The sequence below is a fragment of the Engystomops pustulosus genome, chromosome 2 (assembly GCF_040894005.1).
Source record: "Engystomops pustulosus chromosome 2, aEngPut4.maternal, whole genome shotgun sequence".
Classification (NCBI taxonomy): domain Eukaryota; kingdom Metazoa; phylum Chordata; class Amphibia; order Anura; family Leptodactylidae; genus Engystomops; species Engystomops pustulosus.
The window spans coordinates 146,968,633-147,040,721 of record NC_092412.1 but is presented as its reverse complement, the minus strand read 5'-3'; the positions used below and the strand labels follow the sequence as shown (position 1 = coordinate 147,040,721).

The 72,089-nt window shown below is 43.1% G+C and overlaps 2 protein-coding genes across 2 annotated transcripts; one reads left to right on the top strand and one right to left on the bottom strand.

Annotated features, from left to right (window-relative positions):
- Positions 1 to 28,235: 28,235 nt before the first annotated feature.
- On the top strand, positions 28,236 to 30,536 carry LOC140117060 (putative nuclease HARBI1). Its single transcript, XM_072133490.1, has 2 exons — positions 28,236 to 28,938; positions 30,166 to 30,536. Exons 1-2 carry the CDS (start codon positions 28,236 to 28,238, stop codon positions 30,534 to 30,536), a joined length of 1,074 nt encoding a protein of 357 aa, XP_071989591.1.
- Positions 30,537 to 30,769: 233 nt separating this feature from the next.
- Positions 30,770 to 33,680, bottom strand: LOC140117059 (uncharacterized). Its single transcript, XM_072133489.1, has 2 exons — positions 33,590 to 33,680; positions 30,770 to 31,452 (listed from the first exon to the last, which is right to left on the bottom strand). The coding sequence occupies exons 1-2, from the start codon at positions 33,678 to 33,680 to the stop codon at positions 30,770 to 30,772; spliced, it is 774 nt and encodes a 257-aa protein (XP_071989590.1).
- Between the last annotated feature and the right edge of the window lie 38,409 nt (positions 33,681 to 72,089).

Below are 72,089 nucleotides of genomic sequence, written 5' to 3'. Positions count from 1 at the left end.
TTGCTTCTTGCTCATAGGTCGTGGCCACTGCTGGATCGCCTCTACTTTATTTACTTGGGGTTTGATGACACCTCGCCCAATACGGTACCCCAGGTAACGGGCCTCTTCCAGACCCAGTGCACATTTTTGGGGGTTTGCTGTCAACCCTGCTGCCCTCAGGGAGTCTACCACTGCTTTCACCTTGGCCAGGTGACTCTCCCAATCGGTACTATAAACTATGATGTCATCCAGGTAGGCCGAGGCATATCTCCGGTGAGGTTTTAGCACGAGATCCATTAACCACTGGAATGTGGCGGGAGCCCCATGTAGCCCAAAGGGCAGTACCACGTACTGAAAAAGCCCATCAGGAGTAACAAAAGCGGTCTTCTCTTTGGCCCTGTCAGTAAGGGGTACCTGCCAATACCCTTTTGTCAGGTCAAGGGTGGAGAAGAACCTAGCCTGTCCAAGTCGCTCTATCAATTCCTCAACCCTGGGCATGGGATAAGAATCAAATTTGGACACCTCGTTCAACTTCCTAAAATCATTGCAGAACCGTAGGGAACCATCAAGTTTGGGAATCAACACAATAGGACTCGACCAGTCACTTTTAGACTCCTCGATAACCCCCAGGTCTAACATCTGCCTGACTCTATCGGATATGGCAAGCCGGCGCGCTTCGGGGCCTTGCATAATAGCAAAACCTAGGGGAAACATACCGCCCATCCACAGTTAACCCCTTCAGTGTCTCACATACCCTCCCCCTCTGTTTGACCCTGTGGGGGCTAACACTTTTGGCCATCAAACAGTGGGTACGAGACAGGGCATCGGCATTCCCATGCAGGTCTAACATCTGCCTGACTTCTTCGGGTATGGCAAGCCGGCGCGCTTCGGGGACCCGGTAGGGTTTTTGGTGTACCCGGATGTGGGGTTCGGTTATGATGTCATGCTTGATGACTGAAGTACGTTCCGGTAACTTAGAGAACACATCCACATTTCAGAGCACAAACTCCTTCGCTTCCTGAATCTGGGCCCTGGAGAGGGACTCCGAGATCCGTACTTCAGGCACCTTGGCATCGGGTACACCTACCTCCGGTGTCCCCTTCTTGGGGACAGACGCTTTTTCTACTCCCACGTCCATTAGGGACTCTCTTTCCCTCCATGGCTTTAGGAGGTTCACGTGGTATATCTGTTCGGGTTTCCTCCCACCCGGCTGAGATACCTTGTAGGTTACCTCCCACACTTTCTCCATGACCTCATATGGTCCTTGCCATTTTGCCAAGAACTTGCTCTCAACGGTGGGCACCAGAACTAGCACTCTGTCGCCTGGGTTAAAGGTCCTGAGTCTGGCTGACCTATTGTAGACCCTAGACTGGGCCTCTTGTGCCCTTGTCATGTGCTCCTTTACAAGGGGCATTACCGCCGCTATGCGGTCCTGCATAAGGGAGACGTGTTCTATCACACTACGGTGGGGGGTCCTCTCCTGTTCCCAGGTCTCCTTGGCTACATCCAAAAGCCCACGTGGGGAACGGCCATATAACAGTTCAAAGGGTGAGAAACCCGTGGAGGACTGGGGAACTTCACGTATGGCAAATATCAAATAGGGCAACAAACAATCCCAGTCCTTCCCATCTTTGCTGTCCACCCTCTTTAGCATCCCCTTCAAGGTCTTATTAAACCTCTCGACCAGGCCATCTGTCTGAGGATGATACACAGAGGTGCGGAGCTGTTTAACCTGAAGTAACTTACACATCTCCTTCATTACCCTAGACATGAATGGGGTACCCTGGTCAGTCAAGATTTCGTTGGGGAGGCCTGTGCGTGAGAACTCCTGGAACAGCTCCCTAGCAATATTTTTGGAGGAGGTGTTCCTTAATGGAATCGCCTCGGGATACCGCTTAGCGTAGTCCAGGATAACTAGGATGTATTGGTGCCCCCTTGAGGATTTGACTATGGGGCCAACCAGATCCATTGCAATCCGTTCAAATGGCACCTCTATGATTGGTAGCGGGACCAAAGGACTCCTGAAGTGGGAGACCGGGGCAGTAAGTTGACACTCAGGGCAGGAGCTACAATACCTGTTTCCCTCCTCCCACACCCCGGGCCAGAAAAATCGCTGCAGGATCCTCTCTCGGGTCTTCTCAGCACCTAAGTGCCCTCCCAGCACATGTTTGTGTGCCAACTCTAGCACCAGCCTACGGTGAGATTGGGGTACTACAAGTTGCTCAACCTCCTCACCTCGCATCTGGTCGACCCTGTACAACAGTTCCCCAACAATCACCATTCGGGGGTATATTTTGTCAGCCCCTGGTATTTGGAGTACCCCATTTATCACCTTAACATTCTCCCGTGCTTTAAACAAGGTAGGGTCCTGTAGCTGTGCAGCCCCAAAATTTTCACGGGAAATCTCAAGGTCCGGCATGTCGGCCACCTCCTCGTGGCCCTCGACCTCACCAGCTAGGGCCTCTATGGGAGAGAATTCATCACATGGGGTCACCCCTACTGCTGGTGTGGGTACATCGGCCTCAAAGGGTTCAGGGGCCAAGGCCGGACATACCTGATGTCCATTATCTGAAACAGTAACTGAGGTGGGTCTTCGTCTCCAGAGGTCCCAAAACACCGGTAAGTCTCTGCCGATAATAGCCTCATGAAACAGGGTCACCACCACCCCCACTTCATGGGCAATAGTACCACAAGGGGTATGTAGATTGATGACAGCAGTGGGATATTCGCGAGTGTCCCCATGTATACACAACACTCCCACTCTCCGCCCACTGTATAGTCCAGGATCAACCAAAGTTCCCCGCACCAGGGTGACCAGACTCCCTGAGTCTAGCAAGGCTTCCACTGTGTGACCACCGATTGTGACCATGCACACTTGGGGTTCTGCATCCGTGACTGACTCGGCCTCCAGAACCGGCCGGGCAAACAGTGACACTCGCCGGGTCTGGTTGCAGTCCATTGGCTCCACTGACAGTGGACAGTTGGCAGCAATATGGCCCATTTCATGCCACCGCCAGCACTGGATACGGCCATGACCTCTGTCACGAGCCTCACTGTGTTTCTAGGTATCCACGCCACCCAATGAACCCCCTCCCAACCTGACATGTCTCCCCTTTTCCGCAGTAGCAGTCTTACCAGCTGGTTTGGTGACCCTGTCACTGGCACTGCTTCGTGTGGGAGAGGTAAGTAGAAGGTCCTCCGTAGCCCGATACCTCTCTACTAGGGACACAAGTTCCTCAGCTTTTGTGGGACCGGCCTGTCCAACCCACCGCTGGAGCCGAGAGGGCAGAGAACGGGTGAATTTGTCGAGAACCACTCTCTCTACCATCTGTGCTGGGGTGCAGTCCTCTGGTTGTAGCCACTTCCGGACAAGATGGATCAGGTCATGCATTTGGGAGTGTGGGGGTAGTTTTTCTGAGTAAGCCCACTGGTGAACCCGGCTGGAGCGAACTTGAACGGTGACCCCAAGATGAGCCAGAATCTCCGCCTTTAGCTGGGGGTACTCACGGGCCTCCGTTTCACTCAGGTCGTAGTAAGCCTTCTGCGACTCGCCTGTCAGGAACGGTGCCAGGACATCTGCCCACTGCTCAGCTGGTAACTCCTCTCGCTCAGCTACTCGCTCGAACACAGTGAGATACGCCTCCACGTCGTCGGTCGTCGTCATCTTTTGTAAAGCCTTTTGTACTGCAGCCCGTGCGGAATGCTGGACAACCGGGTACCCTTTAACACCAGTATGGGACCCCTCAGTAGTCGACGCTTGCGGTGCTGCCATAACGCCAGAAAACGCCAGAAAAACGCGTGCTCTCCAGCCTCCTTCCAGAGAGACCACCCTTCCAGCTCTGCTCAGCGGTTTTATTAGGCTGATTGGGCTGTTCCCACCACCTGTGTCCAAGGTGCTGGACACAAACCTCAGCACTAAGGCCTTGCATAATAGCAAAACCTAGGGGAAACATACCGCCCATCCACAGTTAACCCCTTCAGTGTCTCACAGCGCCCATAAAGTATTTTATATGCACATGTGGGGCACTTCTACACTCGGGAGAAATAGTTTTACACCTTTTTTGGGGTTATTTAATATATTATCCCTTGTGGCTTACATAAATTAGGGGTAAAGTGACATTTATAGGAAAATCTTCACCTTTTTAATGATTAGGGCCTATTTGGATCATTCACCTGTAGGGGCAAATACATATATTACACATTGCAAAATTCTCTAAGGGGTGTGCATTCAAAGATTAGGGACACTTTTCGGATTCTTCTCTGTTTTGGTACCACTAGGGTTCTCCAAATGCATGTCAAACATTTCTGTTAAATTTGGCTTCTAAAAGCAAACATCCCCCTTTCCTTTTACTGTGCGCCCATACAACATTTTATATACACATGTGGGGTACTTCTACACTTGAGAGAAATAGGTTTACACATTGTGGGGGGTTATTACATTTTTTTATCCCTTGTGACTATATAAAATTAGAGTAAAATGACCTTTATAAGAAAATTTTCACCTTTTTCCTATTTAAGTCCTAATTAAATCAAACACCTTTACGGACAAATACACATATTACACCATGCTAAATTCTCCAAAGGGTGCACTTTCCAAAATGGTGACAGTTGTTGGGGTTCCCCTCTGTTTTGGTACCACTAGGGCTCTCTAAATGCATCCTGACACATGTAAAGGATGATTGTCAAATCTGGCTTCTAAAAGGCCAAAGCCCCTTTTCCCTTCTGAGCCATACTGTGTACCCATAAAAAACTTTATATGCAAAAGTGGTGCAGTTCTGTGCTTAGGAGAAATAGTTTTACAAATTTATGGGGTTGTTTCATCTTTTACCCCTTGTGGCTTACAAAAATTTTGGGTAAAAGTGACTTTTTTGAGAAAATTTTCACATTTTTTCCCTTTTGGGGCCTAATTGAATCAAACACCTGTTAGGGAAAATACACAAATTACACGTTGATAAACTCTCCAAGGGGTGTACTTTTCAAAATGGTGTCTCTTGTTGGGGCTTTCCTCTGTTTTGGTACCATTATGGCTCTCCAAATGCATCCTGACACATGAAAACTTTTTCAGCCATATTTGCCCTTCAAAAACGAAACAACGCTCTTTCCATTCCAAGTGCCCCCCTGTGCCCGTACAGCAGGCTACAGGGACAAAATGGGTATTGGCATACTCAAGAGGAATTGCCCTCAACATTGTAAAATGCATTTTCCTTTTTAACCCATTGTGAAGGTGCAAATTTTAGTGTTCAATGAATCTATAGTAAGATAAAATTACATTTCTCTAATTTCACTTTCATTTATCTTTCACCCTCATGAAACGCTCATAGGGTTAACAAAATTCCCAAAGGTTGTTTTGAATATTTTGAGGGGTGTAGTTTCTAAAATGGTGTCATTTGTGGGGGTTTTCTGTCATGTGGGCCTTATAAAGTCACTTTTAACTAAATTGACCCTCCAAAAGTAGGTTTTGATGATTTTTGTGAAAATCTGAAAAATTGCACCTAAAGTTATAAGCCTCCTAACATCCTAAATAAAGGAAAAGATGTTTGAAAAATGATGCCAAGTTAAAGCAGACATATGGCAAATGTTAGTTATCAAGTTATTTTAGTGATATGACCAACTTTCCAAAAAGTAGAAAATTTTGAATTTGGAAATTTTGCCAAATTTCCATTTATTTCATAAATAAATACTAAATATATTGATTAAATTTCTCAACCAGCATGAAGTACAATGTGTCACGAAAAAACAATCTCAAAATCAACTGGATATGTTAAAGCATTCCAAAGTTATAACCACTTAAATAGACACGTCAGATTTTAAAAAATGGGCCGTGTCAGGAAGGTAAAAAGTGGCTTCAGTGTTAAGGGGTTAAACAACCAATTTTCAGCTCACTTCAAAGTTGATATTCTAGATGATGCCACCACACTTGACTATGAAAGAAACAAAAACAGGAAGGTATTACACAGCTTGACAATATTCTGTTATCATTTTATTAGGTTAATTTATGATGACAGGTTGCCTTGAAACACTGAAATCCCTCAATACTGCAGTCTAGTAGTGAATATGAACAGGGATTCTTCTCTATCATTCCCTAAATCAGTGGGAATCCAGATTGTTTGGTCTCTTACAATCAGACATTTTTTGTAAATGCTGTGCTAATATGGGGGACAATAGCTTCATTGCTAAATCTCCTTGATAAAAGATGTTCTGTTCTCCTCCTGTCTAGTTCAAATTGAATTTAGCTTTTAACAGACATAAGTAGGGACAAGCCAAGCAAGCTGTTTCAAATAATTAAAGCAGGAATTTTTTATCGTCACTCAAAGACTGTACTGACCTTTCCATTGTTACTACCAATTACACCTGAAAACCAGCAAAGTTAAGCATAAAGTAATGATTCATACCATGGAGTGACTGTGCACGGTCAAATGCAGCCAACTGCTTAATAGAAGGAAGCACAGTAGGCAAGGTGAGAACCTGAAGGCATTTATTTAGAGGCTCTATGTCTACATGCTAAGATTTGATGCATACATCTTTTTACAGGATATACGCTAACAATGTAATGTCCATGTAGGGCACAGTTGCCTATTAAAAGCAGCATAGTTGCTACTTCTAACAACATCTCAGTTGGCCATCATCTATTAAAGAGTAGCCAACTTAGCAGATACTAAAGAGCTGCTATCTTTTTCCATTTGCCAGTTCTTTGTTCATTTTACTTTTTACCAATTATTAAAAGCCAGTAAACCTTTTAGTCTAATGAAAAAGAATTGAGAGCTTCACAGTGTCACATACTTTTTTGTAGTAAAAACTTTTTTATGGAAAATGTTAAGGGGTATGGAGGGTCTCAGATTTGAGGAAAGATTAAAACAACTAGATTTATTTATCTGGAAAAGAGAAGACTAAGAGGGGACATGATTAATTTATAGAAATATATGAATGGTCCATACCAAAAAATATGGGGGAAAGTTGTTCCAGGTCAAATCAAATCAAAATACAAGAGGGCACTGTCTACGTCTGGAGAAAACAAGGTTTAATCATAAGAGGTGACAGGGTTTTTTTTACTATGAGAACTGTCAATCTGTGGAATAGCCTGCCTCCAGCGTTGGTCACAGTAGGAACAGCAGAGAGTTTCAAGAAGGGCGTTGGTGCCTTTTTATCAAAATATTCAAAATAACATTGATGGTTATGCTATATATAACCGTTTCCATCTGACCTATTCCTAGTGGTTGCTATAAGTCTTATTGAGAGCTTGCTAGTGTTTTCTGGCCTTTTATATTTTACTGTAGTGTATTCTGACTATCCATTTGCCTTGTAATTCTGTACTGAATTGTCTTCTTGGTTTTAACCCGTATTTGTAGGACTATTCATCGGTACCTGTTTTGTCTCTGCATTTACACTTTGACACAGGAATGGAATGTAGACCAGTAGGTTAGAATGGGCAAATATATAGGGACAGATGGTGGTCTAGTGTTGTCTTCTTGTTGGGTTCTCATTCACCTGGCAAGAGTGGGCAATCAAATACTAAGGTGTGCCCTGGGTAACAACTTTTATGGAAATGTCACTAGTTTTCTCCAGAGTTTGAAGAGGGACATGTACAGTAGAGGATACTGTGGATAGGCAAGTTTAAGACAAACTTCTTTCTAGACTGCTCAATTGAAACATCTGTGCCCTCAGTCTCATCCTCTCCCTATAATGTCCACCAGAAAATACGCTGCTGACTATTTTGTACCTAGTTTGGTCAGGAACTAGTGTAAAATCTGCCTTATTCTACTCCTTCTTAATTTATTTTCAACAATCCTCTCCTGTGGACTATGTTAATTATATGATTAACTAGCTGTGATGGACAAATGCCTCCCCCACTCTTATTCCTCTGCTTTTAGTTTACATGTCAGGGAACTAGTGAAATCACCTTTCGGGCCATGACTCTGATATCTCAAAAGAGGTCCATCTGAACTATTCCAAGTGGTTGCTTTAAGTCTTATTGAGAGCATGCTAGTGTTTTATGGACCTCTATATTTTACTGTAGTGTATTCTGACTATCCATTTGCCTTTACTCTTTTGGACATGAATGGAATGTAGACCAGTAGGTTAGAATGGGCAAATATATAGAGACAGAAGGGGGTCTAGAGTTGGGGTTCACTGCATGTGTCTGTCCTATCTTTACATCTGTGTTCATTTCCTTACAGCAGTTTACTGTCTACATTAACAGGCTACTCTCCTATCATTTCCTAGCAAAACACAAAGAAATTAGCCCACCCAACCTTGGCAGCTGTACAGGTTTAGAGTATTTGTTGCAATAGTTTTTATTGATTTTATCACATTAAAGCATGAAATGCAGTACACTTAGTAAGTACAAAATAGTGAACAGCTAGTTGCATACAGCTTAAATCACAAGGTTAAATATCTAAATATTTATGTTCTCATATAAAAGTTATATATGTATACACTGGCTATCTCTAAAAGTTGCTTGTCCATTTACAATTATACATTCAAATTAATAATCAGAAATAAATAATAACTTAAATAAAAAGGAAAAGAAACAAGAAACTCTTGCAGGGAGCCCATGTGGAAGACATATAACAATTGGAAAGGTTAGTCCAGCATCGGAGTTGAAGAAAAGTTCATCATTAGAGATGAGCGAGCACTAAAATGCTCGGGTACTCGTTATTCGAGACGAACTTTTCCCGATGCTCGAGTGCTCGTCTCAAATAACGAGCCCCATTGAAGTCAATGGGAGACTCGAGCATTTTTCAAGGGGACCAAGGCTCTGCACAGGGAAGCTTGGCCAAACACCTGGGAACCTCAGAAAAGGATGGAAACACCACGGAAATGGACAGGAAACAGCAGGGGCAGCATGCATGGATGCCTCTGAGGCTGCTTAATCGCACCATTATGCCAAAATTATGGGCAACAGCATGGCCATGACAGAGTGACAGAATGAAGCTAGATAGCATGTAAAACATCCAATAATTGACCCTGACACTATAGGGGACGGCATGCAGAGGCAGCGGCAGCAGCGGCAGGCTAGAGAGTGGCATGGCGACATACCCTAAATGGACTCAGGCTTCAAACCAATGGGTGGCAGAGAGGAACCAAAGGAGGTGAGCAAGAAGCGCTCAAATAATATCGGTACATGATAAAAGTTTGCCAGTATATTTTGTGGATTACACAGCAGGGTGGCGACAAAGTTAACATGGAAGCCATGAAAACAACCCAAAATTCTGCCTGACACAGCTCGTTTGATAAGGGGACCATGTATGGAGGCAGTGAACTAGTAGTAGATTAAAGGTGCTGCAGTTAAAACTATGTTAGTTGGTTCTTGGCATGGAGCTGGCGCTCCGCTGCCAGGCGAGCTTTCGCCAATCCAAGCCCCTGTCTCTAGGCTACTCCCCAAACAGCACTTCTAAGAACCTTTTGTATAAGATCAAGTGTAGTAGCGTTCTTATAAGTTTGGGATATGGCGGGTGAGGGGAATGTAAACATATGCGCAAGAAGCGCATGATGCGCATGGAGCTGGCGCTCCGCTGCCAGGTGAGCTTTCGCCAATCCAAGCCCCTGTCTCTAGGCTACTCCCCAAACAGCACTTCTAAGAACCTTTTGTATAAGATCAAGTGTAGTAGCGTTCTTATAAGTTTGGGATATGGCGGGTGAGGGGAATGTAAACAGATGCGCAAGAAGCGCTGAAATAATATCGGTAAATGATAAAAGTTTGCCAGTATATTTTGTGGATTACACAGCAGGGTGGCGACAAAGTTAACAAGTTTGATGTGGAATGCCCTGTAATAGCTCTTGGGCGGTGTGCCTTTTATCGCCTAGGCTCAGCAGTTTGAGCACCGCCTGCTGTCGCTTAGCGACGGCACTGCTGCTGTGCCTAGAGCTACCGACTGATGGCGCCATGGCCACGGATGGTAATTTGGAGGAGGAGGCGGTGGAGGAGGGGTGAGGAGGAGGAGGATGTATACTAGGCCTTTGAGACCTGGACCGAGGTAGGCCCCGCAATTCTCTGCGTCGGCAGTATATGACCAGCCCCAGGGTCAGACTCGGTCCCAGCCTGCTCCAAGTTAAGTGTAGTAGCGTTCTTATAAGTTTGGGATATGGCGGGTGAGGGGAATGTAAACAGATGCGCAAGAAGCGCATGATGCGCATGGAGCTGGCGCTCCGCTGCCAGGCGAGCTTTCGCCAATCCAAGCCCCTGTCGCTGAAATAATATTGGTAAATGATAAAAGTTTGCCAGTATATTTGTGGATAACACAGCAGGGTGGCGACAAAGTTAACAACTTTGATGTGGAATCCATGAAAACAACCCAAATTTCTGCCTGACACACCTCGTTTGATAAGGGGACGATGTATGGAGGCAGCTATATGGACGACTTTTGGAGGTAGCAATGGAGACAACGTGTGGAGGCTGCTATGGAGACAATTTAATTTGGATAGTGCCTGTATGTGGCAGTCCAAAAAAGTTTTCAAACCAGAGGAGCAGGTAGGTGGCCCTCCAGAAAAATGAAATAGATTGAGTGCCTGTATGTGGCAGTCCAAAAAAGTTTTCAAACCAGAGGAGCAGGTAGGTGGCCCTCCAGAAAAATGGAATAGATTGAGTTCCTGTATGTGGCAGTCCAAAAAAGTTTTCAAACCAGAGGAGCAGGTAGGTGGCCCTCCAGAAAAATGGAATAGATTGAGTGCCTGTATGTGGCAGTCCAAAAAAGTTTTCAAACCAGAGGAGCAGGTAGGTGGCCCTCCAGTAAAATGGAATAGATTGAGTGCCTGTATGGGGCAGTCCAAAAAAGTTTTCAAACCAGAGGAGCAGGTAGGTGGCCCTCCAGAAAAATTGAATAGATTGAGTGCCTGTATGTGGCACTCCCAAATATTGTTTAAAACAGAGGACCGGGTAGGTGGCCCTCCAGAAAAATTAAATGCATAAAGTACTATAGCTAGAGCCAGTGGGCCCTGTCAAAAAATAGCCAGTTTCCTCTGCTTTAGTGTACAAAGAGGAGGAGAAGGAGGAAAATGAGGAGGAGGAGGAGTGCATAAATTATTCAGGTTGAGCTTCCTTCACCTGGTGGAGATTGGAAATTATGAGAAATCCAGGCTTTATTCATCTTAATAAGCGTCAGCCTGTCAGCGCTGTCAGTCAACAGGCGTGTACGCTTATCCGTGATGATGCCACCAGCTGCACTGAAAACCCGCTCGGACAACACGCTAGCGGCAGGGCAGGCAAGAACCTCCAAGGCGTACAGCGCCAGTTCGTGCCACATGTCCAGCTTTGAAACCCAGTAGTTGTAGGGAGCTGTGTGATCATTTAGGATGATGGTATGGTCAGCTACGTACTCCCTCACCATCTTTCTGTAAAGATCAGCCCTACTCTGCCGAGACTGGGGACAGGTGACAGTGTCTTGCTGGGGTGACATAAAGCTGGCAAAAGCCTTGTAAAGCGTACCCTTGCCAGTGCTGGACAAGCTGCCTGCTCGCCTACTCTCCCTCGCTACTTGTCCCGCAGAACTACGCACTCTGCCCCTAGCGCTGTCAGAAGGGAAATAGTGTTTCAGCTTGTGCACCAGGGCCTGCTGGTATTCATGCATTCTCACACTCCTTTCCTCTCCAGGGATGAGAGTGGAAAGATTTTGCTTGTACCGTGGGTCCAGGAGAGTGAATACCCAGTAATCGGTGCTGGAATAAATTCTTTGAACGCGAGGGTCACGGGATAGGCAGCCTAGCATGAAATCTGCCATATGCGCCAGAGTACCAACACGTAAGAATTCACTCCCCTCACTGGCCTGACTGTCCATTTCCTCCTCCTCCAACTCCTCCAACTCCTCTTCTTCTGCCCATACACGCTGAACCGTGAAGGACTCAACAATGGTCCCCTCTTGTGTCTCACCAACATTCTCCTCCTCTTCCTCCTCATCCTCCTCCACCTCCTCCGATATGCGCTGAGAAACAGACCTAAGGGTGCTTTGGCTATCAACAAGGGAATCTTCTTCCCCCGTCTCTTGTGACGAGCGCAAAGCTTCCGACTTCATGCTGATCTGAGAGTTTTTCAACAGGCCAAGCAGCGGGATGGTGAGGCTGATGATGGCGGCATCGCCACTGACCATCTGTGTTGACTCCTGAAAGTTACTCAGCACCTGACAGATATCAGACATCCACGTCCACTCCTCATTGTAGACTTGAGGAAGCTGACTGACCTGACTACCAGTTCTGGTGGAAGTTGACATCTGGCAGTCTACAATCGCTCTGCGCTGCTGGTAAACTCTGGATAACATGGTTAATGTTGAATTCCACCTCGTGGGCACGTCGCACAACAGTCGGTGAGCGGGCAGTTGGAGGCGGCGCTGCGCTGCCCTGAGAGTGGCAGCATCTGTGCTGGACTTCCTGAAATGCGCACAGATGCGGCGCACCTTCGTGAGCAAATCAGACAGATTGGGGTATGTCTTGAGGAAACGCTGAACTATCAGATTTAACACATGGGCCAGGCATGGCACATGTGTCAGTCTGCCGAGTTGCAGAGCCGCCACCAGGTTACGGCCGTTATCACACACAACCATGCCTGGCTTCAGGTTCAGCGGTGCCAGCCACAGATCAGTCTGCGGCGTGATGCCCTGTAATAGTTCTTGGGCGGTGTGCCTTTTATCGCCTAGGCTCAGCAGTTTGAGCACCGCCTGCTGTCGCTTAGCGACGGCACTGCTGCTGTGCCTAGAGCTACCGACTGATGGCGGCATGCCCACGGATGGTAGTTCGGAGGAGGAGGTGGAGGAGGGGTGGGAGGAGGAGGAGGCATAGTAGGCCTGAAAGACCTGGACCGAGGTAGGCCCCGCAATCCTCGGCGTCGGCAGTATATGACCAGCCGCAGGGTCAGACTCGGTCCCAGCCTCCACCAAGTTAACCCAATGTGCCGTCAGTGATATATAGTGGCCCTGCCCGGCAGCACTCGTCCACGTGTCCGTGGTCAGGTGGACCTTGTCAGAAACGGCGTTGGTCAGGGCACGGATGATGTTGTCTGACACGTGCTGGTGCAGGGCTGGGACGGCACATCGGGAAAAGTAGTGGCGGCTGGGGACCGAATACCGAGGGGCGGCCGCCGCCATGAGGTTGCGAAAGGCCTCGGTCTCTACTAGCCTATAGGGCAGCATCTCCAGGCTAAGCAATCTGGAGATGTGGACATTAAGGGCTTGGGCGTGCGGGTGGGTTGCACTATATTTACGTTTCCGCTCCAGCGTCTGGGGTATAAAGATCTGAACGCTGGTGGATGCTGTGGAGGATCGTGGAGGCGACGATGGGGTTTTTGTGCCAGGGTCCTGGGCAGGGGGCTGACTATCAGCTGACACAGGGGAAGGAGCAGTGGTGTGCACGGCCGGAGGTGAACGGGCTTGGTGCCACTGAGTGGGGTGTTTAGCATTCATATGCCTGCGCATACTGGTGGTAGTTAAGCTAGTAGTGGTGGAACCCCTGCTGATCCTGGTTTGGCAAAGGTTGCACACCACAGTCCGTCGGTCATCCGGTGTTTCCTTAAAGAACCTCCAGACTTCTGAAAATCTAGCCCTCGCCGCGGGAGCCCTCGCCACGGGAGCTTCACTACGTGACACATTTGGCGCTGATGCACCTGCTCTGGCCCTGCCTCTCCGTCTGACCCCACCACTGCCTCTTCCAACCTGTTCTGGTCGAGGACTCTCCTCCGTCTCAGAAGCACTGTGTTCACCCGGCCTCTCAACCCAGCTTGGGTCTGTCACCTCATCATCCTCCGATCCCTCAGTCTGCTCCCCCCTCGGACTTCCTGCCCTGACAACAACTTCACCACTGTCTGACAACCGTGTCTCCTCATCGTCGGACACCTCTTTACACACTTCTTCCACTACGTCAAGAAGGTCATCATCACCCACAGACTGCGACTGGTGGAAAACCTGGGCATCGGAAAATTGCTCAGCAGCAACCGGACAAGTGGTTTGTGACTGTGGGAAGGGTCCAGAAAACAGTTCCTCAGAGTATGCCAGTTCAAATGGCAAATTTTCCTGGGAGGGGGCAAACTGGGGGGGAGGAGGCTGAGGTGCAGGAGCTGGAGGAGTGCCGATTTCGGTGACATGGGTGGACTGCGTGGAAGACTGACTGGTGGACAAATTGCTCGAAGCATTGTCGGCAATCCACGACATCACCTGTTCGCACTGTTCTGGCCTCAACAGTGCTCTACCACGAGTCCCAGTAACTTCAGACATGAACCTAGGGAGTGTAGCTCTGCGGCGTTCCCCTGCTCCCTCATCAGCAGGTGGTGTCTCACCCCGCCCAGGACCACGACTTCTGACCCCTGCAGTAGTTGGACGCCCACGTCCCCGCCCTCGTCCTCTACCCCTAGCTCTCGGGTTAAACATTTTGAAAATGAAAGTTATAACTTTAATTTTTTTTTAACTTTTTTTTGTGTTTTTTGGTGTTTTTTAGTTTTTTTGTGTGTTTTTTAGTTTTTAAAACCAAACAATGCTATCCTATTGCTATGGCTATTTTCTAGCCAAGTATGAAAACACACTGCTATGCCAGATGAGATGACGCTGAGTTATGAAAAAATAAACGTAAAATAAAAAGGAAATGGCAGACTGTGCCTAATTGAAATCCAACCCCTAATAAATTTTCCCACTTTGGTCTTTGCGATGGATATGTGCGTCACTAAGCGCTAAACACAGCGGTCGCAAGTCTCACTCCAAATTCCTGACAATTGGCTAGTAGATGCACTGCAGCAAGGACAGCCACCAGCAGATCAACCAGAAATAAAATATATATAACGCTATTGTAGGCGTAAGTAAGCCGTTTGGATTCTCCTTTGGCTATTTTCTAGCCAAGTATGAAAGCACACTGATGAGATGACGCTGAGTTATGAAAAAATAAACGTAAAATAAAAAGAAACTGCCAGACTGTGCCTAATTGAATTCCAACCCCTAATAAATTTTCCCACTTCGGTCTTTGCGATGGATATGTGCGTCACTAAGCGCTAAACACAGCGGTCGCAAGTCTCACTCCAAATTCCTGACAATTGGCTAGTAGATGCACTGCAGCAAGGACAGCCACCAGCAGATCAACCAGAAATAAAATATATATAACGCTATTGTAGGCGTAAGTAAGCCGTTTGGATTCTCCTTTGGCTATTTTCTAGCCAAGTATGAAAGCACACTGATGAGATGACGCTGAGTTATGAAAAAATAAACGTAAAATAAAAAGAAACTGCCAGACTGTGCCTAATTGAAATCCAATTCCTAATAAATTTTCCCACTTCGGTCTTTGCGATGGATATGTGCGTCACTAAGCGCTAAACACAGCGGTCGCAAGTCTCACTCCAAATTCCTGACAATTGGCTAGTAGATGCACTGCAGCAAGGACAGCCACCAGCAGATCAACCAGAAATAAAATATATATAACGCTATTGTAGGCGTAAGTAAGCCGTTTGGATTCTCCTTTGGCTATTTTCTAGCCAAGTATGAAAGCACACTGATGAGATGACGCTGAGTTATGAAAAAATAAACGTAAAATAAAAAGAAACTGCCAGACTGTGCCTAATTGAAATCCAACCCCTAATAAATTTTCCCACTTCGGTTTTTGCGATGGATATGTGCGTCACTAAGCGCTAAACACAGCGGTCGCAAGTCTCACTCCAAATTCCTGACAATTGGCTAGTAGATGCACTGCAGCAAGGACAGCCACCAGCAGATCAACCAGAAATAAAATATATATAACGCTATTGTAGGCGTAAGTAAGCCGTTTGGATTCTCCTTTGGCTATTTTCTAGCCAAGTATGAAAGCACACTGATGAGATGACGCTGAGTTATGAAAAAATAAACGTAAAATAAAAAGAAACTGCCAGACTGTGCCTAATTGAAATCCAACCCCTAATAAATTTTCCCACTTCAGTCTTTGCGATGGATATGTGCATCACTAAGCGCTAAACACAGCGGTCGCAAGTCTCACTCCAAATTCCTGACAATTGGCTAGTATATGCACTGCAGCAAGGACAGCCACCAGCAGATCAACCAGAAATAAAATATATATAACGCTATTGTAGGCGTAAGTAAGCCGTTTGGATTCTCCTTTGGCTATTTTCTAGCCAAGTATGAAAGCACACTGATGAGATGACGCTGAGTTATGAAAAAATAAACGTAAAATAAAAAGGAAATGGCAGACTGTGCCTAATTGAAATCAAACCCCTAATAAATTTTCCCACTTTGGTGTTTGAGGTGGATATGTGTGTCACTAAGAGCTAAACACAACGGTAGCAAGTCCCCCTGCAAATTCCTCACAATAAGGTACTAGCTGAACTACTAGTGCCAGCAAGCCCAGCCACAAGCAAACAAAAAAAAAAAAAGTATAACGTTATTGTAGCCCTAAGAAGGGCTGTTGGGTTCTTGTAGAATCACTCCTGCCTAACAGTAAGCTAATAGAACACCCTAACGCTTTCCCTGACCAGCAGCAGCTCTTTCCCTAGTGGCATCCAGACACAGAATCATCCGAGCAGCGCAGGCAGGGGCTAGTCTATTCCAGGGTCACCTGATCTAGCCAGCCAACCACTGCTATCGACGTGTAAGGGTACCACGTCATGCTGGGTGGAGTGCAGAGTCTCCAGGCTTGTGATTGGCTCTGTTTCTGGCCGCCAAAAAGCAAAACGGCGGGAGCTGCCATTTTCTCGAGCGGGCGAAGTATTCGTCCGAGCAACGAGCAGTTTCGAGTACGCTAATGCTCGAACTAGCATCAAGCTTGGACGAGTATGTTCGCTCATCTCTATTCATCATTTATCCATAGTTAAAACTTCACTTTTATTAGAAGAAATTCTTTAAAAACATATAAGACGTCCTATGGCATGGCAAGTCTGACACGTTTCGGACTTCTCCAGTCCTTAGTTGTAGGCTACGACTAAGGACTAGAGAAGTCTGAAACGCGTTGACTTGCCATGCCATAGGACATCTTATATGTTTTTAAAGAATTTCTTCTAATAAAAGTGGAGTTTTAACTATGGTCCCCGCACAGCACATCCGTGCATCGGCATGAAGAAGCGATACGGATATACAAGAGTGGTAAGCTGAACTATTTTTCTTCTTTTTCACATGTGGAAGACATCCAGGGCTGCCATATTTTGAAGGGATTTGGGGATTTCAAGAAACCATATGCTAATGCCTATTAATATGAATATAGCTGGTTAATTTCAGTTATGAGATCTTCTAGTGTAGAAATAGAAGAAGATTTCCATCTCCTTCCTTCTCCGGAAATTTTAAGAACTTTGGTTGCCAGCATTTTGTTGGTATAGTGTAGTGCCAAATCTATTAACAAAAGTGTACATTTGGGGTTTGCAGAAAGTGTGTATTGAAATAATTAACTTAATAGTTGAAATACTCTGTGCCAAAAATTAGATATACAAGGGCATGACCATAAAATATGATACAAGTTTCCTCTGGCTCTACAGCCCCTCCGGCAAAGGTGGAAAGTACCAAGTTACATGTGGAAAAGCTTGTCTGAGGTATAATACCAGTTAAGTATAGTTTTGATGGCCGCTTCAACCTGTTAGCAGTTTTTCAAAGATTTACGAATTAATGAAAAAGTTTTAATCCATTCATTCATTGTTGGGAGATGACAATATCTAGGGTTTTTCCCCAAATTTTCAAGGGATGTGATATTGAAAAGACTAAATTATTAGTGATGGTGGAATGAGGTGATTTTTAGGTCCATGAGATTTTTCTCTATACAATGAGAGAGGGTTCCCAAACCTATTACAGAATCTTTCTATAATATTGTATTGATCTGAAATATTTATGCCATGCTTAGTGTTGAGTGTTTGATGTGCCATTATTTTGTTGTTTTCGATAAAAGCGTCTAAAGACAGCAACCCTTTAGCCAACCATGCATTGACAGTTAATGAAGGATATGTTAAGTGAGTAATAAGATAGAAAAATATTTCCAGTCAAGACTCTCTAGATTATTGTTAATGTCTATAGTATGTAAGGTGTTCCAACATAGAATAATTGCTTTAAGAGTTGGAGAGATTTGTGGTGACTTTCGAATTTGCCCAATTTTTGCCAGAATTAATTGACCAATATTTATTCCCTTAGAGAAAAAACATTCTATTTGTGGTTTAGAGTATCTAAGCAGGAACACCTTAGGTTCTGAAAGTAAGAGACAGGTTCAAAAATTGGGAAAAAGTCCAGCTCCAGGAAACCCTTGGCTTCTTAAAACAGCATACAAATAGTGACAATCCACCAGTAGACAAATAAAAACAAAGAAGATGATTGAATCAGCCTACGTACTTTTGAAATGCTTCCTTATTCATGGCTCCATGATTACTCTAGATATACCTGTTATGGTCAAGTTATGGTCATCTCTGTATCCTCCTTGTCACAGTGGCCAGCAAGTCATATGTTTCTGGCAATATAAGAATTAGATTGGGTTTTTAAGAGTAAGTTCTATGTATAAATCGAAATATTGTGCATTTTTACATAGAATATTTTCTAAAGTAGGCATGCATGATGATCCAATCAAAACACAACATAGATCACAGACCATAACACTGGGATCTACTCATGTTGTGTCCTTTTACTGAAATTCCCCTTTATGCTGCTGAGCACTGCTATGTCTTCTGACAAGAATGATAAAACATTTGAATACAACATTATCTGGTAAAAGCTAGAAACTTCTAGTAATAAAAATACAATTCCATCAACTTTACAATTTTACTTCAAATAACATAATAAGAACAATAGAAAGCCCAATTTCTTATGTGGTCTACAAAATGGTTTAACAAAAGTTATGGTTCTTTTTTCTTTTTTTTTCTCTACAGAAGGTACAGAGCAAATCCATTTATGTAAACTGAAAAAAACCCATAATAAATTCAATCCTGTACCTTCTCATTAAGTTGTCAGGGGAAAACAAGGACTGTCATCCTAGTGAATTTATGAAAATTTGATGTGATGAGAGCAGGAGCAGAAACTGCACAGGACAGATCTGAGCCAGAATCATGTTGTCATAAGGTGACAACGTCTCTAGTCCCATTCCTCTAGCTGTCACTTGCGCATTGCCTTCCAATATAATAGCTTAAGAAATTAGGGACTTGTGGCTAATAGCATACTTTCACTCACTCTGATAGCCTTTTTTTAAACAATGGGGGTCATTTACTAAGGGCCCGATTCGCGTTTTCCCGACGTGTTACCCGAATATTTCCGATTTGCGCCGATTGTACCTGAATTGCCCCGGGATTTTGGCGCACGCGATCGGATTGTGGCGCATCGGCGCTGGCATGCACGTGACGGAAATCGGGGGGCGTGGCTGAACAAAAACCCGACGGATTCGGAAAAACTGCCGCATTTAAGACAAAAAATGTGTCGCGAAAATTACACTTACCTTCACCAGGTATAGGCCGGGGAATTTCAGGGCATTCCAGCGCGCCTCCGGGGAACTTCAGCGCAGCAGCGCCACCTGGTGGACGGCGGAGGAACTACCTTAGTGAATCCCGGCCGGAGCCGAATCCACCGCAGAGAACGCGCCGCTGGATCGTGAATGGACCGGGTAAGTAAATCTGCCCCAATGTATCTACCATTCCTAATTCAGATACAGTGGGGGTCATTTACTAAGGGCCCGATTCGCGTTTTCCCGACGTGTTACCCGAATATTTCCGATTTGCGCCGATGTTCCCTGAATAGCCCCGGGATTCTGGCGCACGGGTCTAAATTGTGTCGCACGGGCGCCGAGTTCCGTGCGCCAAAACAAGTGGGCGTGGTTTTCGAAATCCACGAATGATTCGGACAAGCCCCCGAATTTAAAAAACCGAATTGTGTCGCAAGACGTGCACTCATATACACCGGGCTGAAGGAGGTGAATGTCAGGGCAATTTTCTTTTGCTTAGGATCCTACTTGGAGAATGTTGCTTTTGAAAAACAAGAAGCCCCAGTTAAAGGGATAGGTGTGCAGGTATGCTCTCTCCTCAAGCCCCACTTAAAGGGATAGGTCTGCAGGTATGCTCTCTCCTCAAGCCCCACTTAAAGGGATAGGTCTGCAGGTATGCTCTCTCCTCAAGTCCCACTTAAAGGGATAGCTCTGCAGGTATGCTCTCTCCTCAAGCCCCACTTAAAGGGATAGGTCTGCAGCTATGTTCCCTCCTCAAGTCCCACTTAAAGGGATAGGTCTGCAGCTATGTTCCCTCCTCAAGCCCCACTTAAAGGGATAGGTGTGCAGGTATGCTCTCTCCTCAAGCCCCACTTAAAGGGATAGGTTTGCAGGTATGCTCTCTCCTCAAGCCCCACTTAAAGGGATAGGTCTGCAGGTATGCTCTCTCCTCAAGCCCCACTTAAAGGGATAGGTGTGCAGGTATGCTCTCTCCTCAAGCCCCACTTAAAGGGATAGGTTTGCAGGTATGCTCTCTCCTCAAGCCCCACTTAAAGGGATAGGTCTGCAGGTATGCTCTCTCCTCAAGCCCCACTTAAAGGGATAGGTCTGCAGGTATGCTCTCTCCTCAAGCCCCACTTAAAGGGATAGGTCTGCAGGTATGCTCTCTCCTCAAGTCCCACTTAAAGGGATAGCTCTGCAGGTATGCTCTCTCCTCAAGCCCCACTTAAAGGGATAGGTCTGCAGCTATGTTCCCTCCTCAAGTCCCACTTAAAGGGATAGGTCTGCAGCTATGTTCCCTCCTCAAGCCCCACTTAAAGAGATAGGTGTGCAGGTATGCTCTCTCCTCAAGCCCCACTTAAAGGGATAGGTCTGCAGGTATGCTCTCTCCTCAAGTCCCACTTAAAGGGATAGGTGTGCAGGTATGCTCTCTCCTCAAGCCCCACTTAAAGGGATAGGTCTGCAGGTATGCTCTCTCCTCAAGCCCCACTTAAAGGGATAGGTGTGCAGGTATGCTCTCTCCTCAAGTCCCACTTAAAGGGATAGGTCTGCAGGTATGCTCTCTCCTCAAGCCCCACTTAAAGGGATAGGTCTGCAGGTATGCTCTCTCCTCAAGCCCCACTTAAAGGGATAGGTGTGCAGGTATGCTCTCTCCTCAAGCCCCACTTAAAGGGATAGGTCTGCAGGTATGCTCTCTCCTCCTGGCCCATTTAAAGGGGTATGGTGTGATGTATGTGTATTCCACCCTGCTCCTATCTCATGATGAGTGATACAAGTGATTGACAAAAGTGAATAAGGATGCAAAACAATGCTTTTGATTAACATAGGCATCCCTTGCCTCCGATGAGCACATAAGAATTAATAATCAGTCCTTATCAGAATGTTCCCTGTCCCCAATGGGGCTCCCAATCTAAAAAACCTGCAAGTATGTGTTTGAGCGTGGGATGAAACCGGAGGACCTGGAGGAAACCAACACAAACATGGAGAGAAATGCAAACTCTGTGCAGACGTTGACCTGGATGTCACTCGAATCGAGGTCCACAAGGCTGCAAGGCTGTAATGCTAACTAATGAGCCAACATGCCACCCAGCATACATTGCTCTTGTGGAGGCTACATAGTGGAAAGATGTATATTTATTTGTAAAGCTTTACGGAATTTACTGATGCAATATAATTAAAAATTATTTGTTAACTTTTGCAAACGTTTAGTCCTTGATTTAAAGTTTTAGCATCAGATGGAGGCAAAAGGCCAGCCGCCGTCTGCAACTATTTGCCAATGTATACACAAAAGTAACACGTCAGCCGCTTTAGTGACATATAACGCTGAGCCTAGACCAAGAATACGGTGTGAACCCAGCCAAATACACCAAGCTGCCCACATCATGTAAGTTATCTTTAGCCAAAGTGTCTGTGTGACCCTGCACTCCCCCCCCCCAGTGTTTATGTCACCATACCCCCCCACCAGTATTTATGTCACCATACCCCCCCCCACCAGTGTTTATGTCACCATACCCCCCCCCACCAGTGTTTATGTCACCACCCCCCCCCAGTGTTTATGTCACCATAAACCCCCAACAGTGTTTATGTCAACAAACACCCCCCCCCCCACCAGTGTGTTGCTGCCCCTGTTTTATTCTGGAAGTTAATGTAATAAACAGTCATTTTTATGCAAAAATTAATAATTTATTCCAACACTGTTTTAAAATCACATTACATTTGTTTATATTCAGACATCAAAGAAAAATACTGATACCTTAATAAATACATCTCATGCTATTGATTTACAGCAACTTTACAAACACCGTTGCCTGTTTTGGGGGATAATCATGGTAAAAAGACAACTTTACAAACACCGTTGCCTGTTTTGGGGGATAATCATGGTAAAAAGACAACTTTACAAACACCGTTGCCTGTTTTGGGGGATAATCATGGTAAAAAGACAACTTTACAAACACCGTTGCCTGTTTTGATGGATAATCATGATAAAAAGACAACTTTACAAACACCGTTGCCTGTTTTGGGGGATAATCATGGTAAAAATACAACTTTACAAACACCGTTGCCTGTTTTGGGGGATAATCATGATAAAAAGACAACTTTACAAACACCGTTGCCTGTTTTGATGGATAATCATGGTAAAAAGACAACTTTACAAACACCGTTGCCTGTTTTGGGGGATAATCATGGTAAAAAGACAACTTTACAAACACCGTTGCCTGTTTTGGGGGATAATCATGGTAAAAAGACAACTTTACAAACACCGTTGCCTGTTTTGGGGGATAATCATGGTAAAAAGACAACTTTACAAACACCGTTGCCTGTTTTGGGGGATAATCATGGTAAAAAGACAACTTTACAAACACCGTTGCCTGTTTTGGGGGATAATCATGGTAAAAAGACAACTTTACAAACACCGTTGCCTGTTTTGGGGGATAATCATGATAAAAAGACAACTTTACAAACTCCGTTGCCTGTTTTGATGGATAATCATGATAAAAAGACAACTTTACAAACACCGTTGCCTGTTTTGGGGGATAATCATGGTAAAAAGACAACTTTACAAACACCGTTGCCTGTTTTGGGGGATAATCATGATAAAAAGACAACTTTACAAACACCGTTGCCTGTTTTGATGGATAATCATGATAAAAAGACAACTTTACAAACACCGTTGCCTGTTTTGGGGGATAATCATGGTAAAAAGACAACTTTACAAACACCGTTGCCTGTTTTGGGGGATAATCATGATAAAAAGACAACTTTACAAACACCGTTGCCTGTTTTGGGGGATAATCATGATAAAAAGACAACTTTACAAACACCGTTGCCTGTTTTGGGGGATAATCATGGTAAAAAGACAACTTTACAAACACCGTTGCCTGTTTTGGGGGATAATCATGATAAAAAGACAACTTTACAAACACCGTTGCCTGTTTTGGGGGATAATCATGGTAAAAAGACAACTTTTCAAACACCGTTGCCTGTTTTGGGGGATAATCATGGTAAAAAGGTTTTTTTTTTTTTTTTTTTTTTGGTTCAAACATTTTTTTTTTTTTTTTTTCAAAAATAAAATTTTTTTTTTTCCAAACTTTTTTAAATTTTTTTTTTTAATTTTTTCCTTTTTTTAAATTTTTTTTTTAAATTTTTAAATGTTTTTTAAACAAAATCTTTTAAACAAAAAAACACATATGGTTACCCACAAAATTAAGAACGAGGAGGGTGGAACAACCTTTCGAAATGGGCCATCAGAATGTCCATCTTTCGGTTGAGCAGCTCCATTTCATGGAGGAGCTGCTCACCGATGGACATCTGAAGACCCTCGGCCACTGCTGTGGTGGCTACCTCTGGTGGCTGGACCTCTTCTTGTGGGTCTTCCACCGGTTCCAGCACCAGGGTAACCATCTCCTCCTCCGGAGCCACAGCAAGATCCTGTAAAAAAAAAAATATATATATAAATTAATACTAATTACAAATTAATTAGTATATATTACATTTTCAACATCTTAGATTCCTAAAAGGATGCCAGTCTTTACCTCTTGGCCAGGTGGCACAGGGCTTGGTGGAGGGGGAGAGTCGTCCCCAACATCCACCACAACAGCAGCAGCAACAGAAGCAGAAGAAGAGGCCCCTTCTACGGCCGGTGCCCTCTCCCGTCCGGCTAGAAAGAAAAAGAGAAATCATCAAAAAATGCACAGACATGTCATTACTTAGAGAACCAAGTTGTATCTTCTAACCTTTTGCAGAGCGGTTTCCGGCTTCGGACACGCTCCAAAAAGCGCTCCTCACGGACCTTTATGTCCGAGAACCGCTTCTGCAACTGCCGGACGGAATGGTACCGGCCGTATTTCTCGAGCAGATGGGCTTGGACCTGCTCCATGATTTTGGTCTTTGCTTTATAGCTACCAGTCTCACGGAGCAGGTCGTAGCCCCGCTCGTCGCAGATGGTTATCAAAGCGACGAGCTCTGCTCGATCAAAAGGGGCGCTCTTCTTCTGCTTTCTCTTGCCGCTGCTGGTGCCTGCCTGGCTTTCATCTGTAAAATACAAGAACGCAAGATATTTGATATTTTTACCAATATGAAATTCAAAACTTATTTATGATAGATTTGTTTCAAAGATTTGCATTGGGTTTACCCTGATCTTGTGTGATCTCGGAATTTGTGTTGCCTATCACATGTCTGGCGTCTTCGGCCTTCTTCTCATGGTGTGTTTTCACAGTCTTTGCATTGTGTATTAACCCCTTAAGGACGCAGCCATTTTACAGCTTAAGGCTACATTCACACGACTGTATGGGGGACGTATATACGGCCGATATACGTCCCCCATAGACGGCAATGGGCGCATGGCGCACTACGGGAGCGGTACGGTGCAGCACACGTGCGGCACCGAACCGCTTCGTACCCCAGCAGTGTGAATCTAGCCTAAGGCTCAGCCCAATTTTTGGGATTGTGATATGGTTTGATTTATATAGTTATAACTTTTGAACACTTTTACTAATCTAAACGATTCCACACATCTTGTACTTCATTTTAGTGGTAAATGTTGGCTGATATTTTTTGCTTTGATTCCCCAAAAAAATGTCACAAACTTGAGTTTTGGGATAAATGTGACCTTGACAAAATTTTGAATCATTGCATTTTCATGCAGATGCTTTTCAACCTAAATAAGTTGCAGAATAACATTTCCAATCGTCTTATTTACATTGGCATAAATTAAAAAAATGTCTCGATAATTAATTTTGATGTTGCGCAGCTTACAAATATATATATTTTATGATAAATTGGCAATTTGGAGGATAAATAGTGTTTTCACTGAATTGTAATATTTTTAGCATCTAAACCACATATATAACAAACCCATTTTCAAATCTGCACCCCTCATGATATCAGAAGCAGCATTTACGAAGATTGTTAACTCCTTGAGATCTTCCTAGTAATTGAATCCAAATGGGTGTGAAATTTAGAATGGTCAATTTTTGTTGCTTATATGTTCATTTAGGCCTAAAATTTACACATTTCAAAAAGATAAAAAGCAAAAACCCACCATAAAATGTGTTCAACAATTTCTCCAGAGTGCAGCGACCCCCCACATGTGGCCGTTACTTGTGTTATGGGCGCACAGCGAGGCGCAGAAGGGAAGGAGCGCCCTGCAGCTGCCTGGATTTTAGTTTTCTCGTTGCCCCCTTTTGAAGGCTATAAAATTTTCGCTTTTACGTTATTTGGGCCATGTGACGGCATTTTTTTGGCGAGATGAGATGCTTTTTCCAGTGTCACCATTTTGGGGTTGGTATCACCTATTGTAGCAAATTTTGAACTTGTTTTGAGGTCATGAGTAGAAAAGAATCAATTCTGTACTGGATTAGTTAAATAAAAAATTTTGGTGTTCACCGTATAGCCTAATAATCATGTTATCTTTATTCTATGGGTCGATACGATTACGGGGATACCAGACATGAATATTTTTTCTTAAGTTTTAATAAATTTGGAAAAAAAAATGCTAATGTGTTGTAAAATCTCTCATTTTTGCATCGCCGTCTTCAAAGTGGCATAACATTGTTACGTTTTTGGCTACAGAGCTGGTTGTTGGCTTGTTTTTTGCGGGACATGTTGTACTTTGCAACAGTATCATTGTGGAGTACATATGTTTTGTTGTTCACTTTTTATTGCATTTTTAGTGGGATATAATAGGTAAAATCAGAATTTTTGGCGGGTTTGTAATTTTTTGATTTATGGCGTTCATCATATGGGTCCAATAGTTATTTTGTTTTATTCTATGGATTGTGACGGACTGTTTTGACTTTTTTGAGCGTAATTTGTATCTTTATATTTTTTTGGGCTTATGGCCATTTTTATTGATTTGTTAAATTATTTTTTCACAAAAAACATTTTCTTTACCTTTTTTTTTTTCTTGACCCACCACGGGACATCAACAAGCAATCATCTGATTGGTTCTTCATGATAATACTCTGCAATACTCATGTATTGCAGGGTATTAGCAGTGTCAGCCTATGCAGATGCATAGGCTGACACTTTGCCTTTAAGATGACGCCACAGACGCCATCTTAAAGGCCCTGCCTTCAGGCTTCTCTGGGGCCCCTATCGGACCCCAGAGGTGCCATAGCAGCGATTGGCGCCCCCAAAAACATCGCTGGGGCACCGATCGTGGGGTAAAGAACCCCGGAAGGCATGTGAAATGGTGCGGTCGCGTCATTTAACGGAATAAACACCCACGATCGGAGCCCACTCCGACCGCGGGTGTTAGCCGTGGATGTCAGCGGTAGATTAACGCTGACATCCCGCAACCCCCGATGGCGGTTTGGCTCCTGTGCAGAGCAGAACCGGCATCATCTCAGTGCAGTACAGCTACCGTGCAGAGCGCTAAGGGCTTCAACTAAATGCATGTGTATTGGCCAAAAACGGAATCACACGGTGACAGCGCTAGTCCTGCGTTTAAAAATGCATGGTTTTGGGCCTCACTAAAAAAAAACATTAGTGTGTCCAGTGTAACACATGTGATTGCTTAACCAGGAGATGCCTTTCAATGCATTTGCAAATGTGTCCAGCCCAGGGTGCGCCCCCATTGCGCTAGCACTGCACTTCAAAGCGTAGCTAGTGACGCATGCGCCCATGACCATATACTTTGATGTAAATGTTTATATTTTGGTGATGACACATATCAACCTTTTTTGCTGTAAAAATCATTTTGACATTTTCTTTTAGGTAATACTGTGATTTTGAATTTAAAACTCCATAATTGAAAACTCTGTGTGAACATTGCATTTCTAGGTTTCTTTTGCAGTTATATAAAATGTATTGAGCGCTTTACCTGAGGATGTGGCCATCTTGCTTTTCGAAAGGTTGTTCCCTCCTCGTTCACGACAATATAGATCTACGTGAAGGGATTAGAAGTTATGATGTTAAGCTCATGTAATTCTGACGATGCGATCACCCTGCAACATGTGCTGTGCCATTAGCTTGTGTTTCTTCACTGTCCTTTACATTGCCCTGTATATCCACCCTTCTTATCTCTCTTTTGGGGCTTTTTCCCCTTTTTTTGCCTTGTTTTGGGTGTATTTTGTGTTGTTTTTGGGTACTTACAATTCTCAGTATTGTTCCCTGGCTGCTGTGCACGGTATCTGCTGTAGTTGCAGGTGTGGCTTCTATTTATGACGCTGCTGCTGGCGTCAGATTTTCAATATTTCGCGCCAAAATCCGCCGTGCATGCGCCACAAAACCAAGGATTGAAGCTGGAAAATGGCTGAAGCGCGCGACACAATCTAACCAGCCGTGCGCCACAATTTAAATAGCGTGCGTCACAAACGGGGGCGCGCATATTTAAGCGCGCATGAACAAAATAGAATTGCGACACTATTCAAACCGCGACACAAAAGTGTCGCATGAGTAAACTGATTGCTATTATGCTTGTTCAACAAGGTAAAGGTGTGTGCGACACAATTTAGGGAAAAAATATAAAATGGTTTCCAAAATAAAAACAAAATGGAGAGAGTTAGGAGTCGAGGGTTCTGAAGGAGATTGGAAAAGTTGACTGTTGATTGTGCACAATAAATCCATTGAAATTTAGCAAAAAGGTAAGTAAATGTTCACATATAAATTTCAAAAAAGGATTGATTTTGGAAAAAATAACAATACAATTTGTAAAACAGGAGTGGAGATTGTTGGTAATAAGAAGACAAACACTCGTCAAAAAAGCATTTGCAAAGGTAAGTCACACTTTTAAATTCAAATATTAAAAAAATGTATACAAATTGTTAGAGGCCCCGGAAAAACTAAAAATGTGTTTAGTATTTACCACAAATTGGGATTAAACTAATTTTTAGTGTAAGTTTAAATTAGTCACAAAGTAACATACCTTATCTGACCAATCTGCCAATATGAGCAAAAAAAAATTAATATTCCATATTCTTAATTCTAGGACAATGGATATGCTTCCGATCCTCTACGTGGCCATTCAAAATGACAGGATCATGGCTAGACAGCGCAGACGGAGGCAGAGGAGGCGTCCTCGAGTGTTCCGTCCTCGTGTGTCCTTTGCAGATTTTACGGACGCGGAGGTGTATCAGCAGTTTCGGCTGGATAGAGCTTCAATCCTAAGCCTCTATGAGAAGCTTGAAGTAGCTATCGGGGCTAAAACAGGACGGTCACATGCAGTGCCTGGACTCACCAAGATGGTCTCGGCCATCTATTATATGGCTAACGCGTCCTTCCAGCACTGCATTGCTGAGCGTTTTGGTTTTTCGCAGCCAACCTTCAGCCGTTTTTTCCATGAGGTAGTGGATGAGCTGTTTAAGCTCTGTACACAGTACATCGCCTTCCCCAAAACTGCTGATGCCATCCGGAGGACGCAAGCGGAGTTTGTGCAAGTAGCGGGGATGCCCAACGTGATCGGGCTAATCGACTGCACACATGTGGCGTTGGTGCCTCCTGCGGCCGATGAATATCGGTACCGCAATCGAAAAATGTTTAGATCTATTAATGTGCAGGTCACCGTGGACCACAATAACCTCATAACGAATGTGGTCGCAAAGTACCCTGGCTCGACACACGATTCCTTTATCTTTGAGCACTGTGGCCTCAATCGCCGGCTCCAGAGTGAATTGTACAGGGACGCCTTTCTGCTTGGTAAGTGAATGTGAATGCTCTTTCAATTACTAAACAATTAAAATGTGGTCATGCTCCATAAGGTCTGTCTTTAATTATGGTTTTCAGAAACTGAGAAGAGTATTGTTTACATTTTTGCCTTTTTTTATCAAAAGTTTACAAAATGTAAACTAAAATGTTAACACAAACAAATGAATTAAAAAAAAAAAAAAGGCAAAATAATTTAAACAAAACACATTCTCAGCATATGAAATTAATTGGACGAAACCGGCGTTAAGAGAGAGGGAAATAAAAGTGTGGGGTTAAGCCTAATTTACAAATACATACTGAGGGGTATCAGTTACAAACACCTACTTTGTCCATGGACATGTGACTGAACTTGTAAACCTCACAATCTAAAGGGGTTTTCCCACAAAATAAAGTTTAGCCCTATCCACTGGATAGGACCTAACTCCCTGATCAGTGCTGAGACCCCCACAGATTGCATTACCAATGGAGCCCTCGCCGCTCAGTCAGACTAATGGAGCAGATGGCTGAACATGACTGTTTTGCTCAAGTAATCTCTATGGAGGTGAGTGATCTTGCCGAGCACAGCGCTCACCAATCTCTGTCAGCTCCATAGAGATTAATGGAGCTGAATGGGCATGCACGGCCATCTGCTCCATTAGTCATTTTTGCAGTCTGTGGGGGTCTCAGCACTGATCATGAAGTTAGGCACTATCTCATGGATACGGCTTAACTTTCGTTTGTTGGAAAACCCCTTTAACTACCATCATGTTTTGTTAAAAATATTGTGGAAAAAGAAGACATCCCCAAATGCAAATAACTTGCATTATTGGCACTGATAAACCAAGCAGATTCCAAGGAAAAAACGGATATTGTGAGGATAATCCAAAAATGTCAGTCTAAGCTCGGACTAAGGCTCCATTCACACTACTGTATGGGGGACATATGTACAGCTGCAAACTTACGGCCATACATATGTCCCCATAGATGGCAATGGCCGCACAGAGCAATATGGTGCAGCACACATGCAACACCGTACATGGGGGGGGGGGGGGGGGAAGCTAACACATGTCCTATGTTTCCCTGTGTTACGGGCAGCCCCCATGCATTGCTATGGAGAGCGGTCACCCCTTCTCCTCTCCATTACACGGAGCACACGGCCGCCCGGCAGGCAGATGTTTGTGTGAATGCTGCCTCATTTTTGAAATTAAGCTAATTAGCTTTACTTTGTCCTGTTTTTAGGTGATAATGGCTACAAATTATTGCCATGGTTGATGACACCATATTTGCGGCCAAGCACCCCTAAGGAGAGGAGCTTCAACCACGCACATCGAAGAACCAGAAGTGCCATTGAGAGGACCTTTGGAATTCTCAAGAGTCGGTTCCGCTGCCTGGATTTTTCAGGGGGGGCTATGCTCTACAAACCCCCCATTGTGTGCAAGGTCATTATAGCCTGTTGCATGTTACATAACATTGCAACAGCCAACAGGCTAGAAATTGACCTTGCAACAGATTTAACTGAGCATATAGAGCATCAGGGGGATGTGTCTGCTGAACCCACAAATAGAGCGGGACAACTAAGGCGCAGGCAAATCACTGAGATTTACTTTTAAAGTGATTTGCCAGTTCCCATTTTTTTTTTTTTTGGATACCTTAATGTCTGTATATTTCGAATTGCATTAAAGTAAATGCAATGTCAAAATGGATCCATGCTTTTCATTCTTTAGTAAAATAATTTCAGCTCAGAGGAAGACAAAGTAGATCAAAAATGTATTTGTCATTTTTGATCAAAATCAAGTTAACCAAAATAAATAAAGTTAAAAAAAAAAAAAAAAACCAAAAAAAATTACGGTTTGGAAGAACGTGATGAACGACGGACAGGCCCCTTCCCCCTTTTTGCCTGCCGCCGCGTCACCACAGAACTCCCAGATGTGCCCGGTGGATTTGAAGCCGAGGATCTAAGTTCCTCCTTGACCGAAAGTAGGAACGTGGCTTCAGGGGAAGGGCCCAAGCCCACTGGAGAGGGATCCAGTGCACCTGCCAGCGATGGTGCGTAACTGCACCCCGAATCCTGATCAGTTGGAAGCTGAATCTGGGATTTGGGGGCAGGGCTGGCCTGTGTCACTGGATCCCCACCAGTGGGGACCTGGGGTGGGGAGAATGGAGGGACACTCACACTCCCCCCCTGAGCCACAGTTCCTTGGTGGATGAGGAGTCCCAGAATATTGATGAGAGCTCTTAAATCTCCACTAATAAGCTGGAACCCCTCCTCCATCATCCGGCCATGCCTTTGGAGTTCCCGCTGAATTAGGCCCATCGCTTCAAGGCTTTTATCCATATAGTTTGAAAATATGCCAAGTGTGATGGGCCTATCTTCAGCGGGCACAACTTCAGGAGCATCATCCCCACTGGACCCACCAAGTGATATGGCTGCAGGAGGAGTGGCTGGCGAAGCACATGGAGGTCCGGGTGCAGCCTCATTTGCTGGTGGTGGTGCAGCCTGTGGTGCCGCGGGTGGAGCAGCCCTCCCTGTTGATAAAACAAAGTAAATTACAATTCAAAAACTATAGAGTGCTGTAACCTTAAATTAAAATTGATAGCCACACTTGGAAGCTACCACCACGAATATACCTAGAAAGGTAGAACAGGTGGTAGGTGGATGTATAGTACATGTTGAAAGCACTTTTTTGAGCTAATCCTCACGTGCAGTATTTTTTGTTATCAAATCTTTATGGCCCTATTGTGTATTTTTTGATAAGCGGCTACTGGGGCGTTGAGTAGCCGGACATGAGGCAAGATGTCATGACTACTCAACGCCCCAGTAGCCTCACTGCTCCTCCTAACCAGACATCATCGGTGCGCAGCTCCTCATAGCTTGTCTTATGTGAAGGTTTGGGGCACGGGACAGGGGAGTATGCTATGCTCAACTAATACCAAACACGATTCCCACTGCCACCATTGTATCCTATAGGCACAGTAATTTGAATTTCAACCTAGCTATGCTCACCAACTTATACTATGAACAATTACACTGCTGGCAATGTATTTTATATGATTAGACATATATGTTCCACAACCCTTTAGGCAACGAGCATGGCCAACAGCCCCCTGGGCAACAAGCATGGCCACCAACCCCCTAGTGCACGAGCATGGCCCCTTACCCCTTTGTTTTTGTGTGTGTTTTTTGTTGTCTTCAAGGACCGGGCCTGCTGTGGACTACTTTGTAGTCAGTGGACTCCGACGAGGACCTGTAAATAAATATGGATTAAAATGGCTGACGAGGGTGTGTCTGGCTTTTTTTCAATAAAAGATATTTTTACAATGATGTGTTTGTGTCGTTGTGTATAATTAGCCATAGTAGTGGTGCTGTTTATTTGACAGTGCTCATGACTAAGGCCTGAACTTACTGTAAAATGGCCATTTTTGTTTTGGCCAAATTTACAGTAACGGATATTAAATTACCCCGGTACCCACCGCCACCAGGGGTGCCGGGAAGAGCCAGGTACAAGCCAGCACCTGACCATCTAAAGATGGTCAGGTGCAGGGGCGGCTGCAGGCTGTTATTGTTGAGTTGGAATAGCCCCCTAACAGTGGGCTATCCCAGATCAGTAATGGCAGGCTGCTGCTGCTTTTTTGTATCTGGCTGATGTTAAAAATCGGGTGAGCCCCACATCAATATATTAAATTTAAATGAAAAAAAAAGACGTGTATTCCAAACAATTTAAAAAACCAGCAAGATACAAAAAGCAGCAGCAGCCTGCCATTACTGATCTGGGATAGCCCACTGTTAGGGGGCTATTCCAACTCAACAATAACAGCCTGCAGCCGCCCCTGCGCCTGACCATCTTTAGATGGTCAGGTGCTGGCTTGTACCTGGCTCTTCCCGGCACCCCTGGTGGCGGTGGGTACCGGGGTAATTTAATATCCGTTACTGTAAATTTGTGCAAAACAAAAATGACCATTTTACAGTAAGTTCAGGCCTTAGTAATGAGCACTGTCAAATAAACAGCACCACTACTATGGCTAATTTTACAGAATGACAAACACATCATTGTACAAATAAATTTTATAGAAAGAAAACCAGACACACCCTCGTCAGCCATTTTAATCAATATTTATTTACAGGTCCTCGCTGGAGTCCACAAAATCCAAAGTACTCCACAGCAGGCCCGGTCATGTAAGACAAAGAGAAGGAGGGGGGGGGTGAAAATAAAAGGGGGGGCAGGTGGGCCCTTGCTCGTTGCCCGGGGGGGGCCTTGCTTGTTGCCCGGGGGGGCAGGCAAACATATATGCCTAATCCCATAAAATACATTGGTGGCAGTGGCATCGTTGTTGGTATTATTTGGTGAGCATAGCAGACACCTGTCCCGTGCCACGAACCTTCAGATATGACAATGCCTGCACTCTGGGGAACAAAGCCAAAGCTACTGCGCATGCGGAGTACTCTGGCTTATCGGACAAGGGCGCGCAGCTACGAGGAGCTACGTGCCAATGATGTCAGGTTAGGAGGAGTAAAGAGGCTACTGGGGCGTGGAGTAGCCGCAATGTGTAGCCTCATGTCTGGCTACTCCACGCCCCAGTAGCCGCTTCCAAAAAGGATTGCAAAATATTTTTGGAAAGTGAAACCAAACATTAGTATTAGAGACATAAAATAAAACGTACATACCAACATCAAGATCATCCGTGTCAAAATCCCCGATCCCTTCAGTAAGATCGGGGTGTATTGTTTGATTAATCTTCTGCTCCACCCACGACATCCGCATGGCCACACTAGGGCCACCACCCGTCCTCCGAGCTGACTGTTTGTGCTTCGCCAGCTTTGCCTTCAGCCTCCTCCTGCAGTCATACCACTTCTTGCGGACCTCAGGAACAGAACGATATTCCACTCCTGCAAAGTTGAAAACAAAAAGAAAAAAAAAAAAAAACATTATAAAAAGGCCACTCACCTTCAAGATTTACAATCCAAGTGACCATAAAAAAATTCAAATACTATTCAAAATGCAATTTTTACCTAGGCCATTGATCCGCACTGTGATCCCCTGCCAAATGTGGTGTTTGGCTGACAGGGGAATAGAATCTGCCAGCCTCCCAAAAAGATGGTCATAATTTTGGGTAACCTTGAAAAGACAAAAGCCACAAAAAAAAAAAAAAACCTTCATTAAAAACACTCTTCAACGGTGGGTAAAGAGTAGAACAGAACACCAACAGTATAAATAAGTTAAAAAAATGTCACAATACCTCCTCAACCAATATTTCCGTTTCACGTTCCGTGAAACGTGCCTTCTTTGCACGGCCAGGGTCCTCCTCATCTTCAGCACCAGAGCCCCCAGTATCCATATCCCCGGCAGCTGGTGGTCTGTGATCCCCAGGAGCAGCGGACGGAGCAGCGGACGGAGCAGCGGACGGAGCAGCGGACGGAGCAGCGGACGGAGCAGCGGACGGAGCAGCGGACGGACCAGCGGACGGACCAGCGGCCGGAGCAGCGGCCGGAGCAGCGGCCGGAGCAGCGGCCGGAGCGGCAGATCCTGGGGCCACAGATGTTGGGGGGGCTTGCCGATTCGCCGCCTCCATCTCCCGTGCTCCGCGGATGGCATAGTCGTACACCTGGGGACACTGCTGCCGGAGTAGCTCCAGAAAAATGGCAATGGGAGCATCTGGTGCTGCTGTGGACTGCTCAGGACGCCCAGCCATGATAGATACCAGCTGTGCAATTAGCCTCGCTGTGCACTTTTTATGCAAAAATTTTGTGGCGCAACTCATGCGCCACATTTATCACGCGTGCGACACAATTAGTGAATGGGCGCATATCCCATTCTAGTCGGAGGGATGCACTTTTTATGCATTCCAATTGGAGCTTAGTAAATGTGCCCCAGTGTATTCACATTAGACTGCAATACAGTTGTATTGCTTTTGAGCAGCATCATATCCTTCTGGCAGCAAGACTTGGGTGAGTGTGTAATCTTCACTCATCCTCCAGCTTTCAAGGGGGACTGGTGGTTGTACCCGAGTATACAGTGGTATATGTTGTATTCCTTTGTTCTAAGGAAACATTGGGAATCCTTTCAACATACTGTATTCTTACAGCTGAGGGCCAAAACTAGGTATGACTGTAGCCTACCTATAAAAACATATTCATATTACATGCATATACTAACACACACACACACATACCTAAATAAATAAATATAAATAGATCACCAAATACATACATATATGCATATAAAACCACATACATACAAAAATGTATATATTAAAACACATACATACACACATACATCATATGATTACAGTTTAGGCATATGCATACACTCACATATACAAACACACACAGGAGGCACATACAGTGTACACATACTGTACATATACATGCATATACTAACACATACATGCATAATAGGGCCGGATTAAGGTTGGATTGGGGCCCCTGGGTGCAAAATCTGGTGTAGGCCCCCACTGAGCGTAGCATACATACACACATCCTGCGGCTTACTATCCACTATCCCAGCAGTAACCCAGCTACATACAGCCACCTAGACCCAGTAACACAGCTACATACAGCCGCCTCATCCCCAGTAACACAGCTGCATACAGTCGCCTCATCCCCAGTAACACAGCTACATACAGTCGACTCATCCCCAGTAACACAGCTACATACAGCCGCCTCACCCCCAGTAACACAGCTACATACAGCCGCCTCATCCCCAGTAACACAGCTGCATACAGCTGCCTCATCCCCAGTAACACAGCTGCATACAGCTGCCAAGCCCCCAGTGCCACATCTTTTTATCTAACGTCACCCCTACCAGATATGCAGTCCCACGTAACATACACCTAAATCCCTACCAGACACACAGTCCCAAGTAACATACACCTCAGCCCACACAGCCATGCAGTCCCATGTAACATACACCTCAGCCACACAGTCCCATGTAACATCCACTTCAGCCATACAGTCCCATGAAAAATACACATCAGTCTGCACCAGACACACAGTCCCATTTAACATACACCTCAGCCTGCACCAGACACACAGTCCCATGTAACATACACCTCAGCCCGACAACAGCCATGCAGTCCCATGTAACATACACCTCAACCACACAGTTCCATGAAACATCCACCTCAGCCATACAGTCCCATGTAACATACACATCTGTCTGCACCAGCCACACAGTCCCATGTAGCATACACATCAGCCCCCTCACCTCCAGTAACACAGTTACAGACAGCCGACTCATCCCCAGTAACATAGATGCATACAGCCGCCTCATCCCCAGTAATTATATCTAACTTCACCCCTACCATATATGCAGTCCCATGTAACATACACCTAAACCCCTACCAGACACGCAGTCCCAAGTAACATACACCTCAGCCTGCACAGCCATGCAGTCTCATGTAACATGCACCTCAGCCACACAGTCTCACGTAACATCCACCTCAGCCATACAGCCCCATGTAACATATACATCAGTCTGCACCAGACACACAGTCCATGTATCATACACATCAGCCTGCACCAGACACACAGTCCTATGTAACATACACCTCAGCCCGCACCAGCCATACAGTCCCATGTAACATACACCTCAGTCCGCACCAGCCACACAGTCCCATGTAACATACACCTCAGCCCACACCAGCCGCACTGTCCCATGTAACATACACCTCAGCCCGCTCCAGACACGCAGTCCCATGTAACATACACAACTTATCCGCATAGCCATGCAGTCCCATGTAACATACACCTCAGACCACATCAGCCGCACAGTCCCATGTAACATACACCTTAGCCACACAGTCTCACGTAACATCAACCTCAGCCATACAGCCCCATGTAACATCCACATCAGTCTGCACCAGACACACAGTCCATGTATCATACACATCAGCCTGCACCAGACACACAGTCCTATGTAACATACACCTCAGCCCGCACCAGCCATACAGTCCCATGTAACATACACCTCAGCCCGCACCAGCCACACAGTCCCATGTAACATACACCTCAGCCCACACCAGCCGCACTGTCCCATGTAACATACACCTCAGCCCGCTCCAGACACGCAGTCTCATGTAACATACACCTCATCCCACACCAGACTCTCAGTCCCATGTAACATACACCTCAGCTCATACCAGCCATACAGTCCAATATAGCATATACCTCAGTCGGCACTAGCTATGCAGTCCCATGTAACATACACCTCAGCCTTCACCAGCCACACAGTCCCTTGTAACATACACATTAGTCATGCAGTCCCATGTAACATACACCTCAGCCTGCACCAGACTCGCAGTCCCATGTAACATACACCTCTACTAGAGGCTCCAAGTAAGCTATACCTGAATGTAGCACAACGCAGATCCCAACTGTTCCTACTTCATAGGGCCTATCGTACCCCGGTCCTGATGAAAAAGATTGGTATTAGAGAGGATGATAAATGCCCGAGATGTTTATCAGAAGGGGTGGATCTCCTACATATGTTTTGGGCGTGTCCGATGCTGAAAGAACTGTGGGTCAGAATGAGTAGGTTGGTGAATAAAGTATATGGAACGGGTGAGTTAAATGATCCAAAAGTATGCTTACTGGGATGTGTAGGGAACTTGGAAATAACTAGGATGGAACAGCTAGCAGTGGCAAAATTATTATATCAGGCCCGAAAGACTATTGCCAGACACTGGTTAGATTCTACTCCACCTAGACTTGGGGAAATTAAGAAAATGGTGAATACTACGCTTCAAATGGATTTGGGAGTATATATAAAATGAAAATCAATTAAGAAGTATAACAAGCAGTGGTGTAAATGGCTGGAGTGTCCGGGACTGGGAACAACAGAAATGCTCAGGAGATGGGAGAGATGGCGACTAGGATAGACATCAGGGAAGTGAGGAAAATAGGGGAGATGTGGAGAGGTAGGGGGTCCTGCATCTGGACATGAAGCCTATCAATCAGGATGAGGGGGGGAAGAGAGGGGAATGGACCGTGAGGGGAGGGGGGTGTTGGTTGGGTAGGGGTTTAAGTTAAGAAAATAACAATGTTATTTGGTACATGTATAAAGAAATGCAAGACAATACTTGTAATTATCTGCTTTAATAAAGTTTATCTGATTTAAAAAAAAAACATACACCACAGCCTGCACCAGACACGCAGTCCCATGTAACATACACCTCAGCCCCCAACCCTCAGTCCCATGTAACATACAACTCAGTCTGCACCAGACACGCAGTCCCATGTAACATACACCTCAGCCTGCACCATCCATGCAGTCCCATGTAACATACACCTCAGCCTGCACCAGACATGCAGTCCCTTGTAACATTAACCTCATCCACACCAGCCATGCAGTCCCATGTCACATACACCTCAGCCATACCAGCCATGCAGTCCCATGTACACTTACATGTAGTTTGTTGTCACAGCACAACTCCAACTTCCTGCACTGAGAGGGGGCTTCACAGGAGGCTCCGCCACTTCTTGTGACATTACATTTTTCCACTGGTCTGGGGAAGTCATGACCGGGGCGAGATGTGCAATTGCGGGGGGGGGGGCATGATGGGGGGGCCCTCTGGGTGGGCAAGATGATGGGGGCCCCAGGGCGCGCCACGGGAGCCCCGCCTATAATCCAGCCCTGATGCATAATGACACATCATGAACTTACAGTTTACACATAATCAACACATAGAATTACCTTTTATGTTGGATGTGGAATGCAAACTTTCTTCTAAAGACAATTGTGGAGAAAATAAGGAGGATGGGGAGTAATGCATCTGATAACCAACTGATGCAAAAATGATAAGAAGGAGGGGAGAGGAGAACACAATTAAGTGCTGTACATACAATAGCTTCCTGCTCCTGCTTTTCAGTACACAGTACCTGTGCTCTACATGCTCCCACTCAAGAAGGACCCATCCATGTTTCATCCTCCGTGCCCTTGGTAATGGAAGGGGGTTTGCATTCAATATTTCACGATACATGGCCCATTCATTCTTTCATGTACACGGATCAGTTATCCTGGTGCCTTTGCAGAGAAACAGCCCCAAATTATGATGTTGCCAGCCCCATGCTTCACAGTAGTAATGGTGTTCTTTGGATGCAAACCACATAGTCCTCCCGGCCCTATACTCCTCACAGCATGCCTTCATGGACTTCTACTCCCCCCATCCTTCATGGTAATCTCCTTCTCCCCATCCTCCATGGAGGTTGCTGTGATTTCATGTGAGCAGATACATACATGAGGTAGACCTAGCAAATGTAACAGGACCTTAGATGATGTTATCCTGGTCACATGACTTTAAGTGTCCAATGATGTAACGCCGGCACCGGTGTTCATGCGACAGAAATCGTGGGTGGGCTGCTGGACGATCCAACAGATTCTGACTGAGCGCGGAGTTTAACCTTTAAATTGTGTTGCAAGAATAAGCACTTACATACACCGGGAACAAGATGAACTCTGGCGGACCTGATCGGGGAAGAGACATGAGCAGGATATTGGGCGCACAATGTTAGTGAATAGTGGCTTAGTGCATTCCGGTCGGACAATACACATCGGGGAACGTGCCAGGGATGGGTAAGTAAATGTGCCCCTTTGTGTTTAGATGAATAGACACCTTTGACTTGGTAGTGCCTGTCTTATTGCTGCTTTTGGTGTATTTTGGGTGGGTTCATTTCTCTTTCTAAAGTTCTCTTTAAATCTCTCATGAAACCAATCTTATAAAACTTTGCTTTTGTGGTGTTTACAACATTTTTAAAGGGATTTTATGTAGTAATCTGGCATATAGTTTTGTGTAGTTTGATATTTTGTTATTTGCCAATAATAACTTCAGATGGACCATGTGGTCTTAAGATGGAAAGAAGATGCACAAATACAAAATTTAAAGACAACCTGTCAGGCAAATTAACCACACAAAACTAAATATATTTTCATAAAATGCCATTAGAAAGCATTGCCCCTATCCATATATCCTCTATATGTCTATAAAATTAAGCAATCAGGTCCTAAAGTTGTATGCAATTGACCTAAGATGGATCGAATGAGTCATTATCATATTCAGCAGTCCAGCTTATTCATTAATGTAAGGCACAGCCACGCCCTCAGTGCTTGACTGAGAAACTGTATAATGATGTGACACTCCTGGTGCCTCTATGCACTTCCTGGTACTGGCGCCCTTTGTGTGTGTGACATACTCCTATACACATGGGCTGCATCCTATGCTGTTACTCCTATACACTACTTGTGTAGCTGATGTCTGTGTATCTCACAGGCAGCAGATAAAGCACAGACACTAGCAATGTTTTACTATACATTACACACAGACATCACAGACATGAGCAGGGAGAAGGGAGGGGTAACAGGGGTTATATCACTTTCTCTCTCCATGTGACCAGCCTCATTTACATAATACAGAAAAGATGACTTTTAGAATGATTCAATCATGAAACTGATTAGATAAAAGCTGGGGTGGAATCCTTGTGAGCTGCTCCAACAAATAGTGGTGACAGGACTAGACACAGAGACCTGATTACAGGTGCCCTTTAAGTGTAGAATATAGCCTTTGATGTCAATTCAATAAATAAATAACCAAAACATCTATTGCAACACTGCAGCACAAAAGAGTAGGGTGCCTGCTGACGAGAAAAGACCAATCCCCACAAAAATACAAAAAAGAAATGTAGTGAAAAAAGTTAAATAGGCTTTATTTCCACACCACTATGTTTCCGCTTCTAACCAAAGCCTTTGCCAAGCCTTCTTTTTGTATATATATATAGATATAAGACATACTTAGAAGCCCTGTGGCTCATAATATGTTCCAAGGTCATAAAAATGCAATATCGGATGAGTATTTATGTGATATTGAGTTTAGCTCTGAGGTATTAGTATAGTTGATTGCTGCTCCATGCCATGTTCCAGGATTCAATAAAGGAGGTTCATGTTCAAGTCAATATATATGAAGAATGTTATTTTAGTGTTATACTATATTAAAGAGCAAGTAAATTTAAACCGATATCAGACTGTATGGACCATGAATTCGTAACTCAAAACCGTTGAGAGTTTTATCTATACCACTCTCTAGTAGGAAGATAGCTGTGCTATAGACATTTTTGAAATTGTTTTGATAGGGTTAACTTGTGCAGTAATTATTTTACAACAATCCAAATGCTTACAGTCTATATCTGAAAGAATCACATAAAGTAGCATATTATTTCTGTTATATATTTCTATTTATGTATCTTTCTACTGTAGGGTCACCACTAAGACAATACTAGAAATACTGGGGCACATTTACTTACCCAGTCCTGACACGATCCAATGGCGTGTTCTCCGAACGGGATTCGGGTCTTCCGGCAATTCACTAAGGTCGTGCACCAGGTGTCGCTGCTGCGCCGAGGTCCGCCTAGGTTCGCCGGAGTTTACCTGCTTCGTTCTGGTGTATGTGAGTGATATTCTTGCGACACCGCAGTTTTTCTGAATCGGTCAGGCTTTCCGTCACGTGAAAGCCGGTGCCGATGCGCCACAATCCCGGGGAAATTAGTCGCAAAACGGAAAAATTCGGCAAACGCAGCAGAAAAACGCGATTCGGACCCTTAGTAAATGTGCCCCACTGCCTTGTGGGGTCTGGTGAAAATCCCTGTTCCTTAGAACTGTGACCAATTATTTTAGAACTGTATATTGCCACATCGAAGAGTATTACATTTCTGGTGACTTTAATAATCAATTACAAACAGTTTCATGATCGCACCTGGCACAAACTATTGTAAATGCAGCAGGCTAGGGCATCCCCTGCCACACCAAGCCCCTTAGTGTGAAAGTGGCATAAAACTGATGTACAAACCATGACAAATTCCCCCAGTGTTTTTTGGAGGATCTTTATTTACAGAAGGCAGCTTTAAGTCCCATACTGAAAGCTGTCACGTAAATTTAGTTTTTCTTCAGCTTTCCAGTATATTGTATGGAAAATTATATAATGCAACTCGGAAGCACAATATTTCCTGCTGAAAACAAGCCCTCATACAGTTCTCATAACTGAAATATAAAAATGTTATTTGGAATGCTTTAAGTAAAACACAGAAACAGAAAAAAGAAGTCTACGGGGGACATGTATCATAGTTTTTTCTCTCTTTGGTGATTTTTTGAGACATTTGGCAGCTATTTTTTGCACCTTATGTATGATCATGTCTTTTTATTTGATAAGTGATACATTTTCAGTTTTTCCTATCCTGGCAGGCGCAAATTTTGACATCTTTTTGAGACTTTTTGTTGCAAATGTCTCAAATCCACATGGATACAAGCCATGTGAGGTGTGTGTGTGGTGGGTTATATGAAGGAAGGGATACTACTGTAAATTTTGGATTTGAGGCTGTGTCCTGCATTTTTAAAGAAAACCTACTACCATGGATCTACCTATCAAGGTAGATCGGGTGGTAGGTGCCTCTATTGTACATGAGGATAGCACTTTTAAGGGCTAATCCTTACATTCCTTGTATCTTTTTATAACTTTATTATCTTTAGCAACCTCGTCAGCGAAGCCGGCGTTCTGCACATGCACAGAACAGCAGGCCCGCGGCTGAATGGTCACTGCTCTGCGGCTACTGTGCATGTGCAGAACTCCGGCTTTGCAAACTAGGGCATGCAGCTATGAGGAATATAGGGAGAATCGAAGGGTAGGAGAATCAAAGAGGCTACACACAATGGGGCACAATGGGGCAATCTGCAATGTGTTCTTCACACATATTGGGGGTCATTTACTAAGGGCCCGATTCGCGTTTTCCCGACGTGTTACCCGAATATTTCCGATTTGCGCCGATTGTACCTGAATTGCCCCGGGATTGTGGCGCACGCGATCGGATTGTGGCGCATCGGCGCCGGCATGCGTGCGACGGAAATCGGGGGGCGTGGCCGAACGAAAACCCGACGTATTCGGAAAAACCGCCGCATTTAAAAACCGAAAAAGTGTCGCTTGGGGAGCGCTTACCTTCACCTGGTCCGAGGTGGTGCATTCCGGCGCGATGAGATGACTTTCAGCGCAGCAGCGCCACCTGGTGGACGGCGGAACAACTACATTCATAAATCCCGGCCGGACCCGAATCCAGAGCAGAGAACGCGCCGCTGGATCGCGACTGGACCGGGTAAGTAAATGTGCCCCATTGTTCTTCACATACTATTGGGAAGAACACCGTTCGGCACGCATGTCTTCGGATAAGTTAGCAGATGTACGGAACATCTGCAATGTGTTCTTTGCTCTGTTCTTTCAGTGTGTTCTTTCAGTGAAAACATCTGCAAACATCTGCAATGTGTTCTTCAGTGTTCTTTCAATGTGTTCTTTCAGTGAAAAATGCTCAAGTCTCCCATTGACTTCAATGGGGTTTGTTATTCGATACGAGCACTCGAGCATCAGGAAAAGTTTGCCCGAATAACGAGCACTCGAGCATTTTAGTGCTCGCTCATCTCTAGTTAAGATGCATTGACTACACATATGACTGTGAGCAGTACTCTTCTATTAACTCTTGTGGCAGCTATATTATTTTGCTGTAGGGTCCCTAAGGAAAGATTGCTACACTATAAACAAATTCCTTACTCTCTCCTAGGAGAGTACCTGGTCTTTGAGGGATAGCACACATAGCTTTCTGGCAAATGTAAGACCACAGTGCAGGTTGAAATCTCTGTTGTTGCAAAGTCCAGAAGTGGAATCTATTGGAAGAAATACACGTCACTCGATGTCTCAGAGTATACAGGTGCACAAGTAGGCTACTACACCGTTTTAATAGAAATGAAATAACTTGGCACTCCTTGATAGGTCAAAAATTTAAGAAAATTTATTTATTCTAGAATTAAGAGTGTAGCAATCCAACAAAAAATTATTTAGCAACGTTATGGTCTAATAAATTCAGACCTTCATCAGGCACTAGAATAGAAACAATGAAAACATGATTTATAAACAATTGTATATAAATATACACGTACAAGAGAGAAAATGTAATAACAGTGATATGGGCCAACAGTTTGCTGTACACAGAACTTGAAAGGTAGCCATTATGGCGGCACTGGTAGGTTGGGAGATTAAGCAATAACAGATAATTGTATAGCATTCCGGGCATGTAGATGCTGGCATGAATGACACTGAAATACGTTTTCCTTCTTTATATATTGGTACCCGACGTAAGCACCATCCGCACTTTATCAGGAGTGCGGTACCCCTGTTTCCTACAACTGAAATAAATCAGACAAGAGTTAGAACACAAGACAAGTCTAAGGGGGACATGTATCATTATTTCTGCTAGTCAAATTGTCTCATTTTTTGTCTCGACTTTAGTTGTTTTTGCGACTTTTTTTGCAACTTTTTACTAGTTTTTCAAGTATAGTGGAGTAACATAGAGTATTGTGTGAGTGAGGTAGAGTATTGTGTGAGTGGTATGTATCGAGTGGTGATGCAATGTACTGAGGAAAAGGGAATGGAGGGGTGAAGAAGAAGGAGGAAGATTAGTAAGAGTAAGTTGGATGAAAGAAAGGGTAGGATAAGAAAGAAGAAGGAGAGGTAGATGAGATAAGTAGGATCAAGAGTAAAGTGGGGAAGATTATACCTTAGCAATACAGGATGGTAAGTTCAGCGCATCTGTGGAGGAAATGAAATATTATTAGACATGGGTGTAACGAAACATTCAAGTTAGACCTTGTATTTCGTATTCTCTATTCAAGCCGAAGGGGGTGATGGCGTCCAATCTGTGTATTCAAAGGGCTTCACGGAGCAGTAGCTGTTGGGCTCTATTGCCCCCCATTCTAGGAATGGGGACATGCTCTACAACTTGATATTTCAGTTGTGAGATTCGATGTTTGGCTTGATGGAAATGGTGCAGTAAAGGCAATAATAGTCTGTTACAGCGAATGTCTGATTTGTGCTTTGATATGCAGTCTCGTATATGTTGGACCATCTCTCCATATACGAGGACACAAGGGCACTTGATGACATAAACCACAAAGGAGGATTCACATGTGAAGTAATCCCGGATGGGATAAGCTTTGCCTGTGCGGGGATGAAAGACCTTGTCCCCTTTCTGCACATTGCTGCATTGCATGCAGTTGAGACAGGGGAAGAAACCATATCTGGGTGTGCTGAGGAAACGTTGTGTAGCCTTCATCTGCCTTTATCAACCATTATAAATCATTTATTCATTGTTTCTATGCTAGTGCTTCATGAAGTCCTGAATTTATAAGACCGAAACGTTGCAAAATAATTTTTTGTTGGATTGCTACACTCTTAATTCTGGAATACATACATTTTTTTCTATTTCTGACCTATCAAGAAGTGCCAAGTTATTTCATTTCCAGAAGTGGAATTTAAACACAGACAAGAGTACAAAGATTGCTTCTCATTTCAATTCACCAAATCTTCATATGGATTTTGAATGTGTGCTCTGTCCAAGGTACCATATAGCCCATGCATCTATGCCCTAATATTATATTAAAATATTAACATTTTCTCCTTGATGTCAGGAGCCATATTGAAGTTATTTAGTAGTACAACATCTCTTCACTAAGGGGTAAAGCATTTTTTAACATCTAGCATGCTATTGAATCACATTAGTTCATATAACTCCATGCATATTTATTGTGGAATTATCTATACAGCTTATAGAGTAGGTTATAAATTTACATGCTAAGAAGTCATGGGAGTGGTCCTGTATTCTCCTTGTGACAATTTCACTTCAAGTACATGTCACTTTTGGTTTTCGATTTCTGCACAGACATCTGCCCTCGGAGCTGGGGGAAAGGAGAATAAAACAGCTGCTGAATCTTTTCTTCAACCTTTTTATTCAATTTTGCAAGTAAACAAAACCGTGCCTTGGTGGTTAACATTTATGTACAGACAATATGTTGAGTACACTCAGGGTGTAAATTGTACAGAAGGAGAAACAAAGTTTTAGTTAACAACAGATGGCCAGGTTTTAAAAGATGGCCTCAAAAGTCACTTAGCAATATGTTATAATGATGATAATATTGTAACAAATATTAAAATCCATGCATCCATATCTATACTGCATGGATTACAGATCCATTATCAATTATAAATCCATTATTCCAACATAACATAGCATATTTTTTTTCGTGCTTTTCAAATATACATGCCAACAATATAATTTATTTATAATGGAGAAATGTACAAAGGTCAAGAATAATCTCTTCCTTTTTGGTCTGAGTAGCGATTTACGACCTATCAGTACCTTTCTTTGCACTGACAAGAAGATATCTTACCCTTTGAAATATACAGTGTTTACAAAAGATGCTTAATAACTGCTTTCCAGTCTTCTTCTTCAACAAGTGTTCACAAACAGTTATGGATATTTGGCTTGTGCGTGAAATTTCGTATAAAGTGCATTCTAACCTTCATAGGTTCACTTAATGTGACCTTTTCTAAACTTTTGAATGGACACATCCAACTTTTCAGTGTTTAATTACTTTTTGTACAACTTGCTGTTCTCTAAGAAGGAGCTTATTCACAGCAGGTGTTTGAATCATAAATCCCCCAATACTATTTCCTGCTTCAATTATAATTGGTATTTCAAATGTCCTAATAAGACACCCAACAATTGATCAACAGTGCCTAACCATTGCAAGGCTTCAAGTAGGATGTTCTCAGACAAAAGTGGCCACAGGGCCTGGAGCATCAAACAGTGCCATCCACTGGTTTGCTGCCTTCTCCCTTTTTTCCTTGTGGGAGCTACCTGGAATGTGTGTGATGCTGGTGGAACCTGCAGACTCAGAGATGGGAAGGGGGGACTGCCTCATGAGGAAGAGACACTGTGGATCCAGAAGGGGAAGCATCCCATGTGGATTGGAAACAAAGGGGGTCATTTACTAAGGGCACAATTCTCGTTTTTCCGACGGGTTAACCAATTTTTTCCGTTTTGTGCTGATTTTCCCTGTATTGCCCTGGGATTTCGGAGCATGCGATTGGATTGTGGCGCATCTGCGCAGGCATGCACGCGACGGAAATCGAGGGGGTGTGGGCGAACGAAAACCCGACGGATTTGGAAAAACCCGCCGGAATTTAAAAACAAAAGTATCGCTGGGCACGCGCTTACCTTCACCCGGCGCGCTTACCTTCACCCGACGGAGGAACTGCCTTAGTGAATCGCCAGAAGACCCGAATCCACCGCAGAGAATGCGCCGCTGTCCCGGGTAAGTAAATCTGCCCCAAAGTGTACAGAAGAGTGGGAGTGGATGAGTACAGGATGACCTGCAGAGGCCATCCTGAGGCTGGGAGTTTTGCTAAAGCACTGCCAGGCATGAGGCAAGGAGAGCAGGATTTAACTTTCAAATTGTGTCGCAAGACAATGCACTTACATGCACCACGAAGAAGAAGGTGAACTCCGTCGGACCTCAGCGGGGAAGCAACACATGCAGGATATCGGGCGCACAATCTTAGTGAATCACGGCACAGTGCATTATCGTCGGACAATGCGCCTTCGGTGAACTCCGCAGATAGGTAAGTAAATGTACCCCAGTGTATAATACTCCTACAAGGGTTTAGTCTATGGAAAGTTTCTTGAAATCTGTCAGCAGATAACTGGTAACCTACTAAAAGGCTGCTAAGATGATATGATATGTCTTACTTTCACACCATCTTGGAAACCTGACTAATAATAATGCATAACATTACTACACAGGTACAGTATATGGACAGTCTCTTGAAATTGGTCAGCAGACGAGTCAACCTGGATAAATTTTTTATTTCTTCCTGCTCTGAACTTTAGAACTTCTGAACTTAATCTGGTGGAGTTGGTAAGGGCGGAAGTTGAGCAGGTCAAAAACAGCCCCTTTCAGCCCATATTTGAATATTACCATGCTAATGTTTATGTTTATATATTAAGCTGAATGTGCTCATAGCTATGTATTAGAGCTTTGATTTGCCTCCGATTTATAGTATCTCGGATTAACTGAAGTCTTATTAAAATGGTTTAAGGGATTTTTTTACTTAAAAATGTATACTAGGAATTGAAAGACACGTGACTTTGTTAAGAGATAACGGGCTGTTCCTGGAACCCCAGTTGAACTCTAGTTGATATTAAATAAGAGTTGCTTTCTTGGATTAAATCCAACTTGATTTTGTGGAGTTGGCTGAAGCTTAATAGGTTAAAAGTAGCTCTTTTTCTTCTCAGATATGAACATATCATGTTGTCTATATATTAAGTTGAATGTCTCAGATATTTTGTGTTTATAACCATGAAATAGGACTCTAATCTTGAATATTCAACTGAGTCAACGGAAGAAATTAAATTAGTTTGATATACTTTGAGTACTATCGTGTATAATAATTCTTTTATGGTTGAAGGGATTCTTCTGTTCAAACGTATATAGGAGATATCTTGTACCTGGGTTTGGTTGAGGATAAACGGGTTATAATTTGATATGTGACCTCAGGGGATGTATGAAATAAGATAACGTGTGTAACTTATCGCTCAGCTTGCGACATATCGGACCCACAGCTGATGCTAGCCCAGGTCCGCTCTCGATATACACAGGGTGTCAGCTTTAACTTACAGTAAAATGAGGGAACAGATTGTATAATGTTGAAACACTGACAGCGTGTGTCGGTAGGGAGCCCTGCCGGCAATGTCACTTTCCGACAGTATCCACGGCACATGCGCACCCTGGCCGGGAGGAGGGGTGGGATGCCATCCTCTCTTCTTCTGTCTGCGCATGCGGGGTGGAGGTTGGACGATGCCATCTGCCATCTTGGCGCAGGCGGATGTAACAAACTGACGTGCCCCACATAAATGGATATAAGGATACTTCACTTCCGGTAGAGAAAGATAGATAGATGAAGTAACCAATCCAAGTAGAAAGACTGCTCAGTCCGCAGGCTGCATAAGCCGGGGGGCTACAAGACTGGCTGTGCTCCTTACATCTAAGAGTACAGCCCCTCCTGCTCGCCCTTTCAGCCAGGTCACATGGTCACATGGTAAGCTGGCCACTGGGGGGCAGTGGCCCAGGATACTTATTCCTGAGCGCGGAGCTAGCCCACCCTCTTTGGACTGCTCTGCGCTCAAGAGATACCCGCCCACCCTCCCTAGGTTTTTTTGTATTCACTCCTTTAATTGCAGGTTATTGTTTTATGCTCTGTTTGTTTTTTGTTATGCTATGTTGTCGTTGGTAGTCACAGTTTGGACTGTGGTGGAATCTTGACCCTCTTGGCTTTTAGTCCAAATCACCTGACGGACCAACTAGGACATGCCCCCGTGGAGGCGGGGCCTGGCATGCAAGGTGAATCTAGGTAAAGAGTCTAGGTTTCCTCAGAGGTCTAGTAGATTATATATATTGTTAGCAATAAAGCTTTGGCCGACTGCAACCTTTTTTTCCAAGCAATGTCTTGTGTTGGTTATTTTTGGGACGGGTGTATTTCGAGTTTAGGGTTCAACCATTTGTACAGCCAGTCTTTTTAGACTTAATGCGCCATGATTGGCCAGCCCAGGGTTAAATAGCTAGGTCTTGCCTTAGTTGGGACACGCCTTCTGAAGAAGCAGCAAGCAAAATGCGCGTCGGGGCAAAAGGATAACAGCAGCTGATTGCAGAGGTAGCGATTTTCATTGTAGAAGTGTATATTAGACTATGACTTTGTGCACAGTGCAATTGTATGCTCGCAATATCTGTTTTTCTATGATTCTATGTGCAATATGGTGTAATGTCAAATAAAAATTCTATGAAATAAGAGTCTTTAAGCAATCATAATATCAAGCACCTTTTTGCCACAGTTAAGACCGCCCCTCATAAAATTTGGGGACCATTTTTTGGTTTTAATGAGTATGTTCATGTAATGTTTTTTGTTTTATAAGAATATTGAATAGATATTTTCCATGTTTTATTAAGAAAAATGGATATGGTATAGAAAGGGGACTATCATAGAATATACAAAAATAGGATAAGATTAATATTCGTGAAATTGTATATAACTTTATGGACTTGCTCTGGGTAGCAGTGTTAATATGTAGCCACATTAGGCGAAGAGGATTGAATGTTCATTGTATCGTTTAATTTTCCCAAAAAAAAAACATCACAAAAAAAAAGGGAATCAGAGAGCAAGTGTGTTCTTAGATTGCTCTAGTAGAGGGTTAAAAACAAGAACATTAGTTGATATTATCCCTTGTCAAAATTTAGTAACATATGAAGCCAATATGTCATTTATCTGTGAGGTGCAGCAGCTCCTGTGTGCAGTATGGTACAAATTCTCTCTGCAGCCTGCCAGCTAAGACTCTGGGGGGCAGGGTCGGAATGACTATCTAACCCACCTTATTAAATCCCAGTTGGCCGACTGGTCTGGGGCCAGTCTAGGGCTTGTGTGGGTTGGTCCTACATCTTTAAATAATCAATTGCACCTCTGGGCCCAGCACAGTCGCGTTTGTGTTACTGACTGCTACACAGGCTGCTGCACCATGATGACGTCATTGCGCAGCAGCCTGTACAGAAGAGAGAAGGATACACCTACAAACAAAAAACACTAAGCCAATTTAGTCGAAAAGTACATGAAATCTTTATTGCATGATTAATTCAAATAAAATGTAAAATCACAAATTCAACAGGGAGGGACACGAACGGTCAATGAGAATATCATATAGAAACATTAAAAAAATATGTACAACAGAGATGAGAGGCAGAGTCTTCAATAATATAAAGTCACATAACATAATTCATGAGCAGTCATAATTCTAAAGGTGAACTGTTTGTGCAAAAATTTGCAATAAAGTGTACTAAGTGCTAACAGCATCAACCTAGGGTACCATTACATCCCTACTGACTCATAAAGTGCTCAGTGCATGTGCAAATGATGCAATGTTAACATACCCATAGTTGTGTTGTACACCTGTCCAATTGCTCGTTAACACTTAATTTCTAATCAGCCAATCACATGGCGGCAACTCAGTGCATTTAGGCATGTAGATATGGTCAAGACAATCTCCTGCAGTTCAAACCGAGCATCAGTATGGGGAAGAAAGGTGATTTGAGTGCCTTTGACAGTGGCATGGTTGTTGGTGCCAGAAGGGCTGGTCTGAGTATTTTAGAAACTGCTGATCTACTGGGATTTTCACACAAAACCATCTCTAGGGTTTACAGAAAATGGTCCGAAAAAGAAAAAACATCCAGTGAGTGGCAGTTCTGTGGGCGGAAATGCCTTGTTGATGCCAGAGGTCAGAGGAGAATGGGCAGACTGGTTCGAGCTGATAGAAAGGCAGCAGTGACTCAAATCGCCACCCGTTACAACCAAGGTAGGCAGAAGAGCATCTCTGAACGCACATTACGTGGAACTTTGAGGCAGATGGGCTACAGCAGCAGAAGACCACACCGGGTGCCACTCCTTTGAGCTAAGAACAGGAAACTGAGGCTACAATTTGCACAAGCTCACAGAAATTAGACAGTACAGTAGAAGATTGGAAAAACGTTGCCTGGTCTGATGAGTCTCGATTTCTGCTGCAACATTCGGATGGTGGGTCAGAATTTGGCGTCAACAACATGAAAGCATGGATCCATCCAGCCTTGTATCAACGGTTCTGGCTGGTGGTGGTGGTGTCATGGTGTGGGGAATATTTTCTTGGCACTCTTTGGGCCCCTTGGTACCAATTGATCATCGTTGCAACGCCACAGCCTACCTGAGTATTGTTGCTGACCATGTCCATCCCTTTATGACCACAATGTACCCAACATCTGATGGCTACTTTTAGCAGGATAATGCGCCATGTCATAAAGCTGGAATCATCTCAGACTGGTTTCTTGAACATGACAATGAGCTCACTGTACTCAAATGGCCTCCACAGTCACCAGATCTCAATCCAATAGAGCATCTTTGGGATGTGGTGGAACGGGAGATTCGCATCATGGATGTGCAGCCGACAAATCTGCGGCAACTGTGTGATGCCATCATGTTAATATTGACCAAAATCTCTGAGGAATGCTTCCAGCACCTTGTTGAATCTATGCCACGAAGAATTGAGGCAGTTCTGAGGGCAAAAGGGGATCCAACCCGTTACCAGCATGGTGTACCTAATAAAGTGGCCGGTGAGTGTAGGTCCATACACCAAAGTCTGAATAAGTTATTGGCTACAGAAATTGGCAAAATGGGAAAAATTTTTTTGCATAATATATATATATATATATATTATGTACTGAAACATATTGATACTTATATAAATTATCCCTGTGATTGTACCAACCCTGAGAGTAAAGTTCAACTGTCATTTTGAATGTGTAGTAAAAGTTGTAAAATGTGTTTTTTTTTATCCATTTCACCGTACTTAGAATTTTTTTCCATCTTCCCAGTACACAGCATGGAACAGATCACAAGCCCTAACACATCTCTGTAAATGGAAAAATATGCCTTTCGAAATGAGGGCAGTAAATTAATAAACTAGTTGGCACATAATATTTATTCTAGGGGCACTGTGAGGTCAGTGGTGATGTGAGGGGTATATTATATTATTTAGTAGCATATTATTGTTATATTATAATGTAAGTGACTATGGTATGTTTAGGTGACCACATCTGATGCCAAATTCTGCATCAATTGGAGAAGTCTCCCTGCACTTTTATACCTGTTGGATCAGATTGTCACCTGTGTGTGTCTGAATGTCCTTTATGTCAGTCTGGGAAGGTATGACACTGCATTACATGGAGGTAGAAGCAGGAGTCCTATGTAACAAGAGATAGGGGTGCATGCTGCAGCATTTTTGCATATAATGTGGGGCCATGGGGTGCAGCAGCCATGTGAACAGGTTACACAAGACTACTGCAACCCACAGCTCCAAATTTTACACTGGCCTGCTGAAGCCTAACCCCCTTTCATTTCTTAAACAGGACTTCCTCTCCCTCCATGTAATGCACTCACCTTTAAGTAATTTAATTCTTTAAATAAAGAGACAGCAGTCATATGCTAGGAGGGAAGACTGTAGCAGCCCCGCAACAATGGCACTGTTTTGTCTTATAATGGTGTTATAGTCAAACAACGACTGCAGATTTATGTGTTGTGCATAGTTCTAGTTATATTCCTGTACATAGGGGGCAGTATTATAATAGTTATATTCCTGTAGATTGGGGGCAGTATTATAGCAGTTATATTCTTGTACATAGAGGGCAGAATTATAGTAGTTATATTCTTGTTTATAAAATGCAGTATCATAGTAGTTATATTCTTGTACATAGGGGGCAGTATTATAGTAATTATATTCTTTTACATAGGGGGCAGTATTATAGTAGTTATATTCCTGTACATAGGGGGCAGTATTATAGTAGTTATATTCCTGTACATAGGGGGCAGTATTATAGTAGTTATATTCTTGTACATAGGGGGCAGTATTATAGTAGTTATATTCTTGTACATAGGGCACAGTATTATAGTAGTTATATTCTTGTACATAGGGGCAGTATTATAGTAGTTATATTCTTGTACATAGGGGAAGTATTATAGTAGTTATATTCCTGTACATAGAGGGCAGAATTATAGTAGTTATAATCTTGTTCATAAAATGCAGTATCATAGTAGTTATATTCTTGTACATAGGGGAAGTATTATAGTAGTTATATTCCTGTACATAGAGGGCAGAATTATAGTAGTTATATTCTTGTACATAAAATACAGTATTGTAATATATTTTACTGAGGGGAAGTATTATAGTAGTTAAATTCTTGTTTATAGGAGAAGGTATTGTAGTAGTTTTTTGTCAATATAAGGCAGTACTAAGTTGTGTTTTTTTAAAAAAAAGAAGTTTTATTCATATACAAGGGAGGCAGCATGAGTCTCTTTCTCTGCACTGTACATTTATTTAGACCATCTACCAACAGTTTGTGTGGAGTTTAGTAACTCTACTCATATCACATTGGCACGCCCACTTGTTTTGTTCCAGCCCACGGAATGGGGCCACTTTTACAGTTTTTTCCAGGGCCACTTTAAATTCCCATGGGGGTTGACACATTTCTTCAGAGAGCTATATCTTTGGTTTTGTGACACCTAGAATCTCATTTTTTTTTTCTATAATAGATGAGAGTCTCCTCTTTTATATGCATCCAAATTTATGTTTCTAAAGATACAGTAAAGTGCTTTTTATATAGAAAAATCGCACCCAAAATTATCACTTGAGACGTGAATATCTCCGGTTCCATGACACCTAGAAACATAATTTTAAATTCCGACACAGGAGACAGAGATGAGGGGCACTGCACTTATTCAGATTATCCCAGGCAGCATGTTTATAGGAGATTCTATACAAGGCAGGATTAAGTGCTCGTAAGTGCGAAACGGGCCGTCACCTCTATTGGGCTCCTGCACTATCCTCTTCCCCCGCAGCGAAGTTTAAGCAATTTGGAATAATAGATTATTTTTTAACATCAACGGTGAGTGGAAGCTTTTTCTTTTCTTTGGACACATAACAATTTTAGATTTGCCCTCACCAAATGCCCTGTTTGTTGCCCCCTAAAACCGGCCCTTCTAGATCAACAATGCCATCTCCCTTTTGTTGGACAGTACATCATTTTCGGGGCTAAAATGGCTTGCAAAGGTATTTAATAAGTGTGTACGCTGGGATTGTGGTGCACACAACCCTTTTTGTGGCGCAGCTGCGCTGGCTTCCATGCGACACAAATAAGAGGGCATGCCATCGGACAGTCCGACTGATTTAGACTGAGCGCGGGATTTAACTTTCAAATTGTGTCACTCGCAATCCCTAGCCCTAAGAAACAACACTTAAAAGATGGTGAACTCTGTCAGACCTGAGCGGCCTAGCAACACATTCATGATATCGGGCGAATGATCTTAGTCGCCTCATGGTACATTATAGTCAGACAATGCACTTTCTGTGAACTCCGGTGACCCTGTAAGTAAATGTGCCCCACTGTGTTCCAAGTCATAAGCCAATCCTTCGCACAAATCTTGCCCAATTATTTTATGATTTTACATTCTAAGGATAGAGATATGATAATTGGTGAGCTATGTGACTGTTAATAAGATCTCCGTCTATCCAGAATATTTGAAACAAACAATGTTGAAGGGAATGGGGTCTCTTAGGTTTGAAAAAGTGCTTGGCACAGGCTGAGGTGACTTACTCATTATATTTTCTATTACATTGTGAAACATTTTTTAAAATAAAACATTTTTTCCCTTATCTCTCTCTTAAACCTTTAGTGATGCTGCCTGAAATGGCTCTAGTAACCGGGCATTTTTAGCGTATTTTCATTATAAGGGCCTTAACTTTTGTGTGTTACCTTAAAATTTTTTGCACAGTTGCTGATTCTGCTGCAGATTACGGATCTGCTCCCAATAACGTCTTAAGTCAACGAGCAGCCGAAACAGGTTAAAATATGTTAATATCCATTGTTACCTGGAATGTTACATGGAATGTAAAATGTACCCCAGCAAATTATTTGTTATTATTAAAACTCTAAAGCAGGGTATGTAACTTATGATTTGCTAGTCATCAATTGTATCTATAAATCAAAGAAATGTTACTTGGAATGCAAGGGGCTTAGCGGACGGGACATCGGTTTTTACATAATTCAGCATTATTAGCCAGATATAATTTGTCTCTTGGAGACCCAAAGGCGCGGTTGACTGTGCTAGAAAGAGAAGGGAATGAAATTTCACTCATTTTGTACCTATTCAGTGAGTGTATAAATTCATAACTCCCTGGACTATGTATTATTTTCTTCAAATTTGGTCCCTGAGGGCAAATTTTCTTTTTCTGCATGGGAAACTTAATGTGTTTGTATATATCTTGGCTTTTTTTTATATCCCTACCTCTTCTCTCTGCAAGTTCTTAGAAGCTTACTGCTTTTTTCGCTTAAAAACACAATTGTCCAGTATGGATATATGGGGATTCAAATTGTGTCTTAAACATAAATATTAGTAATTAAGCTGGTTGTGGACAAAAAAATAACAATCCTTTGGCTAAATTGTGTCAAGAAGTAGGTTGGACTGATGTATGACAGTGCAAATATGGATTCAAATAGGGGTTCTCATGCTTTTCGTGATCCCATACTGTGATATCTGGAATTCATTTAGTCTTAGCAACCAATAAAGTGTTCCCTTATAGTAAACAAATAAATTCTAAGGTGACAAGTCAGTCTTATAACTCTTTGATGACATTAAGATTGGACTTGGATAAGAATATGGCGGTGTAGAAACATTCTTTTAAATTTAATCCACATTGGAAGGCGGTAATTACATCAGAGGATGATGCGATTGAAAGGGAACTGCTTAAAGGGGTAGCAAATAATTGATATTGTTTGTGTAATGAAAAGTTATATACCGGTAATTCTCCAATATCAATTCTTCACAGTTTTCTATATCACTTCTTGCTGCCATTCTCGATGAAGCCTCTATTATATCAATTATATAAAGTAGACAACCTCTTTAAGTTCTGGAAAGAAAAAGTTTATTAAATGGATCTTAGGTAAGTTTATTAATCATTGAAAAGGTATGTATGTGAATGGTGTCATAGGGAAATTAAGAACACTAAAGGAGAATGTATTGAGGACTGAGATGCAGTGTACAGGCATATATTGGTGATCTATCTAACGGCAAGCAGTAGTTTTTAAAGGAAGCAAAAAGAAATGTTTTTAGACATTCTGAAATTGTCCAGAATCAAGAAAGGTCAAATAGGATGGTTAATATCCAGGATGAACAGGGAAAAATTACGGAGAATGCGGATCAAATGCATTGCATATTTGAGGCATTCTATGCCAAACCATATTCTTCATAACTCTGACTGGGAAGGAGGATTATCTTGCAAAAGTTGTTTTTTCCCCTTCACCATGACGGTACCACCAGAGATATAGGGATCTGTCCCCCAGGGACAAGAAACCTGGATATAAAGAATCCTCCCCAACCTCCTCAGTTGGTTTCCTGTCCCTCGAAGGAGACCTGGGTATGCCTTGGTGAAGCCAAAGTTCCCTGCGGAGTCCCAAGACCTTCTCAGGTTGAAGAGTGTGGGACTCCATAAAAATAAGCCTCTGGTTGGAGGACTGGTATTACATGCTGCCTGTTCCTCCTATCGGTACAGGGAGCCTGACACGGGTGCAGAGGGCATTACTTCCAGACTAGAACCCGAGCTTCCGGAGCAGCGCTCAGGCAAAAAGTATACTAAAATCATTATCAGGGGGAGCTCAGGGTTACCAGCCCTTCCATTGTGGGATGTTCTCTTTAGCAATTAGTTGTTATACTGATTTTAGAATGGGACATCCCAGCTGGAAGTGGGGCTGTGGCCATTCACTCCTCGTGGGATATTTAAAAAGGAGACTATTAAAACAGAGGGGGGGGGCACCGCAATCATCAACTGGTCATGCATCAACTTAAATGCAAATAATTCAAAAAGAGAAACAGATAGATGCAATGGATAACCAAAAAAGAAAACATACAGACAAACAATCTTTGATAGTAATTATACAACACACACATTTAAAACCACTTGATTTGATTTTGGATCAAATCTGGGCAACCGTGAGTACAAAGCAGTGCCTCAAAGAAAGAGCTCCCCTGTACCCTGCCATTTAAGGTAAAACAACATGTGTAAGTCCATGTACAAAGTACCAATCATTTCTGAAATACATAATTCAAAAGCTACCCCAATAAAATACTATGAATATACTATGCCAGTATTAAATGGAATAAAGGGGGGGTACAGATGTACAACGGCCTATGAGTGGAGGAAGGCAGGGTCGCGGAGCCTAGGCGTTTCACAACCAATGTAACTTCTTCAGGGGTAAGTCCTTACCCTACAGCCATGATTATTATTAATGGGGTCTGGCCTGAAAGGACATACTTGTGGAGCGGTCCCCAGCAGGGTTGTCTCCCCTCTTCTTTATCACTTAACTTATTTGTTGAACCTCTGGCTGTATTGGAAACTGGGTAGGAGACCATTGACTGAAATAGAAGTGAGGATAAATGGGTAAGATTTCAATGACCTGGGGTCTAGGCTCCTGGATGTAGGTCCTGTAATCAGGACAATTAGGTAGTGGTGAACTTGAAAAAAATAATCAGGATTGCCAGATGTTGAATATAACTTGGAAGTTAGTTAAAAGGATTGGGGAGATTTTGGGATCATTGGTATGCACATCTCTATGGGGGACATTCATCTTTATTTCTGCTAGTCAAATTGTCTCATTGTTTCGACTTTTGTCATATTTGCGACTTTTTGCGACTTTTCACTGCATGTTTTTCAAGTACACCTTGGTCTGCACCTTGTGCATTGTGTAGTATGTATCTTTGTTTCCCAGATGTTCCCTGCAACTTTTTACTTATGTATTTCTTTTTTTGCTTATTTTTGTGACTTTTTAGGTGCAAATCTGCACCAGGTTCAGGGCAGGTGCAAAGGAAGGATTTTTTTCATGTGCATGCGTTAAACGCGATGTGTGACTGCACCCTTAGGGTGAGGTCACACATAGCGTTTTAATTGCGCTTTAATTGCATTTTGAAACCAATTACAACAGCTGAGGAAGGGTGCCTAATTACCCTACTGTTAACATTTGCATCTACAAAACGCAATATAAATGCAACAATAACGCATGTGTTCACATCTCATTAAATATGCATTTTGTAGAAGCAAATGATAACAGTAATGTAATTAGGCAAATCACCTCTTCTCACCTGTTGTAATGTGTTTTAAAATGCAATGTCTGACCGCACCCTTAACACCACGTGTGATCGCAGCCTCCTGGGGTTACTAGAGGGCTTAAAAATGCAGGATTTGCCTAAAACAGTAGTGTCCACTCCTGCATATAACCCCCTCACATGGCTGTGTCCACTCCTTTATATATTAGAGGAAATACACGTCACTCGAAGTCTTAGAAGCTTGATGGGTGCACAAGTAGGTTACAATACCGTATTTACAAATGAAGAAAAACTTGGCAATCCTTGTATTTTTGTGAAACCAGGAATTCTTATTTTATTTTTAGTTCCAATGTGATCAAGAACAGCAATCCAATAACAATTTATGCAACGTTTCGGTCTTAATTCAGACCTTCATCAGGCACTAGAGTGAAACAATGAATAAAATAGTGAATACGTCATATCAATATGACAGCATTGTGTATGTACAGCAAGTAATTTACAAAAGTGATAATACAATCCAGCATAAGGTAAATTTGTAGTCAGAGGCCGGCAAGTGGAATGGTGCATATGATTCCAAACTGCATATCATGAGAAAGTGCGTACAACAGCCCGAAAGGGAGGTAAGTATTACTGAAAATAAAGGCATCATGATTAGAGATTAATGTACAACAGGTTGTAAGTCCATAAAACGTTGTATAATGGTGTTCACAAGTAAGACCATAGTAAATCAATGCCAAGTGTGTAAAGAAAAGTATGTTGAACAATGGACAGTCTATCAAAGGGCATGTAGTAAGGAGATTATATTAGTGGTAAGGTAAACACAAAGAATATGTGACAAAGTGGTATTAATGAACTAAAATAATGAATGTACATATGGTGGGAGAAGATACTTACCGGATTGCTAGGTATAGGAGAAGACATAGAGGAGAAGTGCAGTGCTATGACTGCTGTAGCGCTAGGAGTAATGTGCAATGCGGGGTCTCCCGCTTGAGGAAAGTGCGCTGGCGTTCTGTGTGATCGCCCGGTAATGAACAGCGTGGACCGGAAGTCGGGGGCCGGAAGTGACGTCCCGGCTCCGGATCCGCCCTGTGCGTTCCAGCGTGGAACGCATATGGATCCTATCAAGGCCTGGGTAATCGATCCCAGAACGGAGCTGGGAAGAAGGCAGAGCTGATGAAGATGAAGGCCAAAGAGAGGTATGAATGGGGCGATGCATAGTGTGGGAGATGGGGTGAGATGAAAGGAAGATGGAGTGATAGATGGACCTGAAGAAACATATGTCTAGGGAAAAAAATGGTGAATGTAAATCATATATGTGATGGCTGATTTATGTGAGACCGGATAATGGTATATCAAGTAGATGGCTGGTTGTGTGGAATATGAATAATGGAAGTGACTGATCAAAATAGGAGATCTGTGGTGTAATGAGAATGGAAAAGAATGTTGGGAATGTGTGTGATGTGTGTTTAATATCAGGAGATAGTGAAGATCGTGTAAATGGAAGTGAGTGAATGTATGAGGCTAATGATGTGTCCGATTCTTATATGTGTGAGAACGAGGAGTATGTGGTGTGGGAACGTGTGGGATAGAGAAGAGGAGAAGAGTATAAAGAGAAAGGGGAGAAGCTCTGCCTTCTTCCCAGCTCCGTTCTGGGATCGATTACCCAGGCCTTGATAGGATCCATATGCGTTCCACGCTGGAACGCACAGGGCGGATCCGGAGCCGGGACGTCACTTCCGGCCCCCGACTTCCGGTCCACGCTGTTCATTACCGGGCGATCACACAGAACGCCAGCGCACTTTCCTCAAGCGGGAGACCCCGCATTGCACATTACTCCTAGCGCTACAGCAGTCATAGCACTGCACTTCTCCTCTATGTCTTCTCCTATACCTAGCAATCCGGTAAGTATCTTCTCCCACCATATGTACATTCATTATTTTAGTTCATTAATACCACTTTGTCACATATTCTTTGTGTTTACCTTACCACTAATATAATCTCCTTACTACATGCCCTTTGATAGACTGTCCATTGTTCAACATACTTTTCTTTACACACTTGGCATTGATTTACTATGGTCTTACTTGTGAACACCATTATACAACGTTTTATGGACTTACAACCTGTTGTACATTAATCTCTAATCATGATGCCTTTATTTTCAGTAATACTTACCTCCCTTTCGGGCTGTTGTACGCACTTTCTCATGATATGCAGTTTGGAATCATATGCACCATTCCACTTGCCGGCCTCTGACTACAAATTTACCTTATGCTGGATTGTATTATCACTTTTGTAAATTACTTGCTGTACATACACAATGCTGTCATATTGATATGACGTATTCACTATTTTATTCATTGTTTCACTCTAGTGCCTGATGAAGGTCTGAATTAAGACCGAAACGTTGCATAAATTGTTATTGGATTGCTGTTCTTGATCACATTGGAACTAAAAATAAAATAAGAATTCCTGGTTTCACAAAAATACAAGGAGTGCCAAGTTTTTCTTCACTCCTTTATATATAACCCCCTCACGTGGCTTGTGTCCACTCCTGCATATAACCCTCTCACATGGCTTGTATCCACTCCTGTATATAACCCCTCACATGGCTGTGTCCACTCCTGCATATAACCTCTCACATGGCTGTGTCCACTCCTGCATATAACCCCCTCACATGGCTGTGTCCACTCCTGCATATAACCCCCTCACATGGCTGTGTCCACTCCTGCATATAACTCCCTCACATGGCTGTGTTCACTCCTGCATATAACCCCCTCACATGGCTGTGTTCACTCCTGCATATAACCCCCTCACATGGCTGTGTCCTCTCCTGTATATAACCCCCTCACATGGCTGAGTCCACTCCTGCATATAACCCCCTCACGTGGATTGTGTCCACTCCTGTATATAACCCCCTCACATGGCTTGTGTCCTCTCCTGCATATAACCCCCTCACATGGCTTGTGTCCACTCCTGTATATAACTCCCTCACATGGCTTGTGTCCACTCCTGCATATAACCCCCTCACGTGGCCTGTGTCCACTCCTGCATATAACCCCCTCACATGGCTGTGTCCACTCCTGCGTATAACCCCCTCACATGGCTGTGTCCACTCCTGTATATAACCGCCTCACGTTGATTGTGTCCATGTGGATTTGAGACATTTGCAACATAAAGTCTCAAAAAGAAGCCAAAATTTGTGCCTGCCAGGATAGGAAAAACTGAACATGTATCACAAGTAAAAAGACAAAACTATGATGCATGTCCCCCTTTGAGTCAATATTCACTTTTGGAGTCAATGAGAATGAGTCAATAAGAATTTCGGAAAGTGCGGCTATAGGTAAAATTTGGATGTCTTTGGACATTGCAAAGGTGTCACAAATATTCAGCAACAAACAATCAATGACATTTCAGTAATTACAAAGTTGATATGGGTTAGAGGATACTTTTTTAGATATTTACAAATTTGACCTCTGCTATGTTTTCTTTTTTAAAATTTCTTTACTGGTGACAAGAACACAGACAAGGATCAGGAACACAGTCCTTATTATATCTAATATAAACTTGTGTGCAAGTCACAACTCAAATACAGTACAACATTGTTAATCAAGAAATGTCAACTTCCTTGTATGAAATCAAGTCCCATCTGTCTCCCGCCTTTTTTGCTCTTTTTTTAAGTTGTGAAGAATATTGGAAGGGGCCCAGTGACCCCTCAGGGGCTGCAAAAGCACCTCCAATAGAATTCAAGCAAAGAGTAGAAAAGAGAAAGGGGGGGAAATGATAGAATAGGTATGTAACGATGTAGGAAAAGCAATAGGGGAGTGAGGAGGAGAAAAGGGGATGCCCAGTCCGGGGAGGAGGGAGAGGACTATGACCACAAGTAAAGTTTCATAATGAGCGTCTGTACTCCGCAAATTGCTGGAAAAGTATCCATAGCTGCCAAGTCTTTTTGAATTTGGCTTGTGTAATATGGATAGACGAGGTGTACCGTATACACTCGAGTATAAGCCGACCCGAGTATAAGCCGAGGCCCCTAATTTTACCACAAAATACTGGTAAAACCTATTGACTCAGGTATAAGCCGAGGGTGGGAAATGCATTGGTCACAGCCTCCCAGTATATAGCCAGCCAGGCTCTGACCCAGTGTATATAGCCAGCCAGACCCTACCCCAGTGTATATAGCCAGCCAGACCCTGCCCCAGTGTATATAGCCTGCCAGACCCTGCCCCAGTGTATATAGCCTGCCGCCGCTGCCGGACAGATCACACAGAAGATATACAGGGGTCACCGGAAAGGTGAGTTTAGATATATTTATTTTTTTGACTCGAGTATAAGCCGAGTTTGGGTTTTTCAGCACATTTTTTTTTGCTGAAAAACTAGGCTTATACTCGAGTATATAAGGTAGTTCTATATATGCATGATGTCATTTACTTTTGCTATTCATATGACAATTGTGGGAGGGGTAGTCTGTTTCCACAGAATTGGGATACAGGAATGTGCCCCAATGACCAAGAAGCGTATTAAGGAATGGTTGTAAATCGAGTCGAGAGTTGAGATGTCCCAGTGATGGAGTAATGAGGGAGATCCAGTGTAATTGAGTCCCACAAATCGGTGAGATGACACGCTGTAAGCTCTTGCCAAAATAAGATAAGAATAGGGCAAGACCAAAACACATGGACAAAAGTTCCTTCCTCCTCCAACACATGACGGGGACCTGTGGGAATATTGTGTGTAACCTGTACCACTTGCTCTCTTGTCTCTTATTTTCATAGTTGGTTTTTGCATGTGTGTAGCCCATGATTGGGTTTAGTTATTTTGACGAGATCCCAATTTTGTTCACAAGAGTTTATATCCCTCCTCCTGGAACGTGGAGCTAATCAAGGTATTGTGAAAATCCTAGTTTTTTGCTCCACAGAGATATTTGAAACATACTCTCATTGCTTTAGGTAATGGGGTCCTTCAATGATAGTCACTAGACACAAGTATGCTGAGGAGAGTGTATGGTGCAAGTTTCCCGTATCAAAGATTACTTGGTTTAGGAGAATTGAGAACAGGGGGGCAGAGAGACTAAGTTGCCGCAGTTGTTGAGCCCTCCACAAGCCCAAGTGTACAGGGGCAGTATCATAGTATCATAGTATATGAGGCTGGAAAAAGACGCAAGTCCATCAAGTCCAACCTTCAAGAATTAAATAAATGTTTTATCCCCATAACCCGTGATATTTTTTCTCTCCAGAAAGTCATCCAGGCCTCTCTTGAACATGTACATAGAGTCGGCCATAACAACCTCCTGCGGCAGAGAGTTCCACAGTCTCACTGCTCTTACAGTAAAGAACCTTTGTCTATGGTGATGGTAAAATCGCCTCTCCTCTAGGCGTAGAGGATGCCCCCTTGTCCTGGTCACAGGCCTAGGTATAAAAAGATCTTTGGAGAGATCCTTGTACTGTCCGTTCAGGTATTTGTACATTGTAATGAGGTCTCCCCTCAGTCGTCTTTTTTCTAAACTGAATAATCCCAAATTTTGTAATCTGTCAGTGTATTCTAATCCCCCCATTCCCCTAATAATCCTGGTTGCTCTCCTCTGCACCCGTTCCAGCTCTATTATATCCTTTTTATACACTGGTGCCCAAAACTGTACACAATATTCCATGTGTGGTCTGACCAGGGATTTGTATAAGGGCAAAACTATGTCTTTATCATGAGAATCTATTCCTCTCTTGATACATCCCATTATTTTATTTGCTTTAGCAGCAGCCGCCTGGCTCTGGTCACTAAAATTAAGTTTACCATCCACCAATACGCCCAAGTCCTTTTCAGCTTCAGTTTTACTAAGTAATTGACCGTTTAGAACATAATTATACTTTTTGTTTCCATGGCCCAAGTGCATAACTTTACATTTATCTACATTAAACCTCATCAACCATTTCTCTGCCCATCCCTCAAGCTTCCACAAATCCCTCTGTAATGCTAAACTATCGACCTCAGTATTTATTACTTTACACAGCTTAGTATCATCTGCAAATATTGAAACTTGACTGTGTAAACCCACTACAAGGTCATTAATAAAAATATTAAAAAGAAGTGGCCCCAATACTGACCCCTGTGGCACTCCACTGGTAACATCAACCCAATTTGAGAATGTGCCATTAATGACCACCCTCTGTTTTCTATCACTAAGCCAATTACTTACCCAGATACACAGATTTTCTCCTATTCCCAGCAGTCTCATTTTATATACCAACCTTTTATGTGGCACGGTGTCAAATGCCTTTGAGAAGTCCAGATATACAACATCCACAGCGTCCCCCAGATCCAGTCTTGAACTTACCTCCTCGTAGAAACCAATCAGATTAGTCTGACAGGACCGATCTCTCATAAACCCATGCTGACGCTGGGTTATAAGGTTGTGCACAGTGAGATACTCCAGGATAGCATCTCTAATAAACCCCTCAAATATTTTCCCCACCACAGCAGTTAGACTTACGGGTCTGTAGTTTCCAGGATCGCTATTTGATCCTTTTTTGTATATTGGTACCACATTTGCTATGCGCCATTCCTGTGGAACATAACCAGTCCTCAGTGAATCTTCAAATATTAAAAATAACGGTCTGTCTATCACGGTACATAATTCATGCAGAACCCGGGGGTGTATGCCATCTGCAGTAAGGTCCCGTATGGCGTGCGTAGAAAGCCAAATATTCTTTTCCATAAATTGCTCAGCTCAGCTGGAAACACAAGATCCTCACATCCTAGAGGGAAGTTTGGATGGCCTAAGTTTGGGTTCATAGGAGATTGCTTAGGTAATATGTGTTCTATCACTATCCCCATCAGGCAACTTTGGACGGTTGCACAAAACATGGGATTATTCCTCCGGGTTGAGGTTTCAGTGGGGTCTAGCCAGGGCAAGATCTGCAAAGAGAGTATAGTGAAGGACTGCTCCAGACGCACCCAAGCTTCAAGGTAGAGTTACAAAACCAACTCAGAACTTTGGACAAGTGAGCAGCCATGTGATAATTTTTAAAATATGGGTGGCCAACACCCCTGGATATTTTAGGCCGAAACAATGGAGAACATTTAATTCTGTGTTGGAGAGCATTTAATTGTGTTGGAGAGCATTCAGGGAATGAAAAAATCTCTTTAGCACTTTAATTGGGACATAACCCCTGATATGTCATTATTACCGCGGACCCAGCATAGGAAAGGTCCTAGAGAGAGTACAGTAAGGGGGACAGTGGGCATAGTGCAGACAATCATATATCCACAAAAGCACTATGGGGAAAATTTACTAAGAATGTAGGAAACTGCACTAAAAGTGCTCTGCCAGTGTATAATGCTTGGTGCAAGAGATTAATTAAGAACGTGCACCAGAAATCATGAATCTGTCGCTTCTCTGCACTGACCCGACAGAGTTTACCAACTTTTTTGTGGTGCACCTTTAACATAGGGCATGCAACAAATTTGTGGTGCAGACACTTCTTAAATACCTGTGCAAGCAGTTTACACCTAAAAGAACGTGCATAGTCCGTCATAAAACTGGCACAAAGCCCTTAGTAAATGTGCCCCTATCTGTGATGCAAAATATCTTCCTTTATCAAAGCATTTGTATACAAAATGACACATACCAAAAACTGATACTGTACATGAATGTAAAGTTCATTAGTAGTCTTACAAAAGTCCACTCCAGCAATTCAGAGCAATCCACTCCAAACATTTAGCAGAGACCTAGCCACATTGATGAAATCGGCTTGTGCCTAGTACCATTCTGAATGTCAAAGCTGTCCGAGAGTGTGCCATTCATATGCAGGTTCCTGATTATGGGATCCCCCCATATGAAGGTGGTATATCTGCTTTAAACAGGGATGTAGTTGCAGGGATGTCACGAGGTGAGTTCGCCACCGCTTCCACAAGCACCACAAGCAGTCTGACAGCTTGCAGCAAGACCGGTTGTGGTTGCATTTAAAGGTTCTTATCATGGAAGCAACAGGGTAGTGACAATGGAACATCACAGCACTAGATGGCCCGTAGAAAATAATGTTATTGAATTCTATTCTTTAATGACATAGAGCACTTCAAAAACATGAACAACCCATTTTAAGAACCATAGATGGTGCCTATGGCCTGGAAACTTGGAGCTTGAACACAATCCAGATATACATTGATAACTGCTTTTTCTAGTTTATTAATGGTACACAATTAGAGGTTGGTGCAGAAATTTATTTAGTAAAATATAATATTAAAGAACTGTGTGTTTGTTAAATTTGCATAAAATGAAGATGTGTTTTCTTGCAACAAAGAAAATGAAGAAACCAATCAGACTAGATTAGGTGTATTACATTAAACAAATCAGGCATTTATGTCTACATCATTGAAACAAGATTAAACCTATTACATTATGGATAAATTGAAAAACAAATTTATTTGATTAGTAAAATTGGTATCATTCTGATTAATAATTTACTAATGAAATAATAAAACCCTGACTGCCTATTCCATAAGGGGTTTCTGGAGGATGAAATACTACATTAATATTTTCTTAGAAGTTGTCTGTTTGATCATTATTTGCTGTAGGGTTTTTGTGGAATGCAATATATGAAAAGGAATTATATTTCCCATAGTTAATGGGGGTTTATCAGAACACACACACATTAGCATGCGAGGTGCTAAATAGCTGTCCATGTTACACAGGACAAATATGTTACGTTGTATTATTTATGGATATTGGTTTGCTGTCTTTTACAAAATGTTCAATCATGCCATCTTTTATGGACTAGTAATGGAAAAAATACAGAAGTGATCATACATTCATAAACACAGAGGTCTTACAAGATCACTACTTTAACTATTTGTGCTTCATCAAATCCCTGCATCACACATATCGGCCCTGGGGGTTACTTAGGGTCCGCAGATCGCACTATTCTGACGATTTCCGATTTGCGCCACATTTAGCAGGGGATTTTGGTGAACGCTATCGGATTTTGGCGCATTGGTGCCGGCTTTCATGTGACACAAATCGGAGGGGGCAGCCCGACTGATTTGGACTAAGCGCGGGTGGACAAAAATGTGTAAAACTATTTCTCCCAAGTGTAGAAGTAGCCCACATGTACATATAAAATGTTGTACAAGCGCACAGTAGAAGAAAAGAGGATGTTTGCCTTTGAGAAGCTAAATTTGACAGAAATCCTTCACATTTGTCAGGATGCATTTGGAGAGCCCTAGTGGTATAAAACAGAGGAAAACCCAAAAAGTGACCCTAATTGTTGAATGCACACCCCTTGGGAGAATTTAGCAAGGTATAAAATGTGGTTTAGTGTAATACACGTGGTGAAATAAGCATTTTGAACATAAAGGTGGTTTCCAAATATGATGTGCAATGGATGCCCAAGATGGAAATTGCACTTATTTATGGAAAGTTTGGTGTCCATTATATGACATCCATTATGTAATGTACTCTATGTGGTGCCCATTATGTGACTACCAGTTTGTGCCACTGTGAAATGCCTGGAACGCTCCTTAGCATGATGTTCTCCTCTCCCTGTGTATGCCATTTTTAAAGATGTACGAATAAACGAAGAATTTTAAGAAAATGTGGTGAGTGCCTACCTTTCTTTTCTTCTAAATTTCTCATGGACAATCAACTGTATACGTGTTGCTGTTATGGGTACGAGCACCACCACATAAAAAACATGTTGTCAGTTCTCCAATAAAAAAGGCTCAAAAAGAAGGAGGTGAACCATTCCAATTAGAATGTTATTGGGAGTGCCCCTTACTCCCACATGTACCGACTGTGAAATGTCAGTTCTCTGATTAGGAAGCCATGTTTCCTGATGTGAGAAAGACCCAACATGTGATCCTAAACACTAGCCAGAAAATACAAGAGGCTCCACAATGATGAAGCACTTGGAATATAAATAAACAAAGAACTTGGAGAACTACAATGGATCGTCTAACAAATCCAGAGGCTTGGAGGGGAAATAGAAAACCTAAATAAAAAAATAAAAACAAGTGACCCTAGTTTGAAAGCTACATCCCCCAATTCAATAATCGAGGGGTTTAGTGATCAATTTGACCCAAACAGTTGTTACAATAATTCCTTTTACCAAAATGAATTCCCAACAAAGGGTGGAAGGAAATTATGACTGCGTTGCATATAAGGAGGTGGAATATACCAGGGGACCAACTTAAATTTTGTCATTCACAGGTCTCCTAGTAGTATATAGAGGCACATTTACTTATGTTTCCACTGGAGTTCTCAGAAAGTCCATTGCCAACAACAATGCACTGTGCCGCTATTCACTAAGATCGTGCACAGATATCCTGTATGTGTCGCTTCCCTGCTCAGGTCCGACAGAGTTCACCATCTTTTTAGTGGTGCATCTAAGTTCTAGGGCATGCGACACAATTTGAAAGTTAAACTCAGTCCAAATCAGTCAGACAGTCTGACGGCACGCACCCCAACTTGTATTGTAGGGAAGCCAACCCAGCACTCCTCGTACAGGGGTGAGGGTGCTGGAGTCTCCATGAATTGTGGTCAGAATAAGGACATCACTTTTGTCCTTATATTTGACCAACACCATGTTCTGATTTCTAAGAACCTTGATGATCCCCCTTTCTAAGTGTTTGCCTAACAAGGGTTCCAGGAAACCTGGCCCCTTCAACTGATGATTGATGCTGTCCTAGACAGCAAAAATTATTGCTGTGTTTTGCTCACATTCACCCCAGGGATGCCCATTGTGACTATTATTGCTGCTATTGGCTGATCTGGATCGACCAACCAATAGCGGCAAACATGGACAGAGGGGGGCAGCGAAACCCTTCTGGACTGAGAAGCTAAATCGAACAGCCGCCATCTTGCCCCAATCACCGTGTCCATAGACAAGGTGATCAGTATTATCTTTGAGGTCCTTGCCCTGCGCTTATGGCCTAAATCCCTGAAATCATTTTTATGGACCTTCCACCTACCTCTTACTTTGTCATTAGTGCCAATGTGGACCATGACCGCTGGTTCCTCACCAGCCCCTCCCACTAATCTGTCAACCCGATCCGCAACATGCCGAAGCCGAGCACCCGGCAAACAACACACTGTTCGGTATGCGCGAACAGATTGCCCCGTCTGTTCCCCTAATAATCGAATCTCCCACTATCACCACCTGTATGACCTTGCCTGTGCTCCCATTACCCTTCTTACAGGGGCAGACAGTCCCCTGGTTGTTAGAGGCCATGTCTTGCAGCAACACTGCGCTCCATTCTGTGAACTGTCTCACTCCTCTGTTCTGTTTGCACTGTCTTCCCAGGCTAAAAAGAAGTAGGTGGAGAGAGTAGAGGGACCGCCACTGATCTTCTGCTGCTGCCTCACTAAGGAAAAACTACTGAGAGCAGAGCGGATCAGCTTTTGGCTGCAATAGGACAGATCATTGGAGCAACAACCTTTCCTGCCTGGCCGAAGCTTCAGTGATGGCTGGGGAGATTGTATGTGTGCTCACAGAGAGCTCTCTGACAATGAGGGTGAACCCATTCAGGTCCATAGGCCCAGAGCAACGGCTACCCCTGCCCCCCTGGTCAGTACGCCACTGGGCCTCACATAGTAGCTGGTAAATTTACAGTGCCACAAAGTAGTCAAAATAGAACAATAGTCAAAAGACAATGGTATATTCAGCCAAAAGATAGGAAAATCATTGATTATCTTTATAACATCCCTAACATTAATTCCCTAACATTCCCACTGGAGCCACTGCTTACAAACTGAGAGCCATGCACTGGAAAAAAGGGAAGGGAAAGCTTTTACTTTATTATATATCCCATTGCCGACCCTGACAGTGCCTGAAATTCCTGCTCCTGGACTTCAGAAATAAAGGCAGTATGTAGCAGTATAGTGGACTCCAAGAATCAATTTCTTCTATGGGTTTTAGGCATCCTTTACCGCTGTTAAATGACAAGAGTGCAGTCTACTAACAGACATCTTAGTGGGACAAGAAACCTTATTGCTATGAAACCTTCTAATGAGGTAAGATAGATTAAATATCCCTGGATTTTTGTTGAAATTTCCTAATTGCTACTTCAACAGAAATTATACTTTCTGATGGTGTGCAGGTGTTAAATTGAAAAGTTTCTTTACTTTGAATTTTCAATGTAAAAACAAAAGTTCTGAATCCTCTTTAAGAGACAGACAGGAATATTTTATAACTAAAGTGAACTGCACTGAAATGCCGGGCACTGAAGTTCAAATGGTTTCTAAGATTGTTAGGTTTCTAGCAGCCTTCTTTGCATGTCCTCATGGAGCCACAAAGATCTACTTTGAGTGAATATCAAGATAGCTGACACACTGAGCTCTTTCAATTTCTTTTACCAATTGGTTTATATGAAATGATAGGTCACACAGTGAGTTAAGAAGGATTTGTCTAGAAAAGGTGAAGCTGACCTTGGAAATAGTGAACTATCTCTTCAAATTGTGTCAAAGAAAGTATATTTTATGTGCTGATCTGAGGCCGTAGATCAATCTTGTACAGAAAAGAGAGGATTATGTCTCCTAAGTTAAATAATAAACATTATTACTGATAAATTGTATCCTGTGCTGTCTCTTTGGGAAGTTAAGCCTTTGTTAAAACCTGTCAGCTGTAAACCGATGAGTCCTTCCTTTTTCAGGTTTTCTGTTTGGGATTTCATCTAGGTCTCAATGTTCCCCGATGCCACAATACAATAAAAGTGCTGTGTGGAGATTTTCAGCTTAAGGCGCAAAAGTGAGCGGGGTTTGAAATCATGAATATTGCATGTTTTAGATACTATCTGTATACTATTATCCTAGGTTTGCTTCTGCTAACAAGTATTCCTGCAATGTAAAATGATCAGCTATATTTGCATTGTTTTCCACTTTGAAAATTGCATGACCTTTTTTTACTGGTAGAAATTTGAACATATTAAACTCATGGAAGCCAATTTCACACTTCTGTGACTGAAATGTATAATACACGCAGAATAACAGATGGTTTGTAAAAATTATATCACAGAGATAGTCTATATTAATGCTTCTTTGAGTACAAGCCAATAAATAAAAATAGATTTGACAGATTCATTCAGATTCATTCTACAACAGTTTAACTGTGAGGTCAGTAACACTTTGGAAATACAAATTAATTTTTATCTGTGTTACAATATTTTAGGAGTGAAACTTTGTACACACTAGCAATAAGGATTTCAATTCTCACATATATTCATATTCAATGTATTTTAGGTGATAATAATGGACAGGAGTTTAAAAGAATGCACAAAGAATGCACAAATTCTATTAAATTTTGCATTTCAAAACCATTCACTAAACAATAAAAGGAAGGGGACTTGGCTATCCACTACTGCACCAAACACTGACTTTTCTAGCCACAAGACAACTGGCATCAGTCACTAGTGGTAATAGTATCAAGTAGTCACTGAAACTTTTGCTGTGGCTAGTGGTTGGCTAAAGTAGTTACAAATCCCCGAAATTTTCTGGCCCAAATCCGAACCAAACTTTTAGAACCTGAAAGGACCTGTCATCCCTTGCACCATCAATAAGACTCTTCTTTCTGCTATTCCAAAGGCAAAATTTTAATAAA

What these genes read in the sequence shown, in the direction of transcription:
- LOC140117059 (XM_072133489.1), bottom strand. Translation starts at nt 33,680, where the DNA reads ATGTCGTGGGTGGAGCAGAAGATTAATCAAACAATACACCCCGATCTT. An exon ending in CACGGATGATCTTGATGTTG is followed by an intron (nt 31,453 to 33,589) that starts GTATGTACGTTT and finishes TTTTATCAACAG; the next exon opens with GGAGGGCTGCTCCACCCGCG.
- LOC140117060 (XM_072133490.1), top strand. Translation starts at nt 28,236, where the DNA reads ATGGATATGCTTCCGATCCTCTACGTGGCCATTCAAAATGACAGGATC. An exon ending in CAGGGACGCCTTTCTGCTTG is followed by an intron (nt 28,939 to 30,165) that starts GTAAGTGAATGT and finishes TCCTGTTTTTAG; the next exon opens with GTGATAATGGCTACAAATTA.